Below are 62,881 nucleotides of genomic sequence, written 5' to 3'. Positions count from 1 at the left end.
CTCTCTAGTAGCTGGGATTACAGGTGCCCACCACCACACCCAGCTAATTTTTGTTCTTTGTTTTCTTTTTTTTTTTGAGACGGAGTCTTGCTCTGTCCCCGAGGCTGGAGTGCAGTGGTGCGATCTCGGCTCACTGCAAGCTCCGCCTCCCGGGTTCACGCCATTCTCCTGCCTCAGCCTCCTGAGTAGCTGGAACTACAGGCGCCTGCCACCACACCCGGCTAATTTTTTTGTATTTTTAGTAGCAACAGGGTTTCACCATGTTAGCCAGGACGGTCTCGATCTCCTGACCTCATGATCCTCCCGCCTCGGCCTCCCAAAGTGCTGGGATTATAGGCTTGAGCCACCGCACCTGGCCTAATTTTTGTATTTTTAGCAGAGGGTTTCACCATGTTGGCTAGGCTGGTCTTGAACTCCTGACCTCAAGTGATCCACGCACCTCGGCCTCCCAAAGTGCTGAAAATACAGGCATGAGCCACGGCACCCAGCCTTTGCTCAATGAAGAAGCTCAAGAGGTCACCCTGTATTGTCCAGACAGGCTCTGCATCCAGTGACATGGGATCCTCTAAGAGAAGGTGCTGGGCACGGTGGCTCACACCTGGAATCCCAGCATTTTGGCAGGCCAAGGCAGGCAGATCACTTGAGCACAGGAGTTCCAGACCAGCCTGGGAAACATAGCAAGACCCCATCTCTACTAAAAATTCAAAAATTCGCTTGGCATGGTGGCACACACCTGTAGTCCCAGCTACTCCAGAGGCTGAGGTGGGAAGATCACTTGGGTCCAGGAGACGGAGGTTGTAGTGAGCCAAGATCAAACCACTGCACTCCAGCCTGGGTAACAGAGTAATATCCTGTCTCAGAAAAAAACACAAGGCCATGTGAGGACAGACGCAGAAATTGGAGTGATGTGGCCACAAGCCACTGTTAAGAGACAAGGAATCTTCCTCCCCTAAGCCACTGTGGAAGCATGGCTCTGCTGACCTGATTTTTGGACTTCGGACCCCCACGGCAGTGAGGGAAGAAATTCCTGTTTGAAGGTTCTTGGCTGACTGCAACCTCCGCCTCCTGAGTTCAAGCAATTCTTCTGCCTCAGCCTCCCGAGTAGCTGGGATTACAGGCGACTGCCACCATGCCTGGCTAATTTTTGTATTTTTAGTAGAGACGGGGTTTCACCAGATTGGCCAGGCTAGGCTTAAACTCCTGACCTCAAATGATCTGCCCGCCTCGGCCTCCCAAAGTGCTGGGATTACAGGCGTGAGCCACTGCCCCTGGCCCTTCACGAGGTCTTATGGTCACAGGGTAGGTGCCCCTGGCCCTTCACGAGGTCTTATGGTCACAGGGTAGGTGCCCCTGGCCCTTCACGACGTCTTATGGTCACAGGGTAGGTGCCCCTGGCCCTTCATGAGGTCTTATGGTCACAGGGTAGGTGCCCCTGGTCCTTCACGAGGTCTTATGGTCACAGGGTAGGTGCCCCTGGCCCTTCACGACGTCTTATGGTCACAGGGTAGGTGCCCCTGGCCCTTCACGAGGTCTTATGGTCACAGGGTAGGTGCCCCTGGCCCTTCACGAGGTCTTATGGTCACAGGGTAGGTGCCCCTGGCCCTTCACGAGGTCTTATGGTCACCGGGTAGGTGCCCCTGGCCCTTCACGAGGTCTTATGGTCACAGGGTAGGTGCCCCTTCACGCGGTCTTATGGTCACAGGGTAGGTGATCAGGAAGGGCAGGTGGAGCAGAGGAGCCATGCCTGTGCCTGCCACCTCCTGTCCGATGCCTGCTGGCGATGCCAATATCGCTGAGCTCAGCCAGCCACCTCCCACTCCCACCTACCCACCCTCCACACCTCCGCAGCGGAAGCTTACAGGGATGGGAGTCCTCGGAGAAAGGACCCAGCCTAGGCAAGTTGACACAGCAGTGCAAAGCCAGCCCTGCCCAGTCCCCCATCAGCTAGGACTCAGGTTATGGCCTTTTCTCTGTTGCCAGGGTAAGGATGGACCTCTTCTGGGGTCACCATGTATACATGAGAATGACTCCCCCAGGTTTCTTGTTTTGGCCAAACTGTCTAGTGACCCCTGCTGCCTACTTATTCTTATTTCAATTGTCCCATTACCCGGGAGGTTTCCTTCTATTTATGGCCTTTTTTTTTTTTTTTTTGAGACAGTTTCTCTCTCTTGCCCAGGCTGGAGTGCAATGGTGCAATCTCAGCTCACAGCAACCTCAGGCTCCCGGGTTCAAGCAATTCTCGTGCCTCAGCCTCCCGAGCAGCTGGGATTATAGGCATGTTCCACCATGCCCAGCTAATTTTTGTATTTTTAGTAGAAATGGGTTTTTGCCATGTTGACCAAACTGGTCTCAAACTCCTGGCCTCAAGTGATCCACGCACTTCGGCCTCCCACAGTACTGGGATTCCAGGCATGAGTCACCATGCCCAGCCCAGGCCTTTTTTCCTTCTTTCTTTTGAGACAGGGTCTTGCTCAGTCACCCAGACAACTGCAGTGGCTCAATGGTGCCTCACTGCAACCTCTGCCTCCTGGGCTTAAGCGTTCCTCCCACCTCAGCCTCCTGAGTAGCTAGGACTATAGGCATGCAGCATCAAGCCTGGCTAATTTTTTGTATTTTTGGTAGAGACGGGGTTTCTCCGTATTGGCCAGGCTGGTCTCAAACTCCTAACCTCAGGTGATCCACCTGCCTTGGCCTCCCAAAGTGCTAGGATTACAGGCATGAACCACTGCGCCCAGCCCTTTTTTTCCTTTTCTTTTGAGACAGGGCCTCACTGCGTTGCCCAGGCTGGAGTGCAGTGGCATGATCATGGCTCACTGCAGCCTCGACCTCCCAGACTCAAGAGATCCTCCCACCTCAGCCTCCCCAGTAACTGGGACCACAGGTGTGTGTCACCACACCCAGCTAATTTCTTTTATTATTTGTAGAGATGAGATCTCTCTATGTTGCCCAGGCTGATCATGAACTCCTGGGCTCAAGCGATCCTCCTACCTCGGCCTCCCAAAGTGCTGGTATTTATAGGCATGAGCCACTGTGCCTGACTTATGGGCCTTTTTCTAATTAGCTGGTTTGATATTTTTCTCATTGGATATTTGTCTTTTTCTCATTCCTACACAATTTTCTTTTTTAAATTAGGGATAATAAACTTACGTGGTAAATGTTTTCCAAATGTACTTTTCCATTTTGTTTAGGCATGGTTTTGCTGTAAATATTTTTGTGTGGTGGGTTTTTTTTGTTTGTTTTTTTGTTTTGTTTTGTTTTGTTTTGTTTTTTTGACAGTCTCTCTTTCCCAAGCTGGAGTGCAGTAGAGCAGTAGATGGGATCATAGTTCACTGCAGCCTCGAACTTCTAGCCTCAAGTGATCCTCCCACCTCAACCTCCGAAAGTGCTGGGATTACAGGCACGAGCCATTGCACCTGGCCAAACTGCAATTTTTTTTTTCTGAGACGGAGTCTCGCTCTGTCAACCAGGCTGGAGTGCAGGGGTGCAATCTCGGCTCACTGCAAGCTCTGCCTCCCGGGTTCACTCCATTCTCCTGCCTCAGCCTCCCGAGTAGCTGGGACTACAGGCACCTGCCACCATGCCCGGCTAATTTTTTTTTTTTTTTTTTTTTTCATATTTTTAGTAGAGACGGGGTTTCACTGTGTTAGCCAGGATCATCTCCATCTCCTGACCTCGTGATCCGCCCGCCTCGGCCTCCTAAAGTGCTGGGATTATAGGTGTGAGCTACCACGCCCGGCCCAAACTGCAATTTTAAATGTCTCTCTTTTATGTTTGAGAGGTGTTTCCTGCTGTTGGTACAAATTCTCCTACATTTTTTTCTTTTTCATAATTTCAACTTTTATCCTAGGATTTAATTGGGATTGAAGAGAGGGATAGAAGTTGCCTCACCCCAAAGGCTCCTTGATTGTCCTATGCTGTATACGGATTTGAAATGCCTTGTCCTCCTTAATTAAGGTCCCCTGTGGGTCTGCACCTGTTTCCAAATCTGCTCTAATTCATCACCAACTTTTCTGGCCAAGTCCTTGTTGTTTTCCTTTTTTTTTTTTTTTTTTTTTGAGACAGAGTCTCGCTCTGTCGCCCGGGCTGGAGTGCAGTGGCGCGATCTCGGCTCACTGCAAGCTCCGCCTCCCGGGTTTACGCCATTCTCCTGCCTCAGCCTCCCGAGTAGCTGGGACTACAGGTGCCCGCCACCACGCCCAGCTAATTTTTTTGTATTTTAGTAGAGATGGGGTTTCACCGTGTTAGCCAGGATGGTCTCAATCTCTGGACCTCGTGATCCACCCGCCTCGGCCTCCCAAAGTGCTGGGATTACAGGTGTGAGCCACCGTGCCCAGCCTGTTTTCCTTTTTTTTTTAGATGGAGTCTCACTCCGTCGCCAGTCTGGAGTGCAGTGCAGTGGTATGATCTCGCCTCACTGCAGCCTCTGCCTTCCAGGTTCAAGTGATTCTTCTGCCTTAGTCTCCTCCTAAGTATCTAGCATTATAGGCATGCACCACCAAAACCGGCTAATTCTTGTATTTTTTTAGTAGAGTCAGAGTTTCACCATGTTAACCAGGCTGGTCTCGAACTCCTGACCTCAAGTGATCTGCCCACTTCGGCCTCCCAAAGTGCTGAGATTACAGGCATGAGCCACACTGTGTCCAGCCTAGCTTTGCGTATCTTTTTTTTTTTGCGGGGCGGGGCAATGCAGTCTTGCTCTGTTGCCCAGGCTGGAGTGCAATGGCGCAATCTCGGCTCACTGCAACCTCCGCCTCCCGTGTTCAAGTGATTCTCCTGCCTCAGCCTCCCGAGTACCTGGGACTACAGGTGCGTGCCACCACACCTGGCTAATTTTTGTATTTTTAGTAGAGACGGGGTTTCACCACATTGGCCAGGCTGGTCTCAAACTCCCGACCTTGTGATCCGCCCCCCTCAACCTCCCAAAGTGCTGGGATTACAAGCATGAGCCACTGGGCCCAGCTCTGTGTGTCTTACTATCTTGTCAGGCATGTCCTTTCTCTTTCCTTTTATTTATGAAAGAAGAACTTCATTTCCAGCTATTTCCACATCCCAATTCCTCTTGGAGTTCTAGAATCTCCATGGAGAGGGCCCAAACCCATGGATGAAAAGTGCCATGAGCTTCAGCTTCTGACCACATGGTGGACCAGATTCTCAAGATGAAGAGCAAACAGAGCTAAGAGAAACGAAGAACCTGGGCCAGGTGCTGTGGCTCATGCCTGTAATCCCCGCACTTTGGGAGGCTGAGCCTGGCAGATCACTTGAGCCCAGGAGGTCGAGGATGCAGTGAATGAGCCATGATAGCACCACTGCACACTGCACTTCCGCCTGAGCAACAGACCAAGACTCTGTCTCAAAAAAAAAAAAAAAAAAAAAAAAAAAAAGAAAGAAAGAAGAAAGAGAATTGAAGTTAATGATTGAGATTTAAACCACTGGACAGGTGTAATAGTAGATTTGAGAGAGTTGAAGAGAAAATTGGAGAACTGAAAGATGGGGCTGGATAAATTTCCCAAACATGGAACCAATACAAACAACCAAAAATACTGAGGTAAAACAAGTTAAACCTTTATTAATTTATCAGTAATGTAACCAGAAAATAAAGAACAATAAGGTCAAAATGTCATTGTAGCCCCAGGAGGGGACAGCTTAGGCGTCAGACAGGGCGGGTTTGAATCTGGTAAGGCCTCAAAGTGGTGCCCACTCAACATAAAAGTGAACTGGAAATCAGAATAAGTTCCTTAACACACATGTCCCAAGAACTGAAAGGAAACTTGTATCTCAGACTTTGCTGTTAGGAAGAGGGAGTGAAATCTTATCTGTGGATGCGTAACCTCACATGAATTTGCAACTCCAACCACATTATCTGGGTGTCTGAAAGTCCTCGAGTAGACAACATGGTTCAAAGCAGTCCAGGCTGGGCACAGTGGCTCGTCCCTGTAATCCCAACAATATGGGAGGCTGAGGCAGGAGGATGGCTTGAGGTCGGGAATTCAAAACCAGCCTGGGCAACATTGCAAGACCTCCATCTCCATGAAAATGAAAATAAATTTTATTTTTTAAAAATTTATTTATTTATTTTGAGACAGAGTTTCACTCTTGTCGTCCAGACTGGAGTGCAACGGTGCCATCTCAGCTCACTGCAACCTCTTCCTTGTGAGTTCAAGTGATTCTCCTGTCTCAGCCTCCGGAATAGCTGGGATTACAGGCATGCACCACCATACCCGGCTAATTTTGTATTTTTAGTAGAGAAGGGATTTCATCATGTTGGCCAGGCTAGCCTCAAACTCCTGGCCTCAGGTGATCTGCCTGCCTTGGCCTCCCAAAGTGCCAGGATTACAGGCGTGAGCCACTGCACCCAGCCAAAAATACATTTTTAAATTAATCAAGTGTGGTGGCATGTACCTATGGTCCCAGCTACATGGGAGGCTGATATGGGAGGATAGCTTGAACCCAGGAGTAGGAGGCTATGGTGAGCTATGATCACACACCACTGTACTGCAGCCTGGGAAGCAAAGTGAGACCCTGTCTCTAAAATAAATAAATACATAAATTTGGAGGATGAGAATGAAATGAAGACAGCAGCTGAGAATTTATCTCCTGCAGACCCTCACTGAAGGAAATTCTGAGGAAGTTTTTCAGGCAGAAAGAAAGTGATCTAGGTACAGGGCTGACGTGCAGAAGGAATCGGTGAGCAGAAAAGTAGAAAATTTGTGGGTGAATCAATAAAAAATAACCACCATTAAAAATAATTATAATGTCCAATGTGATAGGGTTAAAAACTAAACTTCAATAACAATGGCAAATAGGAAGAGCTAAGTGGAGGAAGAAGGTCTTAAAATCTTTGTGGGGAGGTAACATATTACTTGGGTGAGCATAGGAGAAATAGTAAAGATTTTGCAGTAAATACTAGGAGAACAGAACTAGTCTATGGACTTCCACATAGTAGAGGGGGTAAAATTAGAATGAAAAAGATATATTCCCACCTAAGGCTCATAGGGAAAGGGTACAAATAGAAAGCCCCAAATAAGATGAGGAAAGTACATAAAACTTGCCAGTCATTTCAACAAATGTAAATGGACAAAAATCTCTAGTTAAAAGGCAAAAGGTGGCTGGGCACAGTGGCTCACGCCTGTAATCCCAGCACTTTGGGAGGCTGAGGTGGGCAGATCACTTGAGTTTAGGAGTTCGAGACCCCCAACCTGGGCAACGTAGTGAAACCCCATCTCCACTAAAAATACAAAAGTTAGCCAGGCATGGTGGCACATGCCTGTAATCCCAGGTACTCGGGAGGAGGCTGAGGCAGGAGAATCACTTAAACCGGGGAGGAAGGACATTGCAGTGAAGCCATCGTGCCACTGCATTCCCGCCTGGGCAACAGAGCAAGACTCTGAAAAAAAAAAAAAGTCAAAGAGTAAACTTTGTTGGTATTTTAAGCCATATATATAGTCTGTCCAGACCACTGAATTCGCTGTTGTAGGCTGAACAGATTACAACAAATGGGTGTGGTATAAACATAGAACCAATCCAATCTGGTTCAGCTTTGTTTTTTTTTTTTTGTTTTTTTTTTTTTTTTTTTTTTGAGACGGAGTCTTGCTCTGTCCCCCAGGCTGGAGTGCAGTGGCGCGATCTCGGCTCACTGCAAGCTCCGCCTCCTGGGTTTACGCCATTCTCCTGCCTCAGCCTCCCGAATAGCTGGGACTACAGGCGCCCACCACCTCGCCCGGTTAGTTTTTTTGTATTTTTAGTAGAGACGGGGTTTCACCGTGTTAGCCAGGATGGTCTCGATCTCCTGACCTTGTGATCCGCCCGCCTCGGCCTCCCAAAGTGCTGGGATTACAGGCTTGAGCCACCGCGCCCGGCCTGGTTCAGCTTTGTTAGTAACAAAATGTAACAAAATTATGAGTTGTTTTTCAGTGCAATGGACCCCCAGGGTGCAAGTCACATATGGCTGGAGCATTAACAGATGAACAAAGCATGCCCAATGCATTACCCTTGAGTGGAATGAAAAACTCAACCACAGGTAGAACCTAAGTACTCAGATCAAGGAATGGGGACTATGCTGGGTGTGGTGGCTCACACCTGTAATCCCAGCACTTTGGGAGGCCCAGGCAGACAGATCACCTGAGGTCAGGAGTTCGAGCCTGGCCAACATGGTGAAACCCTGTCTCTACTAAAGATACAAAAGAAACTAACCAGGCGTGGTGGCACGCACCTGTAATCCAGCTACGTGGGAGGCTGAGGCAGGAGAATTGCTTGAACCCAGGAAGTGGAGATTGCAGTGAGCTGAGATTGCACCACCACACTCCAACCTGGGTGACAGAGTGAGACTCCATCTCAAAAAAAAAAAAAAAAAAAAAAAAGGAACGGGGACAAAATTCAAAAGAGAAAGCTGGGTGTGCTGTCTCATGGCCAGGAGTTGGAGACTAGCCTGGGCAACATAGTGAGACCCCGTCTACAAAAAATACAAAAATTAGCTGGGTGTGGTGGCATATGCCTGTAGTCCTAGCTACTTGGGAGGCTGGGGTGGAAAGATCACTTAAACCCCCGGAGGTTGAGGCTACTGTTAGCTGTGATTTCGCCATTGCACTCCAGCCTGGGCAACAGAGCAAGACCCCGTCTCAAAAAATAAAAGGGGGAGGGCGGTGCCTTGTTTATTGCAGTGTGGACTTGAGCACCGAGAATACATCATCGCCCCTGCACATGATGCAATCATATCATCCCCATTGCATTTGCGTATCTCCCATGGTAATCCTCTGCCTATTAAACCTGCTCCCTTGGCTGGGCACGGTGGCTCATGCCTTTAATCCCAGCACTTTGGGAGGCTGAGGTGGGCGGATCACTTCAGGTCAGGAGTTCGAGACCAATCTGGTTAACATGGTGAAACCCCATCTCTACCAAAAATACAAAAAATTAGCCGGGTGTGGTGGCAAGCACCTGTAATCCTAGTTACTCTGGAGGCTGAGGTGGTAGAATCGCTGGAACCCAGGAGGCGGAGGTTGCAGTGAGCTGAGATCGCGCCACTGTACTCCAGCCTGGGAAACAGAGACTCCATCTCAAAAAAAAAAAAAAAAAAAAAAAAAAAAAAAAAAGAAACCTGCTCCCAAGCTCCAGCTTGAAGAGACAGATTTGAAATTCGCCTACTGTCTCCTTGCCAGTTGACTCTCAAGAAAGCTTTTTAGGCCGGGTGCAGTGGCTCACACGTGTAATCCCAGCACTTTGGGGGGTTGAGGTGGGCACATCACTTGAGGTCAGGAGTTCAAGACCAGCCTGGCCAACATGGAGATACCCCATCTCTACTAAAAATACAAAAATTAGCCAGGTGTGCTGGTGCACATCTGTAATCCCAGCTACTCTGAGGCAGGAGAATTGCTTGAACCTGGGAGGCAGAGGTTGCGGTGAGCCGAGATCCAGCCTGGGCAACAGAGCAAGATTCCATCTCAAAGCAAACAAAATTAAAACAAAAACAAAAACCGTTGGAAGTTCCTCCCACGGGGCAAACAGTGTCAACTGGGCCAACGAAACACAAAGAAGTAACAGCTCATGGTGTGAGGTGTGGGGAAGTGGCACGTGCACCCCGAGGGCTCAGAGGAGGCCTGCAGCGCTGCCGCCTGGGGAGTTAAAGGAGGCTTCCCAAGGATGCAAAAGGGTGAGCCTTGCTAAGGAAGGGGAAGGGTGCTCCTGGAGGAGGCACCAGCAGAGGCAAAGGCCTGGTTTGCGGGAGGAACCGAGAGAAGGGTGACATTAAAGCCCCCGCAAAGGGGGAAGAGTGTGGGAGGCAGCTGCCTGGAGGCCTCACTGAGCAGCTGGGACCAAACCCCATGGGGCCTGGGGGAGGGGAGGTGCAGGGGAAGCAGGCTTAAAGTGTGGACTTGGGAGAGGCCTGCCAGTGCAAGTGGGTGGAGGTGCCAGGTCCTGGTAGGGCGTGGCCAGAGCTAATTTCTGGGATGATGTCAGCTCTTCCCAGTGAGAGGCAGTGATGGGGCAGGGCGTGGTGGAGCCCTGCCTGCTATGGCACCTCCTCCAGGTAGCCCTCCTTGCTACCTCTTAGTCCACTGCCTGGACCCTTCCTGACCCCCTCTCTTAAAAGTGTCCTGGCCATGCATGGTGGCTCATGCCTGTCATCCCAGCACTTTGGGAAGCTGAGGCAGACGGATCACCTGAGGTCAGGAGTTCGAGAGCAGCCTGGCCAACATAGTGATACCCCATCTGTACTAAAAATACAAAAATTAGGGTCGGACGCAGTGTTTCACGCCTGTCATCCTAGCACTTTGGAAGGGTGAGGCGGGTGGCTCACCTGAGGTCAGGAGTTCGAGACCAGCCTGGCCAACATGGTGAAACCCATCTCTACTAAAAATACAAAAATTAGCCAGGTGTGGTGGCTCATGCCTGTAATCCCAGCTACTCAGGAGCCTGAGGCAGAAGAACCCAGGAGGCGGAGGTTGCAGTCACCCGAGATCGCGTCACTCACTGCGTTCCAGCCTGGGCGAGAAAAGCAAAACTCCGTCTCAAAAAAAAATTTAAAAACTTGGCCGGGCGTGGTGGTGGGTGCCTGTAATCCCAGCTACTCAGGAGGATAAGGCAAGAGAATTGCTGGAACCGGGGAGGCGAAGGTTGCAGTGAGTTGAGATGGCCTGGGCAACAGAGTGAGACTGTCTCAAAATAAATAAATAAAGCCGGGCGTGGTGGCTCATCCCAGCACTTTGGGAGGCTGAGGTGGGTGGATCACCTGAGGTCAGGAGTTTGAGACCAGCCTGGCCAACATGGTGAAACCCCATCTCTACTAAAAATACAAAAACTAGCCGGGCATGGTGGCAGGCGCCTGTATTCCCACCTATTCAGGGGGCTGAGGCAGGAGAATCGCTTGAACCCGGGAGGCAGAGGTTGCAGTGAGCTGAGATCGCGCCATTGTACTCCAGGCTGGGGAACAAGAGCAAGACTGCATCTCTAAATAAATTAATTAATTAAAATTAAAATTAAAAACTGTCATCCTGTCCAGCAGCACATCTCCCTGTTATATTTCCTTTTAGTCCGTAGCCCTAGCAGACTCTTACTTGTTTACATGTTTGTATGTCAATGTGTCAATATGTTTCTATTGATTCCCCTCACTCTGAGCTGCATCCTCTCCATCTTGGTTGTTTCTGGGTCCTCGCTGCCCAGGACAGGACCCAGTACCTGCCCCCACACTGTAGGTTCTTGGGAAATGTTGGTTGTGCCCCAGCTTGGCAGCGCTGCTGGGTGACTTCAGGAATGTTACTTAACCTCTCTGGGCTTCTCCTCTTCCCCAATCTCAGAAATAAGAAAGTTGGCCTGAACCTCCAGGAGGAGTAGGGAGCCTTGGGCTGTTTTGGCAACCGGACCCCTGAGTTTTCTTCCCTGGCCTGTTTGGCCCCAGGTATCCCCAGACAGGCCTGCCCTATGTCATCCTGTCCTCCCCACCCCCTACAGCATCCTTTGGGATCTAGGCCCAGGGCAGGTGTGAGCTGTGGTACCAGCACACCCATGTCAAGTCCTGCCTGTGACATGTGTTTGCTGTGTGACTTCCGAGAGTAGCTTGCTTTCTCTGAGCTCAGTTTCCCCTGGCCCAAGCTTGGGAGAGGAGTGTCTGGGGGAGTGTGGATGCAGTTCAGACCTCACCTGACAGGTGTGGATGGTACCAGGGCCCCTAAGAAGCTCCCAGGCTGGAGGGGGAGGGGGCAATGCCTAACATAACATCCCAGTCCTGGGGGATCAGCACTGGCTTGGAAGGAAGGCCAGATGGGTTTTCAGGAGCCCGGGAAGCCAACTGGAGGGCTTTTTGAAGGAGGGGACCACATAGGAACTAAGAGCTAAAGGTGGGAAAGAAACCTGGGATGCCAGAAGGAGGACTTCCTGGAGGAGGGGACCACATAGGAACTAAGAGCTAAAGGTGGGACAGGAGCCTGGGAGGCCAGAAGGAGGGCTTCCTGGAGGAGGGGACCATAAGAGCTAAAGGTGGGAAAGGAGCCTGGGAGTCCAGATGGAGGGCCTCCTGGAGGAAGGGACCACAAGGGCTAAAGGTGGGAAAGGAGCCTGGGAGGCCAGATGGAGGGCTTCCTGGAGGAGGGGACCAAACAGGAACTAAGAGCTCAAGGTAGGAAAGTTGCCAGTCAGATGGGCCCTGAGGTGGAACTGCTTTTGTGCTGCCTGCATTGAGGGAGGTAGAGAGAGATAAGGACAGGAACGTAGGGAGGGCTGGACCCCATAAGCATGATGGGCTGCTGAGACGGGTTTGCAGTTTTTACCAAGAGTGCGGGGGAGTCTGCGGAGTGTTTCAAGCTGGAGAAGAAGGTGATCAGTTTCTGTCTGAAACCCTGCTGTGGGTCCCCGTTCAACATTCTGGAATTGCTACACACGTGCACTGCAGTGGAACACCTGAGCACGTAAAGGTAATGAGGATGGTGAGTCTCAAAACTGGGGCTTAGCCTGGGAGGGTTCTTGGCTTCACCCAGGAAGGAATTCCAGGGCAAATCAATTGTGTTAAATAGCAGTTTTTCTTTTTCTTTTCTTCTCTTTTCTTTTCTTCTTTTTTTTCTTTTTCGTTTTCTTTTTTTTTTTTTTTAGATAGGGTCTCACTCTCATGCCCATGTTGGAATGCAGTGCCATGATCTTGGCTCATTGCAGCCTCCAGGAGTCCTCCCACCTCAGCCTCCTGAGAAGCTTGGACCGCAGGCACATGCCACCATGCCCACCTAATTATTTCTTTACTTATTTATTTTTTTGAGACGGAGTCTTGCTCTGTCACCCAGGCTGGAGTGCAGTGGCATGATCTCCGCTCACTGTTCCCTCCACCTCCTGGGCTCAAGGGATCCTCCCACCTCAGCCTCCCAAGTAGCTGGGTCTACAGGCAGGCCCAAGCCATGGAGCCCAGCTAATTTTTTGTATTCTTGGCACAGGCAGGGTTTCACCATTTTGCCCAGGCTGGTCTCAAACTTCTGAGCACATGTGATCCTCCCACCTGGGCCTCACAAAGTGCCGGGATTGCAGGTTTGAGCCACTGTGCCTGGAGTAATTTTTGTATTTTTTTTTTTTGTAGAGATGGGGTTCAGCAATGTTGCCCAGACTGGTAAACAGCAACTTTTCTTCTTCTTCTTCTTCTTCTTTTTTTTTTTTTTTGAGATGGAGTTTAGCTCTTGGAGTACAATGGTGGGATCTTGGCTCACTGCAACCTCTGCCTCAAGCGATTCTCCTGCCTCATTCTTCCAAGTAGCTGGGATTATAGGAGCCTGCCACCACACTCGGCTAATTTTTTTTGTTTTTAGTAGAGACGGGGCTTCATCGTGTTAGCCAGGATGGTCTTGAACTCCTGACCTCAGGTGATCTACCCATCTCGACCTCCCAAAGTGCTGGGATTATAGGAGTGAGCCACCATGCCTAGTCTTTTCTTTCTCTCTCTCTCTTTTTTTTTTTTTTTTTTTTGAGAGAGGTCTTGCTCTGTCACCCAGACTGAAGTGCAATGGCACCATCTCAGCTCATTATAACCTCCGCTTCCCAGTATCAAGTGAATCTCATGCCTCAGCCTCTCAAATAGCTGAAACTACAGGCACCTGCCACTAGGCCTGGTTATTTTATTTTATTTTATTTTATTTTTTTGAGACAGTCTCGCTGTTGCCCAGGCTGGAGTGCAGTGGTGTGATGATAGCTCACTGCAGCCTCCAGCTCTCTGGCTCAGGCAATCCTCCAGCCTCAGTCTCCCAAATGGCTGGGCTTATAGGCATGAGCCACCATGCCCAGCTAATTTCTATATTTTTAGTAGAGATAGGGTTTCGCCATGTTGGCCAGGCTGGTCTCGAACTCTTGACCTCAGGTGATCCACCCACCTCGGCCTCCCAAAGTGCTGGGATTACTGGCGTGAACCACCGCGCCTGGCCCTAAACAGCAGCATTTGTTGAAGTGGCTGTGTAGAGCAGCATCAGAGGTGCTGTTCCTTGCTGAGCAAGACTACTCTGCATAGACAGTGCGCCCAGAATAGTAGTTCACAGGCACAGCTGCACTCATATGTATACCCACTTTTAATTATATGCAAATGAAGGCCAGGCATGGCGGCTCAAGCCTGTAATCCCAGCGCTTTGGGAGGCCGAGGTGGGCGGATCACCTGAGGTCAGGAGTTTGAGACCAGCCTGGCCAACATGGTGAAACCCCGTGTCTACTAAAAGTACAAACATTAGCCAGGCATGGTGGTGTGCGCCTGTAATCCCAGCTACTCGGGAGGCTGAGACGGGAGAATTGCTTGAGTCCAGGAGGCAGAGGTTGCAGTGAGCTGAGATTGCACCACTGCACTCCAGCCTGGGCAACAGAGCAAGATGCCATCTCAAAAAAAAAAAATTTTATATATATATGCAAATTAAGGCAGTTTATGCAGAAACTTCCAGGAAAAGGGTGACAACTTCCGAGTCATCAGGGTTATTGCCATGGAAAGGGGTGGTAACTTCTGCATGTTGCCATGGCAATGGTAAACTGACATGGCACACCAGTGGGCATATCTTAAGAAAAGCCCCTTCCCTGGGTGTCTGTTTTATAATAGCTAGTCCTCAATTTGGTCCAATGTCGCAACCCCACCTCTGGAGTTGAGTCCTGCCTCCTACTTTGGAGGGCTGGTGGTGGGAGCCAGGTTTCTCAGGGATAAAGTAGAAGATCACAGACAAGCAAGGGGAGGAGGCTGAGCTCATGTTCTACCCAATATAGATAGTTACAGCAAAATATGTATAGATATGTGTATATACATATATACACACATATGGCTCCCTGCTCTGTCTGCAGACAGGTCCTTCAAGACACAACACCCCAGTAACAACAAGTACACATTGGCCGGGTGTGGTGGCTTATGCCTGTAATCCCAGCACACTGGGAGGCCCAGGCGGTGGATCATTTCAGGTCAGGAGTTCAAGAGCAGCCTGGCCAACATGGTGAAACCCCGTCTCTACTAAAAATACAAAAATTAGCCAGGAATAGTGGCGTGCACCTGGAATCCCAGCACATTGGGAAGCACAGGCGGGAGGATCATTTGAGGTCAGGAGTTCAAGATCAGCCTTGCCAACATGGGGAAACCCCGTCTCTACTAAAAATACGAAAAAAAACAAAAAAAAAAATTAGCTGGGCGTGGTGGTGAACACCTGTAGTCCCAGCTACTTGGGAAGTTGAGGCAGGAAAATTGCTTGAACCTAGGAGGCGGAGGTTGCAGTGAGCTGCGATCACATCACTGCACTCCAGCCTGGGCGACAGAGTGAGACTCCATCTCAAAAACAAACAAACAAACAAACAAACAAAAAACAAGCACACCGACGACCCAGGTCTTGGTTTCTAACACCATTCTCCACCAAAGGTACCGGGGCTACTCCTTGGAGTAAAGGCTGATTCTAGAACCAGGACAGGAAATATACAAGAAGAGCCCAGAGCATCTTGCAGTGCCGGAAAATAAGGACATTCTGAAAGAAAAAACAGGCCAGGCACAGTGGCTCACGTCTGTGATCCCAGCACTTTGGGAGAGCGAGGCGGTAGGATAACCTGAGGTCATGAGTTCACGACCAGCCTGGTCAATATGGTGAAACCCTGTCTCTGCTAAAAATATAAAACGCAGCTGGGCATGGTCATGGGCACCCATAATCCCAGCTACTAAGGAGGCTGAGGCAGGAGAATCGCTGGAACCTGGGAAGCGGAGGTTGCAGTGAACCAAGATTGCGCCACTGCACTCCAGCCTGGGCAACAGAGCGAGACTCTGTCTCAAGAAAACAAAGAAACAAAAGACAAACAAACAAACAAACAAAAAAACAACCCCCAAACCTGACAGATCCCATTACGGCCAGGAAATCAAGGTCAACACCAGCAGAGTAAGGCATGCTGACAGTTTGTACCTTTGATATGGTGTGATGAGATGGGCGCTTCACCTCTGTGGTCTTCCTTCACCAAGGATGGATTCCTTCCTTCCAAATCCATCACCCTCATTTAACTGTGAGAAATACATCAGAAAAACCTCAGTGGAGGGACATTTTATAGAACACATGACCGCCATGCCTCAAAACTGTCACCAAAAACAAGACAGTTTCACAAACCGTCACACCCCAGAACAGCCTAAGGAGACATGAGGAGTAAATGTCATGTAAGATTCTAGGACAGAAAAAAGACATTGCAACCAGTGGCCATACCAGTGGAAGGTGATAATCATGTGGGAGGCGGGCCGGGCGCAGTGGCTCACTCTTGTAATCCCAGCACCTTGGAAGGCCGAGGCAGGCAGATCACATGAGGTCAGGAGTTTGAGACCAGCCTGGCCAACATGACAAAACCCCATTTCTACTAAAAATACAAAAATTAGCTGGGTGTGGTGGTGGGTGCCTGTAATCCCAGCTACTCGGGAGTCTGAGGCAGGAGAATCGCTTGAACCCGAGAGACGGAGGTTTCAGTGAGCCAAGATGGCGCCACTGCACTCCAGCCTGGCCAACAGAGTGAGACTCCGTCTCAAAAAAGAAAAAGAAAAAGAAAAAGATAAAAGACATTGTAATAAATGGACATGCCAATGGAAGGTGTTAATCACGGGGGAAGCAGGCCAGGTACAGTGGCTCACGCCTATAATCCCAGCAGTTTGGGAGGATGAGGGGAGAGGATGGAGTGAGCTCAGGAGTTCAAGACCAGCCTAGGCAACATGGTGAAACTCTGTCTGTACAAAAAAATACAAAAATTAGCTGGACGTGGTGGCGCGTGCCTTTAATCCCGGCTGCTCAGGACTCTGAGGTGGGAGGATTGCTTGATCCTGGGAGGCAGAGGTTACAGTGAGCTGAGATGGCGCCACCACACTTCAGCCTAGGCAACAAGAGCAAGACCCCGTCTCACCAAATGAATAAATTACTACTACTACTACTAATAGTAATAATAATAGGCCGGGTGCGGTGTAATCCCAACACTTTGGGAAGCCAACGCGGGCGGATCACGAGGTCAGGAGATCGAGACCATCCTGGCTAACATGGTAAAACCCCGTCTCTACTAAAAACACAAAAAATTACCCAGGTGTGGTGGCGGATGCCTGTAGTCCTAGCTACTTGGGAGGCTGAGGCAGGAGAATGGCGTGTACCTGGGAGGCAGAGCTTGCACAGCGAGCTGAGATCCTGCCACTGCACTCCAGCCTGGGCGACAGAGAGAGACTGTGTCTCAAATAATAATGATAACAGGCCAGGCGCAGTGGCTTATGACTGTTAATCTCAGCACTTTGGGTGGCCGAGATGGGAGGATTGCTTTAGCCCAGGGGTTTGATACCAGCCTGGGCAACATGGGGACACCCTGTCTCTATTAAAAAAAAAAAAAAATTAAAGAAAAAAATAATAGGAGAAAGCTGAGTGTGGGGTATACAGGAACTCTCTGTATTATCTTCACAATAATTCTATAAATCTAAAACTGCTCTAAAATAAAAGTTTATTTGGAAATAAAATGAACTGGCCAGTTTCAGTGCTTCATGACTGTTGTCTCAGCATTTTGGAAGCTGAGGCAGGAGGATTACTTAAGCCTGAGAGTTTGAGGCTGCAGTGAGCTATGATCATGCCACTGCACTCCAGCCTGGGCAACTGAGCAAGACCTCGTCTCTAAACAACGAAAGAAAGAAAAGAAAGAACATCTGTAGGTTGCCTTGGAGAACAGGGATTGTGTAGGGCTGGGATGGAGGGAACAAGAAACACAAATAGGAAACTGAGGCGGCATCCAGGCTGAAGATAATTGGGTTTTCGCCGGGACCACTGTGGGGTGTAGGAAAACGGACAATTTGGAACTGTTTCAGAGACACTGAATCCACAGGATGAAATGCTGGTGATGAAGGGAAGAGAAGATCCTTAGGGTCTCCCAAGCTTCTGGTCTGTGCTCCTGGGCTGCCCTGACTGAGCCTGGGAGGCTGGCGGAGAGAGGCAAGAGCAATTAGCCGGGTGCCCTGTCCCTAAGCAGAGGGTAGAACGAGGGACTGGCGGGTGTTGTGTAAGTTTATTTTTTCTTTTTCTTCGTTTTCCTTTGTTTTTTAAGACGAAGTCTCACTTTTGTCGCCCAGGCTGAAGTACAGTGGTGTGATCTCGGCTCACTGCAACCTCTACCTCTCGAGTTCAAGTGATTCTCCTGCCTCAGCCTCCGGAGAGGCTGGGGTTACAGGCAGCTGCCACCACACCCGGCTAATTTTTGTATTTTTAGTAGAGACGGGGTTTCACCATGTTGGCCAGGCTGGTCTCGAACTCCTAACCACAAGCAATCGAGTTCGACTTCCAAAACAGAACTGCCATATGTCCTATGAGAGGATGACCTCCTGTGCAAGGGGCCGGATCCCGGGGCTGCCCTAGGCCGGCTGCAGACTTGCTGTGTGGCCTCCAAACAAGACCTTGCCCTCTCTGAGCCTCAGATTTTCCACTTGTAAAATAAAGACCAATAACGTTCCGGTTACAGGCTTGTGGGGCGGGGGTCATCAAATGAGCCCTGCCTGGGCGCTCAATAAACGTTGGTCGCTCCTTACCCTTTACCACTGAATCTCAGGGGGAAAGAGTGGCGCCTGTCTCTTTAAATTATGCAAATAGACTGCGGGTGGCGTAAAGGGGGGGACTATTAAAAAGAGCCTGGTCTTCGGCTGGACCAATCAGCGCGCTGGGCTGGCGGAGACGGCCGCCTAAATGGCCCAATGGGGGACCGCGCGGGGTCAGAGCCCGCCCTGCCTCCTGGCGCCGTCGCGGGGGTGGGGACTTTGTAGGCCACGCCCCGGGGGCGGAGCCAGTCGGCAGCCGCGCCGCAGCCGCGGAGGGAGGGGCGGGGCGGGCTCGGGTGTCAGCGACCGAGCCGCAGGTGGCGGCGAGCGCGGGGCTCGGCCGGAGCTCAGGAGGTGAGTGTTGCCCCCCGGAACCCCCTGGGACACCCTGGCCCGCGCAGCCTCCCACGCGCACCGTGCCCTGGCGCCGGAGGGCAAAGGCGCGGCGGGACGCGAGGGATGGAGAGCAGGGGTTGGGGGCTAAGCGGTGGGCGCCCCGGCTTCTTCCCCAACTGGTAATCGGGGGTCCGCAGGCGGAAACGGGGACCGCTCCCCAAATCCACCGTCTCCTGGCCTAGAACCGAGCGTGCACGGGGGCGGTGACGACGCGAGACCCCTCCCCAAATCCTTTTATTCTAAGCCTAGGTCTGGGTTCTGGGGCTGCAAAGATGGGGGCGCCGCTCCCCTTCCAGCCTGGAACCTTGGGCGGTGGCCGAGATGGGGACCACCCGCAAATTCCCTCTTCCCAGCTCCGGCCTGCAGACCACCGGGGACGGAGGATGAGGTACCCGCTTCCCTTTTCCTCCACTGTGAACCCCTCTCCAGGCCTGATGGCTGGAGGAGCTGGAGGGTCACCTGGCCCCTCCTCTAATCTGCCCCATCCCATTCCCCCACCTCAAGGATGGGGTGGGGGGCGTTTCACTGGCATCTTCTGTGCGGACCCCAAGGTTGGAATTTTGGGGAGGAAATCAGTGTGGGGTCCCCTGCCTGGACGGTTTATCCAGGCCAGGCCTTGAAGGGCCTGGAGCCTGGACTTGGGGGGGGGTCCCTCTCTTACTGAGGGGCGGGGTGTACAGCTAGCATCTGTTCCTGGGGATTAAAATAAATCGAGGTAAATTAGGATCTTGCCAGAGGCTGACTGTGAGTGGGGTGCGGAGGAGGTTTGGGTGGTGGGGGGCCCCTCCATCTGCCTTGGATCCCCCGAGTCACCTGCCCCAGCCGCAATGGGGACCAGGAGGCAGAGTCGAATGGACCTGCTTCACTGGTGACCTTGGGCAGGTGACAGCGCCTTTCCAAACCTCGGTTTCCTCTTTTGAAAATTGAGGTTGGGAGCTTCGGACCCTGCATTTTACAGATTCTGAACTCACCCAGCCCACATTTTGTCTGATGGTGATTCACTCTTTTGCTTAACATGTGGGTGGTTTGGGGTCAAGAGAGTATTGGGTTTGGAGACCCTCCCACAGTGCCTTGCTATCCTCTGAGCCTCAGTTTACTGCACTGCAAAATGGGTTGATGATGACACTCTGATATTGGGGCTGGGGGCATGGGGGCAGGGAGTAAAACATAGGACCAAGCTGCAATCGTTGGGACAGGGCATCACCACCCTGGTCTCACCAGTGGGGCCACCTAGGGCACACCCTGACCCACATACCATCACCCACACCAGGGGCGAACCTGTTCTCGGGCGAGGTCCTGGGCAGGAGGAGGTGGGAGTTGCCAGGCCAGCTCATCCCCTGTCCCTTGGAGCGCCCTCCCAGTGGTGGGCACAGGGCTGGGAGCCTGACACCCCCAGGTTCGAATTTGCCTCTACCTGTGTGTGTTTTCACTTGGTCCCTTGGTTTGTCCTTCTGTGAAATGGGCTGAATTCCTCTGGGAGGATGAGAGGAGTCTGTGGGAGGAGGAAGCTCTGTAAATACAGACATAATCATATGATATTAATGACAGCATTAGTGCTCTTTAAATCGGGTCACCGCTGACTAGGAGGAGGGAGGGGAAGGGGGAGTCTACCAAGGGCATTGCCTGAGGAGACTCTAGCACCTGGGAAAGTTAGGCATACAGTAGGCATTCGATAGATGTTTGCCAAATGAAGTGAGGAAGAGGGAGGAGACCCATGGGGAGAACAGAAAATTCCTGAGAATCCCTGGATCAGATTCCCACTTGGTGGCCTGAGTCACTGTGTGACCTGGGGCACGTGCCTCAGTTTCCCCATCGTGGTGCTGGTCGAGAGAAAACCCTGCCTTGAGGTGCAGTGGCGAGGATCAAGCCAGATTGTATAAGTGATCGCAGCCCAGGTGGCTAAACCAAGAGGGGAGACATGACATAGTGGGTCATGGAAACAGCATGGTACCTGCCTGAACCAAGTGACCGGTCCGTGGGAAGGATGAGGAAACCGCTGCTACTGGCCCTACTGTATGTTCACTGGGGTCCGAGAGAGAGAGGGAAATGGCAGATCCTGCTTCCCAGGATCCTGGAAGCCAGATCCTGGAAGGTCAGGAGTGGCCCAAGGTCACCAGGCAAGACGTCAGTGGCTCTGGACACCCAGCCAGGCACCACTCAATTTCCAGAATGGGAGCTCGGGTCTTGCCTTTGTTGCTGATGTGGTTCCTGCTTTGTTTTAACTGTTCTGAGGCTGCTCACATGTCTCAGCCCCAGGTTTGCAAGACTTGGTGCGGGGAAGGCAGGATGGGAGCCTCTGAGTCAGCTGGCAATGTGCTGTGTGACCTTGGGCAAGTCTCTGGCCATCTCTGGGCTTTGTGCTGGCGCTGTACAGGCTGGGAGACTTGGGTTCTAGCAGGGCTGACTTCTCCATCAGACCCAACAAGCCCGATGTCTCAGGCTCACAGTGCTTTTAGAGGTCCGTAGGTTGATGTTTTCACTTCTTTTAAAATCCGAAGGGAAAAAAAATGAACTTTTGGGTTGAAGGAAACATTTTTGTGTATAATATTAATATATTTATGTTTATGCCAATGTAATTGGCAAATATAGTTTTGTTTTGTTTTCGAGACAGATTCTCTCTCTCTGTCGCCCAGGCTAGAGTGCAGTGGCTCGATCGCAGCTCACTGCAACCTCCATCTCCCGGGTTCAAGCGATTCTCCCGCCTCTCTCTCTCTCTCTCGCTCTCTTGCTCTCTCTCCCCCGAGTAGCTGGGACTACAGGCACGTGCCACCACGCCCAGCTAATTTTTGTATTTTTAGCAGAGACGGGGTTTCACTGTGTTGGCCAGGATAGTCTCGATCTCTTGACCTCATGATCTCCCCGCCTCGGCCTCCCAAAGTGCTGGAATTACAGGCGTGAGCCACCGCGCCTGGCCATGTCTTCCCCTTTCTGAGTGCATTTCCCTCTCTGAGCCTCAGTTTGCCCCCTCTGTGAAGCGGGTATCAGCCTACCTCTGGATGGCAAGATGTTGAATGCCTGGGCCAGGGTTGGTGCTCACTTATTTCCCAATTGTTGTCATGATTAATATTTGTTCGGTAAGAACAGCTCCAGGTTCAGGCTGAGGGGGCTCCAGGTTCAGGTGCCTCTTGTTTACTCACCCATGGCCTATGTGGTTCCAGGGAGGTCCCACGGGTGCTGATTGGGCGGGGGAGGTAAGGTGGCGGTTGGATGGTAGGCGGGGCGGGGTGAGCTTCCTGTCCCCCCCATGCACACAAGCCTCCAACTTGGTGCTGACGGAAGTGGCCTCGTGGCTGTCTCCTGGCGCCTGCCCCATCAGACGGGGGCCCCATCCCACTCGCTACCCTGTCCGGTGAGTATGAGCCCTGGTCAGTAGATACCCATCATCTCTCCTTAGCCCCCCTCAGGAACAGAGGGGAGGCCCCCTCTGCCCGGAACCTGGGTTTCAGGAGAAGTAGCAGGTGTCACTTCCTGGGCTGGCCAAAGCCTGATGGGGCCACCCGTTGCCCTGCCCCCCATCCTCCGTTCCAGCTGTGAGTGGTGGTTTGGGTTGGGGGGACTTGGAAACCCAGAGAGCCACGCGTGATGGTTTCAAACAGGAGGTCACTGGCAGACAGACCAGGGGCAAAATCACAGTCAGCCGGGACCAATGACTCGCTCTGTGCCTCAGTTTCCCTCATAAAGTTGTAGTTGCATCTGAGGGCACGACATGAAGCTTGGATGAGCAGAGGTGTGCGAAGAGTTAGGTACAGGGTCGCACACATACGGGTGCTCTGTGTGTATCTGTTTGCCAGAGGTGGGGTGAGGCAATCTAATTGAAACTGTAAAAACAGTAGTGAGATTCTTGGTTTCTGGGGAACTTGGGCTCCTTGGTTCCTGGGATCTTCTAGAACAATGTTGGTGGCAGGGCTTTTCATCTGTGTCATCCATTACAGCAGCCACCAGCCCCATGTAGCGACTGAGCCTTGAAAGAGAGGCTGGCACAGCTGAGGAGTTGGGTATATCATTTTATTTGTTTAATTAATTAATTAATTATTTTTAAGACAAAGTCTCACTCTTTCACCCAGGCTGGAGTGCAGTGGTGCGATCTCGGCTCACTGCAACCTCCACCTCCCAGGTTCAAGCGATTCTCGTGCCTCAGCCTCCCAAGTAGCTGGGACTACAGGTGTGTGCCACCACGCCCTGCTGATTTTTATATTTTTTTGGTAGAGATGGGGTTTTGCCATGTTGGCCAGGCTGGTCTCGAACTCCTGACCTCAAGTGATCCACCCACCTCAGCCTCCCAAAGTGCTGGGATTACAGGCGTGAGCCACTGCGCCCAGCCAATTGTATTTAATTTTCCTTGGTTTAACATTAATACAAAAATGAAGGCTGCGGTGGTGGCTCATGGCTGCGATCCCAGCACTTTGGGAGTTCCAGGCAGGAGGATGGCGTGAGCTCAGGAGTTTGAGACTAGCCTGGGCAACACTAGTGAGACCTAGTCTCTACAAAAAAAAAAAAAAAAAAAAATTTAAATTAGTTGGGGATGTAGTCCCAGCTACTCAGGTGGCTGAAACGGGAGGATCACTTGAACCTGGGAAGTCAAGGCTGCAGTGAGCTGTGATCGTGCCACCGTACACTCCAGCCTGGGTGACAGAGCAAGACCCTGTCTCCAAAAAAACTTAAAAAATTAAAAAAAAAAAAAAATACAAAAATTCAGGTGTGAGCCTGTAGTCTCAGCTACTCCGGAGGCTGCTATTCAGGACTCCCTTGAACCTGGGAGGTCGAGGCTGCAGTGAGCTATGATCGCACCACTGCACTCCAGCCTGGGCAACAGTGCGTGACCCTGTCTCCGAAAAAAAAAAAAAAGAAAAATTAAGTCACCACATGGGGCTAGTGGTTCCCACGCCAGTCAACAGAGCGCTAAGAGATTTGGAGATGCTTAGGGCCCTGGTCATGGACAGAAGCTAAGAAATGATATGGAAATTTAGGGCTTTTCCCCTAGGGATGTCAGTGTAGCATGGTCACCACCCTACCCCCGCCACCAAACTAGGTTTCCTAAGGGGCTGCGGAGGGGACTGAAGGTTTTCAGGGCCCCTATCATTAAGCAGTGCAGGGTTGGGAATGTTTGTTGAAACAAATAATTCCTTGCCCAGTGAACTCCTATTCATGTTTTAAAACCCCAATTCCCATGAGTCCTCCTTTAGTCTAGGCTCTTTTGGACCTTGTCCCTCCATCTGGCCCAGCCCTGACCATGCAGGACGGGGGTATCTGTGTCCAGCTCTGTCTCTCTAGACTGGGGACTCCTGCAGGGCCAGGCCCAGGGCTGAATCAACTCAGGGACCCTGACATTGTCCTAGTCTGGGTGAGCAAATGGGAGCTCTTGGTTGACTCACAGAAGTCCCGGGATTGGAGGCTCAGTGATAATGGGTCCAATTAAACTAACTTTCTTCTCTTCTCCTCTCCTCTCCTCTCTTCTCTTCTTTCTCTCTTTCTTTTCTTTTCTTTACTTTTCTTTTTTTTTTTTTGAGATAGGGTCTTACTCTGTCGCCCAGGCTGGAGTGCAGTGGCGCCATCTCAGCTCACTGCAACCTCTGCCTCCCAGGTTCAAGCGATTCTCTTCTCAGCCTCTCGAGTAGCTGGGTTTACAGGTGCCCACCACCACACCCGGCTAATTTTTGTATTTTTAGTAGAGACAGGGTTTCACCACTTTGGCCAGGCTGGTCTCGAACTCCTGACCTCAGTGATCCACCTGCCTCAGTCCCCCAAAGTGCTGGGATTACAGGTGTGAGCCACCACTCCTAGCCTAAACTAACTTTCAAGATTAGGTAAACTGAGGCGCAGAGAGGGGCAGCCTTGCCCAAGGTCTTGCTCAGTCCTTTCCTGGGAAGGCCCCGGGAGCTTCCCCATCCTGTGGTTGTGGGTCCCTGTCACTCCTGCCGCTGTGCCTCCCAGGCTCCCAGCTGCTACCGAGCTGCCTGTGGGGTCATGAATTATGGATGAGGCCTGCAGGCTCCAGTGACAAGCCTGGCCTCTAGAACATGCCAAGGACACTGCCTGTCCGTCCCCTGCCGGGCGGCCTGACCCAGCCTTTTATGCAGAAACACCTGGGTTTCCCCAGCAAGATCCCTTCTAAGCATTCCTTCTTATTTTGCAGATGGGGAAACTGAGGCACGGAGCTGGACAGTGACTCAGACACCAGGTGAACGCTGGCTTTCGAGGGCAGGGTTGGGACTCATGGGGGCAGCAGTGCCAGCTGGGTCGTCACAGTGAGGAGTGAGCTCTGACTCCCAGGAGGGTGCATAAGGTGGGGACTGTCCTAGAGGAATTCAGAAGACCCCAAGGGACCCTCAGGGACACTTCAGGGACCCCAAGCCCTATGTGGCTGATCATAGCTCCTGCATCTATTTCTCTTGCAGGAGCCACCTGGAGTGGAGTCGAGAGCTCAGGTCTGGGCTCAGCCAGTCCAGAGTGCAAATCTACTGTCCCTTCCTAGCTGTGTGATCTTGGCAAGTGGCTTCCCCTCTGGGGGTGGGGAGGGCTCAGTTTTCCCATCTGTGAAGTGGATCAGAGTTTTCCTGCCAAGGTTAGGGGTCATCCAGCACTGCTCCTACCCACTGCTATGAACTCTTACACGTACCTAAAAACCCCACATTCCATGCCCCCTCCTCCAATATAGACTCCCTCAGCTCTCGTCCCTCCACCTAGTCTAGTCCTGACTCTGTGGAATTGGGAACATCTGTGTCTTGTTCTGACCCCCTCTGCTGGAGCTACTTGGGACCAGCACTGGGGCTGAATTATCTCAGGGGTCCTGGCATGCTCTTAGCATTGGAGCTTTCAGTTCCTCCTTCGTCCTTTCTCTCCTTCCTCTACAGGGAGGGACTTTCCCCCCATCAAGCCCACACTGGCAATGACTCTGTAGCTCAAACTTGCCTCTCTCTTCAGACAGGCACTGGACGGGGCCTGCAGGGGTCTCCACAGAGACCATCAGGATGTCGTATTTTGGGGAGCATTTTTGGGTAAGACCGACTCTTATTTTGGCGGGGGATGCTGGCAGGGCTGCAGGGACTTTTATGGAGATGGGGGGACCGGGTGAGTTGTGGGTAGAGTGTTGGACAGGTAGACGGTCTGCAAGGGATGGAAGTTAAAGTGGGAAGAGTCAGGCTGGGTTTGAATTCACACCCATTCCAGACCTCACAGGCCTTACGACCTTGGGCAAGTCATAGCTTGTGTCATAGGGAGACCAAGGCCCAGAGTGGGAACGTCTAGGCAACCTGAAGTTGCCCCATGAATAAGTGCAGAGTCAGTGCTCAAACCCAGGGCCAAACTGAACTTCCAGGACCCAGGGTCATTCCAGCCAGGGAATTTCCACCCCCTTCCCACCCTGGAGAATTGGGGGGTTTTCCTGACCTGGCCTCTCATGGCCTGTGCACCCCTCCACTGTTCAGGCTGGAGATCACCTACTGTAGCCCAAGGGATGCTGAGTGAGACAGATTTGTTTTCATTCATTCATTTTCTCTCTCCCTGCCTCCGTGACCTCATCCCCAGCCAGCCCTAGGAGATGCTGGGGCCTCTGAGAGAATCCATCCTAGCCCCAGCCCCAAGGGAGGAGTCCCCAGTCTGGGGGACCCAGAGCCAACTTAGGCACCTTCAGAGCCAGCTTAGACACCTTCAGCCCTGCAAGACCAGGTCTGAACCCAGCCTTGGGGGTCCTACAGTGGGAACCAGGACACAGAATCGTGTTTGCTGTGGGACAGCCTGGGCAAAAGACCAGAGGTGTGACATTGAGTGGCAAGTTCGGGGAACAGGGACTCCTCCTGCAGAGCCAGGCTAATGGGGTGCCACAGAGGATGGGTAAACAGGGGAGGGACCAGGAGTCAGGGAAGGACCAGGTCAGAAAGCCCCTTCCCCAGTTGCAAGCCCTGAGCTGGCAGAGAGGAAGCCTGTTGCTAGGTGACTGGTTGCCCCTGGCAACAAGCCCCACTCCTGCCCTTGCTCCCTCCCCAGCTGGGGCTCCTCTTACTGGCACTTGCTTTCTTAAAGGGGCCGCACTCCCTTGCCACCTGCAGGGGTGTGACCTCCGCCCTCTCTCCAAAGGTCAGACTCCTCGATTTGCCCCTGAAAGGCTGTGTGACCCCAGCAAGGGGCTACCCCTCTCTGAGCTCCTGTTAGTACTGCTGTGTAATGGAGGTGACCATTTGAGGATCAGAAGTCACCCTCATTTTGGAACCCCGACAGTGGCACCTACATTTATTTTAAATCCTTTTTAATTGCGTGAGGTGTGCAGGCTCGCTGCAGAAAATTCAGATCAGCAAAGAGAAAATAGAAACCGCCCCCGACTTCCCCACCCCACCCAAAGATATCCTGGTAGAGAATGGTTAAGAGCTTTGAGTTCAGGATTCGAACTGGGCTCTGCTGGAAGCCCTGGAGCAAATGGCTTTGTCTGCGTGAACCTCCGTTTCCCGAAAAAGGGATGAAATTCCTGCACCGCCACTCCCACCCCATGCACCCCATGCACCCCATGCACCCCCAGACTCAGGGAAGCCTTCTGTCACTGGCAAGGTTTCTTTTTATCAGTTGCTGGTATTGAAGCCGCCACAGAAGCCTGTTTCTTTGCTGGGTGATGCCGGGGCCCTGATGGCTCAAAGGAGGCTCTCATCAGGGGAGATTAAACCAGACAGGGATGCCCCAGTCTCATCGCGCCAGGGCAGGGCTGAAGCATAAAGTGTACTAGGGAGTCATGGGGGAAGGGTGAGCAGGAGAAGGACATAAATAAGCTCTGTTACAAAGACCACACTCTTGGCTGGGCGCAGTGGCTCATGCCTGTCATCCCAGCATTTTGGGAGGCCGAGGGGGGCGGATCACCTGAGGTCAGGAGTTGGAGACCAGCCTGGTCAACATGGCAAAACCCCATCTCTACTAAAAATACAAAACTTAGCTGGGCATAGTGGCATGAGCCTGTAGTCCCAGCTACTTGGGAGGCTAAGGCAGGAGAATCGCTTGAACCTGAGAAGTGGAAGTTGCAGTGAGATCGTACTACTGTACTCCAGTCTGGGGGATGGAGTGAGACTCTGTCTCAAAAAAAAAAAAAAAAAAAAAAAAAAAACCTTTGGCTGGCACTGAAGCAAGTCTGAAGTCTTGAAGTTCTGGTGGGAGAGACAGACCTGAGACAGCCCCTCCTAGGACCCTCAACTGCCAGCCCAGTCCAAGGGAGGCAGACGCCGCTGGGGGTTTGCCAGGTCTGGGAAACGGGCCAGTAGTTGGCTCTGAGTCAGACCCAGATGCTGGCCTGGGCGGTGGTGCCTGGTGCAGCCTCACCCGAGGATCTCCTGGGGCCAGCACTGTGCCAGCCTCAGCCCAGCAAGACCCTTGGGAATTGGGTGCTGTTGTTGTCCCCACTTGTCACACAAGGAAGGAAACTGAGGCCAGAGAGACGAGGTCACCAACCCAAAGTGACCCTGTGCGTATAAGGCGATTGGACACTTGAACTTTGAAAGTACAATTCCAAACACAAGAAGAGAGAAAATATAGGTGGCGCACGGTAGCTCATGTCTGTAATCCAAACACTTTGGGAGGCTGGGATGGTGGATTGCCTGAGCCGAGGAGTTTGAGACGAGCCTGGGCAACATAGCAAGACCCTGTCTCTCCTAAAAAGACAAAAACTTAGCTAGGCATGGTGGCGTGCACCTGTGGTCCCAACTACTTGGGAGGCTGAGGTGGGAGGATCGCTTTAGCCTGGGAGGTGGAGGTTGCAATGAGCCAAGATATCACTGGACTCCAGCCTGGGTGACAGAGTGAGACCCTGTCTAAAAAAATAAAATAAAATAAAAAATAAAATATAGGCTGGGCGCGGTGGCTCAAGCCTGTAATCCCAGCACTTTGGGAGGCCGAGACAGGCGGATCACGAGGTCAGGAGATCAAGACCATCCTGGCTAACCCGGTGAAACCCTGTCTCTACTAAAAAATACAAAAATCTAGCCGGGCGAGGTGGCGGGCGCCTGTAGTCCCAGCTACTCGGGAGTCTCGAGGTAGGAGAATGGCGTAAACCCGGGAGGCGGAGCTTGCAGTGAGCTGAGATCCGGCCACTGCACTCCAGCCTGGGCGACAGAGCGAAACTCCGCCTCAAAAAAAAATAAAAAATAAAAAATAAAATAAAATATATTCCTGGCGAGCTGGAGGGAGCAACAGTGAAGTGAGGAGGGGGGTTGAGCAGACTTAGGGAAGTTTCTAGAGCAGGTGGCAATGATCCTTGAGAAGTGGAAGGATGTGGATGGGTGGAAGGAGATGGAGACTGGAGAGCTGATGGTGGGAATAGCCTGGACAAAAGTGTGGTGGTGGAAAGGCACTGCTTGTCTTTGCTATTTGCTGTTTTGTGGGTGAGGCTAAAAAGCAGCTAGGAAATGAGGCTGGAGTGGCAATTCCAGGCCATGGACTTGAACTTCAGCGTCTGGTGGGCAATCGGGACCCATCGATGATTCTAGAATGAAGTGTGACCATTGGGAGATTTGAGCTTGAGGCTGACCTGGGTCTGCCCCAGTCTTGGCTTCAGTTTCTCCATTGATGCAGCAGGAAACGCTATCTAGCAGTGACTTCTGGCTTTAACCTTCAAACTTCTGGCCAAGTGTGGTGGCTCACGCCTATAATCCCAGCACTTTGGGAGGCTGAGATAGGAGAATTGCTTGAGTCCAGGAGTTCGAGATCAACCTTGGCAACATAGTAAGGCCCCGTCTGTACTAAAAATCAAAAAAATTAGCCAGATATGGTGGCATGTGCCTGTAGTCCCAGCTACTTGGGAGGCTGTGGTGGGACGATCTCTTGAGCCCAGGAATTTGAGGCTGCAGTGAGCCATGATTGTGCCACTGCACTCCAACTGGGGAGACAGAGTGAGACCCTGTCTCAAACATAGAAAAATATATATAACATTCAAGCTTCCAGGTACCTGGGAGGGTGAACGGCAGGTTGGAGGAGGGCACAGGAAACTACCATTTATGGAAAACCGGCCAAATGCTGCCAGAGGGATGGCTTCACTGATGTGTGCTGGGACTTAAATGGCATCAGATCCCTCCACAAGCCTTCTCTTCCATTATTCTTACAAGACCTGATTTGATGCTAAAATGTCCCCAATTCCATCAGACCCCAGCCGATTACCCAAGACCCCAGCTGATTACCTTTTTTTTGGGGGGGGTGGGACAGAGTCTTACTCTGTTGGCCAGGCTGGAATGCAGTGGTGGGATCTCAGCTCACTGCAACCTCTGCCTCCCTGCTTCAAGCAATTCTCCTGCCTCGTCCTCCCAAGTATTTAGGACTACAGGTGCCCACCACCAAGCCTGGCTAATTTGTGTATTTTTAGTAGAGACAGGGTTTCACCATGTTGGCCAGTCAGGTCTTGAACTCTTGACCTCAAGTGATCTGCCCGCTTCAGCCTCCCGAAGTGCTGGGATTGGACGTGAGACACCCCACCCATCTAGTCATTGGTTTTAAAGTTGTAATGGTGAGTTTTAAATCCAAATCTAAAAGTGTCCAATCCCAACAGTGGGCACAGAGGACCAGGTCTGCAAGGGGTGGAGAGAAGTGGGATCAGAAGGTGTGTATGAGGCCAGGTGTGGTGGCTCATGCCTGTAATCCCAGCACTTTGGGAGGCCGAGGCAGGCAGACCACTTGAGGTCAGGAGTTCGAGACCAGCTTGACCAACATGGTGAAACCCTGCCTCTACTACAAATACAAAAATCAGCCGGGCATAGTGGTGGCATGCGCCTGTTAAAGAAAAAAAAATCCCCATGTTTAATCTATATTGGTCTTGCTTTTATCCTCTTCCTCAGTTCTATTAATTTTGTTTATTCTTTTTTGTTTTCTGTAGATAGTCATATAATGTGGTCTCAACTCTTTTTCTTATCTTACTGCATTGGCCAGCACCTCCACATCAGCATTAAATATTAGCCATGATTTGAGGCATTCCTGCTTCATCCTGAAATATGTTGTGTCTCTTGTTTTACCACCTTTTTTTTTTTTTTTTTTTTTTTTTTGCAACGGGGGACAGAGTCTTGCTATGTCATCTAGGTTGGAGTGCAATCGCACAATCTCAACTCACTACAACCTCTGCCTCCCAGGTTCAAGAGATTCTCCTGCCTCAGCCTCCGAGTAGCTGGGGTTATAGTCATGTGCCACCACTCCTGGCTAATTTTTGTATTTTTAGTAGAGATGGGGTTTCACCATGTTGGCCAGTCTGGTCTCGAACTCTTGACCTCAGATAATCTGCCTGCCTCGGCCTCCCAAAGTGCTGGGACTACAGGTGTGAGCCACCTCGCTCAGCCTGATTACCATTTTTAATGGACAGCTTAGTAGTGTTCAGGCATGATGCCCTTCCCAGATGACAGAATCTGGCTGGCATTAAGATATAGTTGTTGCCTCATTTTCTCCTACTCCTTTCATGCGGCAAAGGGTCCCAATTTTCCATCGAGAGTGGCAGAAAAAGTTGCCCTTTTACATAAATGTCTTTGGGGGAGAAATATAAGCAAATTTAAAACAAATGCTAACTATTAATAACTAATGTTACAAATTAGCAAAAGCTAGAGTTGCCTTTGGGGCTTTGGGGAGCATTGACATGGATTATGTTGCTGCTTGTATCATCCCCATGTAAGAGGCAGGTGTCTCCCAGGCTGTAGTATAGTGATATGATTTTGGCTGATTGCAATCTCCGCCTCCCGGGTTCAAGCGATTCTCCTGCCTCAGCCTCCTGAGTAGCTGGGATTACAGGCACCTGCTACCGTGCTTGACTACTTTTGCATTTTTAGTAGAGACAGGGTTTCACCATATTGACCAGGCTGGTCTCAAGCTCAAGACCTCAAGTGATCTGCCTGCCTCAGCCTCCCACAGTGCTGGGATTACAGGCGTGAGCCACCGCGCCCAGCCTCCCTGCCCCATTTTAATGAGGAGCTGCTGAAAGCTCAGAGAGGGGCAGTGACTTGCCTGCGTCACACAGTGCAGCCCTGGCCTCCTCCACCATGACAACCCCAGAAATTGGAGTAAAGAGATTTTGTGCAAGGCATTCTCAGGCACCAGGGTAGAAATGCTCAGTTCCCACTGGCACTAGCAGGTAACAGCAGAATCATTTGTTCATTTTTTCGACAAACTCAAACGCCCTTTCTGTCTCTCAATCTGTGCTGGGCTTTGCTGGGTCCTGGGAGAGAACTCAAACCTGGACCCTACTTTAGGTTCTCATAGAGGGAGTTTCCATGTTGACAAGAACAGAAAACACAACTACAGTGACTTAAGCAACGGGGAGTGTATTGGCTTTTAAGATCGAATGATTATGGGGGAATGTGGCTTTCAGGGTTGGTTTGATCCAGCAACTTGATTCAACACACCTTTTTTTTTTTTTTTTTGTAGCTATTGTAAATGCGATCACTTTCTTGATTTCTTTTCAGGTATTTTATTAATGGTGTATAGAAACACTACTGATTTTCATATGTTGATATTTGTATTTTGCAACTTAACTGAATTTGTTCATCAGTTCTAGGAGCTTTTTGGTGGAGTGTTTAGGCTTTCCTATACATAAGATCATGTCACAAAGAGAGACAATTTGACTTTTTCTTTTCATGTGTGTGTGTATATATATATTTTTGTTGTTTTGTTGTTGTTGTTGTTGTTGTTTTTCTTCCCGAGATGGAGTCTTGCTTTGTTGCCCAGAGGTGGAGTGCAGTGGCATGATCTTGGTTCACTGCAACCTTTGCCTCCTGGGTTCAAGAAATTCTCCTGCTTCTGCCTCCCAAGTAGCTGGGATTACAGGGGTGCGCTACCATGCCTGGATAATTTTTGTATTTTTAGTAGAGACAGGGTTTCACCATGTTGGCCAGGCTGGTCTCAAACTCCTGACCTCGTGATCTGCCTGCCTCAGCCTCCCAAAGTGCTGGGACTACAGGCGTGACACACTCCAATTTATTTTTATTTTTATTTCATTCATTCATTCATTCATTCATTCATTCATTCATTCGAGACAGTCTTGCTCTGATACCCAGGCTGGAGTGCAGTGGTGGGCTCAAGCAATCCTCCTGCCTCAGTCTCCCAAGTAGCTGGGATTACAGGCACGCGCCACCACGCCCGGCTAATTTTTGTATTTTTAGTAGAGACGGGGTTTCGCCATGTGAGCCACCGCGCCCAGCTGAACACACATTTTTTTTTTTTTTTTTAAATACAAAAGCCCTCTGGTTCAGCTTCTTTCTAAGGTTCGCGGTTTCCATTTGACTTCCAGTATCCCCTGTGGCCATATAATTCCTCATTTATGGAAAGACAGAGAAAAGGGGAGGAGACTGAGACAGAAAATGGCAGAGAGACTCAGAAAAACAGAAAGAGACACAAAGACAGAAGGAGACAAAGACACAGAACAAATGAGATTCCTCCCCAGCAACTACGGGACAAAAAGAAAATCCCAGGCTTCTCTCTGATTGGACAAATTTAAGGTCCATAGACAATCCTATGGCCCAGGGGAAATACAGCAAGCTGATTCGCTCAAGTCTGAACGAGTCCCTACAGCCAAGGGGATGGACTTCTGCTCCTTGGCCACGCCCCCGTTGCTAAGCAACTATGATGCCCTCTCCATTCTTTCTCAGTCTCTACTCCCATCCCCTACAGGGTGAGAAAAATCATGGCTTTGAGGTCCTGTACCACAGCGTGAAGCAGGGGCCCATCTCCACCAAGGAGCTGGCGGACTTCATCCGGGAGAGGTGAGGTCCCCAAGCCCCATCCACCAGGGGCCACGCCCACCACCCTGTAGTCACGCCCACCTCATGGTTACGCCCTGGATGGTCCGGGGCTAGATCCCTGGGGATTCTAGAAACCAGAGTGGCTAGAAGATCCTGGAAATGACCGATTCTCAACCCTGTCAGCCCCATATCTCCTTTTAAACAACAATCACCTCATTTCGAAAGCTCCCCTCCTCAAAAGAGGATGATATAACCTACTCACAGTGGGAATTTTTTTTTTTTTTGGAGACAAGATCTTGCTTTGTTGCCCAGGCTAGAGTGCAGTGACCCGATCATAGCTCACTGCAGCCTCGAACTCCTGAGTTCAGGGGATCCTCCTACCTCACCTTTCCGAGTAACTGCGACTATAGGCATGTACCACCACATCTGGCTTTTTTTTTTTTTTTTTTTTTTTTTAACAGAGGTTTGCTCTGTTGCCCAAGCTGGAGTGCAATGGCACAGTCTCGACTCACTGCAACCTCTGCCTCCCGGGTTCCAGCGATTCTCCTGCCTCAGTCTCCCAAGTAACTGAGACTACAGGTGCCTGCCACCACATCTGGCTAATTTTTATATTTTTAATAGAGACGGGGTTTCACTGTGTTGGCCAGGTGGGTCTCAAACTCCTGACCTAAGGTGATCTGCCCGCCTCGGCCTCCAAAAGTGCTGGAATTACAGGCGTAAGCCACTGCACCCTGCCTTTGTTTGTTTGTTTGTTTGTTTGTTTTAGAGACAGAGTCTCACTTTGTTGCCCAGCAACATAGCTGGGCATAGCTCACTGCAGCCTCGGCCTACCAGGCCCAAGCGATCCTCCCACCTCAGGCTCCTGAGTAGCTGGGACTACAGGCGTGCACCACCACACCTATCTAAGTTTTAAAAAAATTTTTTGTAGAGAAGGAGTCTCGTTATATTGCCCAGGGTGGTCTCGAATCCCTGGGTTCCAGTGGTTCTCCTGCCTCGGCTTCCCAAAGTGCTGGGATTACAGGCATGAGTCACCATGCCTGGCCTACTACTGTTGTTAATAAAATATATTACGTAAGAAAAAATCTATGAATTTTCAAAACATCCTTCAGAGGGTTGTGTCATCACCCCATCATGGAAAGCCACGGTTCAGGTGTTTAAGATGGGGAAACTGAGGCCCAGAGGAGCAGTGCCTCTCTCAAGGGTGTCTGAAAGCTTCTTCATCTTTTTTTTTTTTGAGATGGAGTCTTGCTCTGTCACCCAGGTTGGAGTGCAGTGGCACGATCTCAGCTCACTGCAACCTCCACCTCCTAGGTCCAAGCGATTCTCATGCCTCAATTTCCCGAGTAGCTGGGAATTACAGGCATGCACCACCACACCTGGCTTATTTTTGTATTTTTAGTAGAGACGTGGTTTCACCAAGTTGGCCAGGCTGGTCTTGAATTGCTGACCTCAGGTGATCCGCCTGCCTCGGCCTCCCAAAGTGCTGGGATTACAGGCATGAGCCACTGTGCCCGGGCAGTTTCTCCATCTTTACCTCATTCTCCTACCCAGGGCAACCATCGAGGAGACCTACTCCAAGGCGATGGCGAAACTCTCCAAGCTGGCCAGCAATGGGACCCCCATGGGGTGAGTGGGGTAGGGGTCACCAACGTGGGGACATTGGGAGCCTCCTCCTTGGTGGACGTCTCTTCACACTTGGGGCATGTAGAATAGAGTGTCATCCATCTCAATTATGGGGCTAATTGGATAGAGGAATGTATATCATTCATTTACACACCAGCTCATTCATTCCACAAATATTTATTGAGTGCCTTCTGTGTGCCAAGCACCAGCAGCAACCCAGACAGATAAAACCCCAGTCACCTTCATGCAATGTACATCTGGGTTGCATGATGAGACAGATGTTAAACACACACAAAAAAACTTTTTTTTTTTTTTTTCTGGAGTGAAAAGTGCTGGGAAGGGGGCCAGGCACAGTGGCTCACGCCTGTACTCCCAGCACTTTGGGAGGCTGAAGTGGGCAGATCACCTGAGGTCAGGAGTTCAAGACCAGCCTGGGCAACATGGCAAAACCCCACCTCTACTAAAAATACAAAATTAGTCGAGTGTGGTGGCAGGCGCCCGGAATCACAGCTACTCAGGAGGCTGAGGCAGGAGAATCGCTTGAACACGGGAGGTGGAGGTTGCAGTGAGTCGAGATTGTGCCACTGCACTCCAGCCTGGGCAACAAGAGCGAAAACTCTGTCTCAAAAAAAAAAAAAAAAAAAAGGTGCTGGGGAGGGAATGAAATAGGACTATGAGAGGTTGGGCACTTTCTCAGGGGTGGGCCCAGCCTCCCTGAGCTGAGACCTTAATAGAAAGGGGCTGGTAGGCTGGGTACAGTGGCTCACGCCTATAATCCCAGCACTTTGGGAGGCTGAGGCGGGTGGATCACAAGGTCGGGAGATCGAGACCATCCTGGCTAACACAGTGAAACCCCGTCTCCACTAAAAAATACAAAAAAAAAAATTAGCCGGGCGAGGCGGCACAGCCTGTAGTCCCAGCTACTTGGGAGGCTGCGGCAGGAGAACTGCGTGAACCTGGGAGGCGGAGCTTGCAGTGAGCCGAGATCGCGCAACTGCACTCCAGCCTGGGCGACAGAGCGAGACTCCGTCTCAAAAAAAAAAGAAAGAAAGAAAGAAAGACAGAAAGGGCCTGGCCATGGGGATGTCTGAGGGACAGAGACCGAGGCAAGTGGCTCAGCCAGTGCAAAGGCCCTGAGTTGACAGGCGTGGCATGTTTAAGGAAGAGTGAGGAGGTTGGCGTGGCTGCAGGGGTTGGGCAATGAGGAAAGGAAGTAGGAGGGGAGATGGCAGGGCGAGGCCTCAGGGGCCTGACACACAAATGACTCTATATGAACCTTGTGCCTGGGTGCAGTGGCTCACGCCTATAATCCCAGGATTTGGGGAAGCTGAGGTGGGAGGATCACTTGAGGCCAAGAGTTCAAGACCAGCCTGGGCAGCATGGAGAAACCTCTGTCTCTACTAAAAATGCAAAAATTAGTCGGGCATGGTGGCATATGCTTGTAGTCTCAGCTACTCAGGAGGCTGAGGTGGGAGGATGGCTTGAGTCCAGGAGATTGAGGCTGCATTGAACCATGATTGCACCACTGCACTTCAGCCTGGGTGACAGAGCCAGACCCTGCCTCAAGAAAACAAAAACAAAACGCATAATGTGGTCCCGATGGCATTTGTAATTTTCTTTGTGGCTGCTATAAGGCAAAAGTTCTGTGGGGAGGGCAGGAGTGGAGGCAGCAGGAGAAGGCAGGGGGAAGGCTGGACAGGGCTTCTGCTGAGTGGGGCAGGCCAAATTGACTTGATTGGGGCATATGGTGTCTTAGCCACTCTTTTTTTTTTTTTTTGAGACGGAGTCTCCCTCTGTTGCCCGGGCTGGAGTGCAGTGGCGTGATCTCGGCTCACTGCAAGCTCTGCCTCCTGGGTTCATGCCATTCTTCTGCCTCAGCCTCCCAAGTAGCTGGGACTACAGGCACCCGCCACCACGCCCGGCTAATTTTTTGTATTTTTAGTAGAGACAGGGTTTCACCGTGTTAGCCAGGATGGTCTCGATCTCCTGACCTTGTGATCCGCCCGCCTCAGCCTCCCAAAGTGCTGGGATTACAGGTGTGAGCCATTTTATTTTATTTATTTATTTATTTAGAGATGGAGTCTCGCTGTGTCACCCAGGCTGGAGTGCAGTGGTGCAATCTCAGTTTACTGCAAACTCTGCCTCCCGGGTTCAAGCGATTCTTCTGCTTCAGCCCCCTGAGTAGCTGGGATTACAGGCTCCCTCCACCACACACAGATAATTTTTGTATTTTAAGTAGAGACGGAGGTTTCATCATGTTGCTCAGGCTGGTCTTGAACTCCTGACCTCAAGTGATCCGCTCGCCTCGGCCTCCCAAAGTGCTGGGATTACCAGGGCCTGAGTTTAAATTCCAGCCCTGATGTTCATTTGTTGAGGGGCCTTGGGATGACCTATAGAGCTCCCTATGCCTCAGTTACCCCATCTGTCACAGGCCCGCCTCTTACGGCTGCAATGGAGATTAAATGAATTAGTATGCATTCATGTTTAGCAGTGCCAGCGCTGTCCTGGGGTGGGGTGAGCCTGATAAACCCTGGGTGTGACCTTACCTGCCCCCAGGACCTTCGCCCCGCTCTGGGAGGTCTTCCGCGTCTCCTCCGACAAGCTGGCGCTGTGTCACCTGGAACTGACACGGAAGTTACAGGATCTCATCAAGGACGTTCTCCGCTACGGCGAGGAACAGCTCAAGACGCACAAGAAGGTGTGTGTCGTGGGCGCCGCCCAGCGGCTGGGTGGGTGTGGAACACCAGCAGCTCACAGGACCCCAGATCTTCTGGGGCCTTAAAACCTGCGGATGTGCGCTTCGTATAATTCTGTTAATTCCACAACGTCAAGCCCAGGGTCTTACGGACCTGAGTATTGTTGAATTTCAAACTTGCAAAATTCCAGACCAGGAGTTAGCACACTGTGGCCCGCGGGCCAAATCCAGCCCACCTCCACCACCAGTGTTTGTACGGCTAAGAAGGGTTTTTTTTTTGTTTGCTTGTTTTTGAGAGACAGGGTCTTGCTCTGTCACCCACGTGCAGTGGCATCATCAGAGCTACGTGCAGCCTCAAACACTTGGGCTCAAGCGAACCTCCTTCCTCAGCTCCCAAAGAATAACTGGGACTACAGGTGCACGCCACCATGCCTGGCTAATTTTTTTTTTTTTTTTTTTTGAGACGGAGTCTTGCTCTGTCGCCCGGGCTGGAGTGCAGTGGCCGGATCTCAGCTCACTGCAAGCTCCGCCGCCCGGGTTTACGCCATTCTCCTGCCTCAGCCTCCCGAGTAGCGGAGACTACAGGCGCCCGCCACCTCGCCCGGCTAGTTTTTTGTGTTTTTTTTTAGTAGAGACGGGGTTTCACCATGTTAGCCAGGATGGTCTCGATCTCCTGACCTCGTGATCCACCCGTCTCGGCCTCCCAAAGTGCTGGGATTACAGGCTTGAGCCACCGCGCCCGGCCAGCCTGGCTAATTTTTAAAAAATGTTTGGGCCCAGTGCAATGACTCATGCCTATAATCCCAGCACTTTGGGAGGCTGAGGCAGCAGGATGGCTGGAGCCCAGGATCCTCCAGGAGTTTGAGACCAGGCTGGGCAACATAGGGAGACCCTGTCTTTACCACACACACAAAAAACAAAAACCCAGGAATGGTGGCACATGCCAGTAGTCCCAGCTACTCAGGAGGCTGAGATGGGAGGATCACTTGAGCATGGGAGGTCGAGGCTGCAGTGAGCCATGATCGCGCCACTGCACTCCAGCCTGGGCAACAGAGAAAGAACCCGTCTCAAAAAAAAAAAAAAAAAAAGAAAGAAAGAAAGAAAAGAAAAAAGAAATGGGTTATCACTAGTTTTTACATTTTTAAAGGTTTAGAAAAAATCTAAAGAAAAATAAAATTTCAACACGTGTGAAAATTATATGACAGTCACACATCAGTGCCGGTAAATAAAGTTTTATTGGCACACAGCCATGCCCATTGATGTACCTGTCATTTGTGGCTGTTTTGCACTGCAGTGACAGAGTCAAGTGTTTATATCAAGCCAAACACATTTGCTATATGTCCCTTTACAGAAAACATTCGCCAACAGCTGTTCTAAAGCATTGGAAGATACAGATATTCATTTTTACTATTTTCACAGTCTTATAAACCTAGAATCTTGGAAGAACCATCTTAGACTCTTAGAATTCCACAATATTCAAAGCTTATAATTGTAGAATCATAGATGCATTGCCTTTACAGAGTTCCGAAATCCACATGTTTTTAACTCCTGTTTAAAAAGGGAGTTGGTAGGCCGGGCGCGGTGGCTCAAGCCTGTAATCCCAGCACTTTGGGAGGCCGAGACGGGCGGATCACGAGGTCAGGAGATCGAGACCATCCTGGCTAACACGGTGAAACCCCGTCTCTACTAAAAAGTACAAAAAACTAGCCGGGCGAGGTGGTGGGCGCCTGTAGTCCCAGCTACTCCGGAGGCTGAGGCAGGAGAATGGCGTAAACCCGGGAGGAGGAGCTTGCGGTGAGCAGAGATCCAGCCACTGCACTCCAGCCTGGGTGACAGAGCCAGACTCCGTCTCAAAAAAAAAAAAAAAAAAAAAAAGGGAGTTGGTAATACTTTGTTTTTGTTGTGTTTTGTTTTTTTGAGATGGAGACTCGCTCTGTTGCCCAGGCTGGAGTGCACAATCTCAGCTTACTGCAACCTCCGTCTCCTGGATTCAAGAAATTCTCCTGGCCGGGCGCGGTGGCTCAAGCCTGTAATCCCAGCACTTTGGGAGGCCGAGACGGGCGGATCACGAGGTCAGGAGATCGAGACCATCCTGGCTAACACGGTGAAACCCCGTCTCTACTAAAAATATAAAAAACTAGCTGGGCGAGGTGGCGGGCGCCTGTAGTTCCAGCTACTCGGGAGGCTGAGGCAGGAGAATGGCGTAAACCCGGGAGGCGGAGCTTGCAGTGAACTGAGATCCAGCCACTCTACTCCAGCCTGGGCGGCAGAGCGAGACTCCGTCTCAAAAAACAAAAAAAAACAACAACAAAAAAAGAAATTCTCCTGCCTCAGCCTCCCAGGTAGTTGGGATTACAGGCGTACACCAGCATGCCTGGCTAATTTTTCATGTTTTTAGTAGAGACAGGGTTTCACCATGTTGACCAGGCTGGTCTTGAACTCCAGACCTCAGGTGATCCACCGACCTCGGCCTCCCAAAGTGTGGGATTACAGGCATGAGCCACCGCACCCGGTCTTGCTAATTTTTAAATTTTTTGTAGAGAAGGGGTCTTGCTAGCCAGGAGCGATGGCTCACACCTATAATCCCAGCACTTTGGGAAGTTGAGGCAGGCATATCACTTGAGGTCAGGAGTTCCAGACCAGCCTGGCCAACATGGTGAAACCCTGTCTATACTAAAAATACAAAAATTAGCCAGACGTGGTGGCACGCACCTGTAATCCCAGCTACTCAGGAGGCTGAGACAGGAGAATGACTTGAGCCTGGGAGGTGGAAGTTGCAGTGAGTTGAGATCGCGACACCACACTCCAGCTTGGGCGACAGAGTGAGACTCCGTCTCAAAAAAAAAAAACAAAACACACACACACACACACACACACAAAAGGGTGAGTTAAGCAACACAGTCTGCCACTGTTTGTCATAAAACATGGGTTAGAACAAGCATCTTTATCCATATGCGGATTATTTCTAGAGAAGTATCACAGTAATAATTGGGGACTTCTAGGCTAGAGGGCCCATATATGGGAGGCATTTTCCTGGCTTAACCCCTTACAACTTTCAGAAATATGAACCATGTGTAAATAGTACTTTTTTAAAAAGTTAAAAATGTTTTGAAACGAAAAACATACAGGCCGGGCATGGTGGCTCACGCCTGTAATCCCAACACTTTGGGAGGCTGAGGCAGGTGGATTGCTTGAGTCTAGGAGTTCGAGACCAGCCTGGGCAATGTAGCAAGACCCCGTTGCTATTAAACACACACACACAGGCCAGGCACAGTGGCTCACGCCTGTAATCCCAGCACTTTGGGAGGCTGAGGTGGGCAGATCACCTGAGGTCAGGAGTTCGAGACCAGCCTGGCCAACATGGTGAAAGCCCGTCTCTACTAAAAATACAAAAATTAGCCGGGTGTGATGGTGGGCGCCTGTAATCTCAGCTACTTGGGAGGCTGAGGCAGGAGAATCACTTGAACCCGGGAGGCAGAGATTGCAGTGAGCTGAGATTGTGCCACTGCACTCCAGCCTGGACAACAAGAGCGAAACTCTGTCTAAAAAAAAAGAAAAAAAACAAAACACACACACACATAGAAAAAGACTAGCGCTGGCATGAAGTATTTTGGGAGGTCAGGAATTTCACAGTCTACCCACAATCTCCCCTCCTATCCCTGCAGTGCAAGGAGGAAGTAGTGGGCACCTTGGATGCTGTGCAGGTACTCTCGGGTGTCAGCCAGCTCCTGCCCAAGTCCCGCGAGAACTACCTGAACCGTTGCATGGACCAGGAGCGGCTGCGGAGGGAGAGTACCAGCCAGAAGGAGATGGACAAGGTGGGCTCACAGCAGGGGGTTCTGAGGAATTTGCCCCGGGGCAGAGGGGCTGCCTGATCAGAGAATGGAAACACGTCCCAGAGCGACGGTCCTGGAACCTGTGGGTGATCACACTCTGGGTACCCCGAGGAGTCCACCTGCCTGGTGATGGGGCCTGGGGGAAGCCCCCTGAGTGTCCCCCTTCCATCCCCATTTCCTCCCTGGGCTTCGTAGGCAGAGACTAAAACCAAGAAGGCAGCAGAGAGCCTGCGGCGCTCGGTGGAAAAATACAACACAGCCCGAGCTGACTTTGAGCAGAAGATGCTGGACTCGGCCCTGGTAAGAACCAGGCATCTGTACCTTTAAGACCCACACATGCTTTTGCCCTGGAGGTTATGGGCCGCAGAAATCCCAGGCAGGGTGAGGTGGCTTACACCTGTAATCCCAGCACTTTGGAAGGCCAAGGTGGGCGGATCACCTGAGGTCAGGAGTTTGAGACCAGCCTGGCCAACATGGCGAAACCCCGTCTCTACTAAAAATACAAAATTAGCCAGGTCTAGTGGCAGATGCCTGTAATCTCAGCTACTCAGGAGGCTGAGGCGGGAGAATCACTTGAACTGGAAGGCGGAGATTGCAGTGAGGCAAGATCGAGCCACTGTACTCCAGGTTAGGTGATAGAGTGGAACCCTGTCTCGAAAAAATAAAATAAATAAAAGCAGATTGGAATCTCAGGATTAGGAATCAGAACTTTTTTCAAGCTACAAGTGATAGAAACTTTCATTCAAACTGACAAGGTGTATATAAAAAGAAAGAACAAGGCTAGGCACGGCGGTGGCTCACACCTGTAATCCCAGCACTTTAGGAGGCCAAGGTGGGTGGATCACGAGGTCAGGAGATCGAGACCATCCTGGCTAACACAGTGAAACCCCGTCTCTACTAAAAACACAAAAAATTAGCCGGGTGTGGTGGCGGGCACCTATAGTCTCAGCTACTCGGGAGGCTGAGGCAGGAGAATGGCGTGAACCTGGGAGGCGGAGCTTGCAGTGAGCTGAGACTGCACCACTGCACTCCAGCCTAGACGACAGAGCAAGACTCTGTCTCAGAGGAAAAAAAAAGAACAAACCAAAATAAAATGTTAAAAAACTGACATGCTCAGGGAACTGAAAAGTTTTATTTTTGAGTTGTGGAGGTTTCAGTTATAGCTGAATCCAGGTGCTCAAATAGTGCTGGCAGGAAATTGTGCATTTCTGCTTTTTTTTTTTTTTTTGAGATGGAGTCTCTCTGTCGCCCAGGCTAGAGTGCAGTGCCACAGTCTCGGCTCGCTGCAACCTCTGCCTCCTGGGCTCAAGTGATTCTCCTGCCTCTGCCTCCCTAGTAGTAGTTGGGATTACAGGCACGTGCCACCACGCCCAGCTAATTTTTGTATTTTTAGTAGAGACAGGGTTTCACCATGTTGCCCAGACTAGTCTTGAACTCCTGACCTCAGATGATCTGCCCACCTTGGTCTCCCAAAGTGCTGGGATTACAAGTGTAATACACCACACCCGACCACCATTTCTGCTTCTTAAGTCTATTTTCTTCTCTGGGGACATCACTCCCAGGCAGACATGCCTGTGTGTGTGTGTGTGTGTGTGTGTGTGTGTGTGTGTATGCATGCACATGTGTGCATCAAAGCGGGCCCCAACAGCCCCCACTTACATCCTATCTGCTCATTAGTTCAGAAATGGAAGTGTCTTTTTCTGTAGATTCAGAGAAAGTCCTAGGGCAGACTATCATTGGCCCTTCCCCAAATCAATCAGTGAGCCAAGGGCTTAGGGTGTTCTGATTGGTCAGGCTGAGTCACATGGCCACTCCTTCTTGGCCCTGACCTTCTTTCCACCTGCCTCTCCCGTCCTGCTTCAGCGCTTCCAAGCCATGGAGGAGACACACCTGAGGCACATGAAGGCATTGCTGGGCTCCTATGCTCATTCGGTGGAGGACACGCACGTGCAGATCGGGCAGGTGAGTTGGGCAGGTGTGAGGAATGAGGCTGGGGTCACTGTTGGGCAAAGGGGCCTTGACCAGTTTCACACCCCACCCACCTGGCACAGGTGCATGAGGAATTTAAGCAGAACATCGAGAACGTCAGCGTGGAGATGCTACTCAGGAAGTTTGCAGAGAGTAAGGGCACAGGCCAGGAGAAGCCAGGTGAGTCAGGGCAGCCATCAGGGGTCGGGCTTTAGTGCCACAGCTGCAGGTGATGGGCAGGACTCCGGAGGCAGGAGACTGAACCTCCCTGGGGCTTGGTTTCTTTCTTTCTCTCTCTCTCTCTTTTTTTTTTTTTTTTTTTTTTGAGATGGAGTCTCCCTCTGCCTCTGTTGCCGAGGCTGCAGTGCAGTGGTGTGATCTTGGCTCACTGCAACTGCTGCTTCTGGGTTCAAGCTATTCTCCTGCCTCAGCCTCCCGGAGTAGCTGGAACTACAGGCGCGTGCCACCACACCCAGCTAATTTTTTTGTGTGTATTTTTAATAGAGATGAGGGTTCACCATGTTGGCCAGGCTGGTCTTGAACTCTTGACCTCAGGTGATCCGCCTGCCTCGGCCTCCCAAAGTGCTGGAATTACAGGCGTGAGCCACTGCTCGTGGCCAGGCCTTGGTTTCTTCGTGGGAAAAATGGGATGCTGACGAGTCCAGCTCTCCAGCTTGATCTTACGTGTAAATCTCTTTGAACCAGATCCCAGAGGAGCCTTGAGTGCCAGGCTCAGCTGTTCAGACTTCACCCCCAGGGCCTAAGGGAGCCATTGAGGGTTGTTGAGCAAAAGAACAATTTGCAAATGCTCAGATACAGGACTGGGGAGGAGTTAAGAGCAAAAGTTTTAGAGTCAGACCTGGGCTTGAGTCTTTTCTTCATCACTTGCTGTGTGACTTAGGACCTGTGCTTTGACTTCTCTGAGCCTCAGTTTCCTCATCTGTAAAGTGAGGATGTTAATAATGTTGTAACGTTCAGTGATTTAATTCAGGTAAAGGGCAAAGGGTGTGCCAGGCACACAGTAGGCACTCACTAAATGCTGGTATACAGTTGTGTCTTCAAGTCTTGTTAACCAGCAAAACCTGTTCTTTCTCCCTCCTGTCTCTCTGGCTCAGCCCTGGCTCAGGTCACCCCTCCCTTCATGGGGCCCCACTCTTGCCCTTCACAGGTCCCAGATCTGTTGTGTCCTCCTCCTGCTCACACACCTTCCATGGCTCCCCATTGTTCTTGGGAGAGAGTTCCCACGCCTCATCCTGTCACTCAAAGCCCAGCCCACTGCACAGATGCATGGTCCATCCCCCAACCCAATCCAAGTTCCACCCACAAATGCTGGAAGTACGTGGAAATAGCTCATGTCACCCCCTACGGTGGCACTAACCAGCTGGAACCAGACCAGCCCCTTGATCCATCCCACTCCTGATGATCTGAGGCTGGTTCTTGTCTGGGAAACTGATGGACCTTGAGTTCAGATCCAGGTGCCATTTTGTGGCCAAAAGTGTACTACCCTTTCGAAGCCCAGTCTCCCCACCCTCAGTTTAGGTTTTTTTTTTCTCTCTCTCTTTTTTTTTTTTTTTTAATTTTTTTGAGGCAGAGTTTGCTCTGTCACCCAGGCTGGAGTGCAGTGGTGCAATCTCGGCTCACTGCAACCTCCGCCTCCTGGGTTCAAGTGATTCTGCTGCCTCAGCCTCCCGAGTAGCTGGGATTACAGGCACCTGCCACCATGTCTGGCTAATTTTTTTGTAATTTTAGCAGAGACAGGGTTTCACCATGTTGGCCAGGCTCGTCTTGAACTCTTGACCTCAGGTGATCCACCTGCCTCAGCCTCCCAAAGTGCTGAAAATACAGGCACGGGCCACCATGCCCAGCCCCTCAATTGAGTTTCTGTCTCCCATCTCAGGACCTCTGGACTTCGAGGCATACAGCGCGGCTGCCCTGCAGGAAGGCAAGTACGTCTGGGCCTGGATGCCCAGGCTGGACCATGGGGGTGAGGGAGGCTGATATGAATGTGAAAGAAGGCACCTCCCAGTGCTCAGCTGCCCCCCAATCTATCCTCAGCGATGAAACGTTTGCGGGGAGCCAAGACCTTTCGCCTTCCGGGATTAAGCCGGCGGGAGCGGGAGCCAGAGCCACCTGCAGCTGTGTGAGAAAGCACCCCTGCCCGGTCTGGCCCAGGCTAGCCCGGATCCCTTCCCCTGCCCAGGCTATCCCGGAAGTCCCCCCCTAGGATAGCCCAGGAGTATCCATATTCCAGGCTGGACCAGGAGTACCTCTGCCCCAGGCTACTCAATATTATCGCTACCCAAGCTAGTCCAGAATTCTTCCTTTTGCCAGGTTAGGCCAAGAACTGCCTGTCACAGAGTAACCTAGCATTTCCCCTGTCCGAGCTGGCCCAGGATTGTTCTGTTTGCCAAGGTTAGCCCCGACTTTTCCCTACCTTCACAAGGCAGCCCTTCAAATGAGTTCCAGGATTCCTTCCCTCCCAGGCTGTTTGAGAATACTCTCTATTCAGCTAACTTCAGATTCAACCCCCTCCCCAAGCAAGCCCCAGGATCCCACCACCTCCAGGGCTAGCTCAGGGCAATATCACAGCTGGGTAGCTACCCCAGGTTCCATGTCCAGTGTTGGGGGCTGACAGGGGGCACCAGATGGGCTGCGGAAGCTGATACCAACATCTCTTCCTCCATCCCCAGAGATTTCCTGGAGCCCGATTCAGGGGTGAGTGACGTGGGAGGGGTCAGGCTGAGCTACAGGTGGAAGGAGTTTGATCCCACTCTTGGCTCCTAGAGACCGATCCCTACTGGAAACTAAAGAGCCGAGATTGAGGGGCGGGCTGGAGCCTGGGGGCTGAGTTCATATCCCACCTCAGCGGCAAAGTCCCGTGGACTACGTGGGTGTGAATAATGTCCCTGCCGAAGCTCAGTTTGTCCCAGGAACCTGCCCACACACCCAGGGAAGACAGTCGTTGCCATCAGGGTTGTTATGAGGTCTGAGTCAAGGCCTGGGGGCGGGGCAGGGGGTGGTTGGCAGGGTGAGATGGAAGGTTCGATAGTGGGGAGCCTGACTCACCGCTGTCCCCCGACTCCCCTAGACATGTCCAGAGGTGGATGAAGAAGGTTTCACTGTCCGGCCTGATGTGACCCAGAACAATATCCTTCTGGCACCCCCCAGGAGCAGCTGTTGGCACAGCAAGGTCAAAACTGTCCACAATAACCAGTCCACCTTCAGCATTCCTCTCTGGGTACATCCTGGAGAGAGTCTCCCTTGTGGATGAAGCCAACCTAAATGTAAACACTCACTCTATGGGGTCAGCACTGGGCAAGAGGTAGAGAGAAAAGGAAAGCCAGCAAGGCTTCCTGGAGGAGGGGGCACCGGTGTTGGGGTTTTGCAGCTGAATAGGAGTTTGCCAGTTAGGTCTGCTCATGCTTATGCAAAGGCTTGGCTGGGGGGTGGGAGTGCTGGTGGGACATGGTGTCAGGACTGAAGGTGGCACATGGCGGGCGATGGGATTGGGCAGGACCTCGAAGGGTTTGAGCAGGGAGGGACAAGGTTGGATTGGAGAGCTGAACGGGGAGAAGCTTGTGTTGGGATTGGCTTGGACCTTGACTGCAGCCCACGCACGGCCGAGCCCTCCCGTTTCTCGTCCAGCGACTCCGACTTCGATGATGAAGAGCCCCGCAAGTTCTACGTGCACATCAAGCCCGCCCCGGCCCGGGCTCCAGCCTGCAGCCCCGAGGCAGCAGCGGCACAGCTCAGGGCCACTGCGGGCAGCCTCATCCTTCCTCCTGGCCCAGGGGTGAGGCATGGGAGGGGTGCCCTGGGTGGTGCTGGCAAGGCTGGCTGGATGTGCTCATGTTGATGCTGCCCACTTTGTCCACAGGGCACCATGAAACGCCATTCTTCACGTGAGTAGCCTTTGGTCTTCAGAGTAGGGATGATCCTAAGGAGGGGAGGCTATGGGTGTGGGCTTGAATCAAAGCTCTGTTTTGTAACTTGGGGCAGGATGCTTAACCACACTGACCTTCGGTCTCCTTTTCTGTAAAATGAGGTCATTATGAAATTAAGTGAGAGCTGAAAGGGGTAGCTGGGGCCAGGAGGAGCCAGCATCTGGAGACGGGCTCGCTCAGGCTTGAATCTGTGTCTGCCTGATTTGCTGATCACCTTGGGCAACTGGCTGGACACCCCCCAAGCCTCGGTCCCTTGGTCCGTGAAGTGGGGAGCATTGCAGGCAGGGTGACAAGAAAGCTCAAGGAGGTACATCTCTTGTAGGGGATGCTGCTGGGAAACCCCAGAGACCTCGGTCTGCCCCCAGAACTGGCAGGTGGGTTCCACACGAGTGGGCAGGTGGGGGCTGTCCCCACCTCCGCCTCCCCATGTCTCCACCTGGTGTTCTCTTGTCTCAGCTGGGAGTTGATGTCATGCTGGGGTTTTGTTTTGAGACAGAGTCTCACTCTGTCGCCCAGACTGGAGTGCAGTGGCGCGATCCCGGCTCACAGCAGCCTCCACCTCCTGGGTTCAAGCAATTTTCATGCCTCAGCCTCCCAAGTAGCTGGGACTACAGGCACACACCACCACACCCAGCTAACTTTTGTATTTTTAGTAGAGACAGGGTTTCACCATGTTGGCCCGGCTGGTCTCGAACTCCTGACCCGTTGCGCCTGGCCCATGTTGGCTTTTGAGGGACCATTTAGTCATTCATTTGATGAACATTTATTGAGTGCCTACTATGTACTTGTGCTGTTCTAGGACCTGGGTTCTGAGACAGGTGTCCCTTCTCAGAATCACATTCTAGTGACTCAGATTTTAAGAATAGCAAATAAGGCCAGGTGTGGTGGCTCACACCTGTACCAGCACTTTGGGAGGCCAAGGCGGGCAGATCACCTGAGGTTGAAAGTTCGAGACCAGCCTGACCAACATAGAGAAGCCCCATCTCTACTAAAAATACAGCATTAGCTGGGCATGGTGGCGCATGCCTGTAATCCTAGCTATTCGGGAGGCTGAGGCAGGAGAATCGCTTGAACCTGGGAGGCGGAGCTTACAATGAGCTGCTGTTGCGCCGTTGCACTCCAGCCTGGGTAACAGGAGGAAACAACATCTCAAAAAAAAAAAAAAAAAAAAAGGCAAATAAGTTAGAGCATATTCAATATTTCTAAGTGCTACGAAGAAATGAAAGCCGACGACGCAAAGACAGAAGGAGGTGACTTCCCTTGAGGTGGGGATGGGAACCTCCTCGACGGGGTGACTTGGAGCTAAGCCCCAAAGAGGAGCCAGGAGGTGGCTATGAAGAGAGCTGGGGAAATGGAACTCCAGACTGGGAACAGGCTGAGCACCGTGGCTCACACCTGTAATCCCAGCACTTTGGGAGAGCAAAGCGGGCAGATAGATCACTTGAGGTCAGGAGTTTGGGATCAGCCTGGCCAGCATGGTGAAACCCTGTCTCTGCTAAAAATACAAAAATTAGCTGGGCATGGTGGCAGGTGCCTGTAATCCCAGCTACTCTGGTGGCTGAAGCAGGAGAATTGCTTGAACCCAGAAAGCGGAGGTTGCAGCAAACTGAGATTGTGCCGCACTGCAGCCTGGCCGACAGTGAGACTCCGCCTAAAAAAAAAAAAGACCGGGAACAGCATGTGCAAAAGCCCTGGGGTGGGATGAGGCTTGGGAAAAATAGAAGCAATCCTCTTGGCCTCACCCTCTCTAGCTGTGCAGAGAGATTGCAGTCAGAGGAGCAGGTGTCCAAGAACCTCTTTGGGCCGCCCCTGGAGTCAGCCTTTGACCACGAAGATTTTACAGGTGATGGGGATAAGGGATTGGAGGTCATGGGTGTGGCCGGAGGGAGGATGGGTGGGGCCATTGCAAAGTTAGGCCAATCGAGTACCTTGGAGGCCAGGCTGGAGGGAGGACTAGTCCGTGGCAGGGTGGGCGGGGCCAGAGTACAGGTGGGAGGGGCCATAGATAGGACGGGGCCTTGGCCAGTGGGCGGTGACTGGGTGGATGGGCCGGACTTTTGTGGAGAGGGAAGTCACCAGAAGGCATAGCCTTGGGGGCTATGAATGGGGGCCCCCCTGACCTTCCCTCGACGTGGCCGTGGCCTGCAGGAGGATGGGCAGGGACTCCGAGTGGGCGAGGGTCGGAGCTGACCGCCCGCTTCCCTCCCCAAGGCTCTAGCAGCCTGGGCTTCACCTCCAGCCCCTCCCCTTTCTCCTCCTCGTCGCCCGAAAACGTGGAGGATTCCGGCCTGGACTCTCCGTCCCACGCGGCACCTGGCCCCTCCCCAGATTCCTGGGTCCCCCGCCCAGGCACCCCGCAGAGCCCGCCCAGCTGTAGGGCGCCACCCCCAGAGGCCAGGGGTATCCGAGCACCGCCTCTGACAGACTCGCCGCAGCCCCTCGCCCCGTCTGCAGGCCCCTGGGGGCTGGAGGCCTTGGCCGGAGGAGGTGAGTCCAGCGGGTCTGGGCCTGAGAGTTGCTGGAACCCTGGGCGGGTGATTGAGCGCCCGCTGTGGGCAGGGCCTGATCAGGCTGCTGGAGACACAGCTAGGACGAGGCAGGCAGAACCTCCCACCGTTGCAGGGACAACAATGAGATGGACATTTAGCAAGGCAGGCGGTAGTGGGTGCCAGGTGGGGGCCCTCCCTGAGGAAGGGACATCTGAGCTGAGATTTGAGGGAGGTGAGGACAGAACCACGTGGACATGAGGGGAAAGATGTGCTGGGCAGAGGGCACAGCCCCTGCAAAGGCCCTGGGGCAGGAGCGCGCTAGGCCTGTCTGAAGAACAGCAAGGAGGTCTGCCTGCTGGAACAGGGTGATGAGGGGAGGAGGAGGAAGAGAAGGGGGGTGTGGGCAGGGCCTGATGGGCACAAGGAGGGCTTGTGAGTGAGCAGGGGAGGGGCGGATGGACATCGAGGCTGGGCCTGTAGGTGTCAGGTGCACAGTGGACCCTGAGTTTGGGAAAGGTCAGGTCAGAGCACCTTCTCGACAGAGCACCCCCTCCTTGAAGACATCATCAAAACAGGAGGAGCAGCCGCCCAGAGAGAGTAGAGGAGAGGACAGAGCCGGGGACCCTGGAGGGGTTGGAGACAGCAGGACAGCAGGTTGGGGGAGAGTGGCGGGGTGGGCTCCTAGGGGCTACCTGAGGAGAATGGGAAGCCCCTGAGTCAGAGCGACTGTGGGCTGTGACCACCTCGAGGTCCCCAGCAGTGCCAACAAGGGCGCTTGGGACCCTCCATAGGAAAGGGCCTGGCTGGAGCCTGTTCATTCAAAGGAGAGCCGAGTGGGTGGAGACCACAGACTGGGGGCAGAAGTTTTTTTTTTTTTTTTTTGAGAGGGAGTTTTGCTCTTGTTCCCCAGGCTGCAGTGCAGTGGTGCGATCTTGGCTTACTGCAACTTCTGCCTCCCAAGTTCAAGCAATTCTCTGCCTCAGCCTCCCAAGTAGCTGGGACTACAGGTGCACACCGCCACACCTGGCCAATTTTTTTTTTTTTTTTTTTTTTTTGAGACAGTCTTGCTCTGTCACCCAGGCTGGAGTGCAGTGGCACCATCTTGGCTCACTGCAAGCTCCGCCTCCCAGGTTCACACCATTCTCCGGCCTCAGCCTCCCGAGTAGCTGGGACTTACAGGCGCCCGCCACCATGCCTGGCTAATTTTTTGTGCTTTTAGTAGAGATGGGGTTTCACCATGTTGGCCTGACTGGTCTTGAACTCCTGACCTCAGGTGATCTGCCTGCCTCGGCCTCCCAAAGTGTTGGGATTACAGGTGTGAGCCCCCACATCCAGCCTGAGCAGAGGCTCTTATCCAACCCGGCAAATTCTGCCCCTCAGGGGACATTGTCAGTGTCTAGGGACATTTTTGGTTGTCACCACCAGGCAGGAGTGGTGCTCCTGGCATTCAGTGGGTGGAGGCCTCGGTTGCTGCTCAGCACCCTCCAGTGCACAGGGCAGCCATCATCCACAAGAATGGTCCAGCCCCCAAATGTCTGCAGTGCTGAGGCTGAGAAAGTCAGGTAGAGGGGGTGTAGGTGAGAGGGGAGGTCGGTGGGAGGGGAGGTAGGTGAGCAAGTGAGCACGTTCATAGATGGAACGCAACCAGAACCCTGAAGAAGCAGGAGAGGGCGGGGAGCTTGGGTGTTAAAGGCATGAGACTCAGATACAGGCCACAGTAGGTGGCTGCAGTCAGGTTCCCGGAGAGGGTAGAAGTCACAGAACGGCTGAATGTTGGCTAAAAACCCTCTGCTGAATCCCCCCTACAGTATACCTGCGTCTTAAGCCTTCAGTGCTTGCTTGCCTATCCCCAGTAATGGGGAGCTCACCCCTTATTGGGCCACCATTCTGGCGTCTGGGAGGGTCAGAGGTGTGGACGGTATCCGCACTGCTGTCTGGCACCTTTTCTGCAACCCCAGGACTTCAGACCCATTGGAGGTCTCCACGGAAAAGCCCATCTCCTATATTTTGGCTGGGTGTGTGCCCCTGGGGAGGCCCCAGAGGCCCTGGGCAGCATCTCAGCAGTGCCTCTTTGTACTTGCTCCCAGACCTGATGCCTGCACCTGCTGACGCCACAGCCAGGGAGGGCCTGGCAGCCCCACCCAGGAGACTCCGCTCTAGGAAGGTGTCGTGCCCTCTCACACGTAGCAACGGGGACCTGGTAGGTGAGGGGGTGTCGCAGGAGCTGGGCTGGGGGTCGCCTCCGGGGTCAGCTTTTGGGCACTGGTCCTGAGGCACTGATAGCCCAGACTGTCTCTTTCCCTTCCAGTCTCGTTCCCTGAGCCCCTCCCCACTGGGCTCTTTAGCCCCCAGCACTGCCTTGGAACGGCCCAGCTTCTCATCCCAGACAGGACATGGTACGTGAGAGCGGTCCTGGGCCCAGCTTCGGGCCTCAGTGTCACCTTCTCTGGTCTGGGTGGGTGGCTTCTCTGTTGGCAGAGGTGTGGTTGGGCGGGGGGTCTCGAGCCTGGAGCCTGTGTTCATGCTGTCTATCCGTTGTTCCCCATTCCCTCCCCACCACCCCCAGGAGTCTCCCGGGGTCCGAGCCCTGTGGTCCTGGGCTCCCAGGATGCCCTGCCCGTAGCCACAGCCTTCACGGAGTACGTCCATGCCTACTTCCGTGGCCACAGCCCCAGGTACCTGGTGATGGGCGGACAGGGCCCGTGGGGGGGTCTGTGTTGGGGAGGGTCCAGCAGGGACAGCTTTCAGATGTGCTTCATGGTCTATCTTATGGTGAAAGGGCCTTGAACACTGAGCCAAGTGACCAGGCCCCTGTCCTGAGGGCGGTGGAGCCATAGGAGGGCCTTTTTTTTTTTTTTTTTTTTTTAACTGAGACGGAGTTTCACTCTTGTTGCCCAGGCTGGAGTGCAGTGGTTCAGTCTCAGCTCCCTGCAACCTCCGCCTCCCGGGTTCAAGCCCTTCTCCTGCCTCAGCCTCCCGAGTAGCTGGAACTACAGGTGCATGCCACTGCACCTGACTAAATTATTGTATTTTTTGTTTGTTTGTTTGTTTGTTTGTTTGTTTTGAGACAGGGTCTCACTCTGTTGCCCAGGCTGGAGTGTAGTGGCGTGATCTTGGCTCACTGCAAGCTCTGCCTCCTGGGTTCAAGAGATTCTCCTGCCTCAGCCTCCCAAGTAATTATGGGATTACAGGCGCACACCACCACATCCGGCTGATTTTGTGTTTTTAGTAGAGACAGGGTTTCACCATGTTGGCCAGGCTGGTCTTGAACTCTTGGCCTCAAGTGACCCACCTGCCTTGGGCTCCCAAGGTGCTGGGATTATAGACATGAGCCACCACGCCCGGCCATAGGAGAGCATTTGAGCAGGGCTAGGCATTGCTGTAGACTCCAAGGCTGCCGTGGGCATTGAGATGAAGGGAGTAACACTAGAAGTTAGGCCCAGTAAGGGGGTAAGGGGATGGCTTAAGGACGAGTGGAGGGCAGGGATATATATTGGGATGGCCTTCAGCAGAAAAGATCTGAAAGTCAAACCATGAAGAAGAGGAGAGTGTCAGATCAAAAACCCAAGCAAAGGACAGCTAAAAAAACTGAACATTTTAGTTTGAGCTCCCTGGTGGCCTAGGAGAAAAGAGAACTAGGGAAGGAGATGTTCCTGCCTTCTTCAGCCCAGGGTGGATTCTTCCTGTCCAGGCAGGAACGAAAGAGGAGGAGGTTGGGGGAAAGGATACAGGGGATCATCAGGGCCATCCTAGATCTGAGGAGTCTGGGGAGCCACAGACATCAGTGGAACCAGGAGAAGGGGGAGGATGAGACACCAGGCAGAACCCTAAGCCAACACCCAGTCCCCTCATCCTCCCCAGCTGCCTGGCTCGAGTAACTGGGGAGCTGACCATGACCTTCCCTGCTGGCATCGTGCGTGTGTTCAGCGGGACCCCACCCCCACCTGTCCTCAGCTTCCGGCTTGTACACACAGCTTCTATTGAGCACTTCCAGCCCAACGCCGATCTGCTCTTCAGGTACTATGGATGGGCAGTGGGAGAGGGCCTCGGAGGCTGCTGGGGGTCAGGGGCTTCCGGGCTCTGAATTCCCTCTCTGCCTCCTGGGAATTTTTTTTTTTTTTTTTTTTTTTTTTGTAGAGATCACCCAGGCTGGAGTGCAATGGCGTGATCTCAGCTCACTGCAACTCCACCTCCCGGGTTCAAGCAATTCTCCTGCCTCACCTTCCCGAGTAGCTGGGATTACAGGCCACTACACTCAGCTAATTTCTTTTGTATTTTAGTAAAGACAGGGTTTCACCTTGTTGCCCAGGCTGGTCTCGAACTCCTGAGCTCAGGCAATCTGTCTGCCTTGGCCTCCCAAAGGGATAGGATTGCAGGCGTGAGCCACCACACCCGGCCTGATTTTTTTTTTTTTTAATTATTATTATTATTGTTTTGAGACGGAGTTTTGCTATCGTTGCCCAGGCTGGAGTGCAGTGGTGCGATCTTGGCTCACTGCAACCTCCACCTCCTGGGTTCAAGTGATTCTCCTGCCTCAGCCTCCTGAGTAGCTGGGATTACAGGCATGTGCCACCACGCCTGGCTGATTTTTGTATTTTTAGTAGAAATGGGGTTTCACCACGATGGTCAGGCTGGTCTTAAACTCCTGACCTCAGGTGATCCACCCGTCTCAGCCTCCGAAAGTGCTGGGATTACAAGCATGAGCCACGGCACCCAGCCACCTCCTGGGATTTGCTGTGTGGCCTGGGGCAAGTAACTTGCCCTCTCTGACCCTTGTTTTCCATCCCTCCTTTACTGCCACCACCACTACCATCCAGGTAGGGCTTTGCTGGGCCCAGGGTGGACCAGGAAATTACATCTTTAGGAAGGGGTAGATTGAATGCTGGGAGCCCTGGGAGGGCATATCCCGAGGATTGTGGTGATCAGTCCGGGTTTCTGCAGTGACCCCTCCCAGAGTGACCCTGAGACCAAAGACTTCTGGCTCAACATGGCAGCTCTGACCGAGGCTCTGCAGCACCAGGCAGAGCAGAACCCCACCGCCTCCTACTACAACGTGGTGCTGCTGCGATACCAGGTGTGCCACCCGCATGGGTCCGGGAGGAGGGGGTGGAGTGGGGGACACGGTGAGCTGGCAGCAGACCTGGAGGCGCCTGCATGTTGGTCAGGCTGGTCTCGAACTCCTGACCTCAAGAGATCCAACCCGTGAGAGCTGATGAGCTGGAGGGAGTAGGCAGGGTGGGTGGGGAATGAATGGTGGAGGAGTAGGCAGGGTGGGTGGGGAATGAATGGTGGAGGAGTAGGCAGGGTGGGTGGGGAATGAATGGTGGAGGAGTAGGCAGGGTGGGTGGGGAATGAATGGTGGAGGAGTAGGCAGGGTGGGTGGGGAATGAATGGTGGAGGAGTAGGCAGTGTGGGAGAGCATGCATCCCCTGTTGCAGATAGCATCTTTATATGAACTAGAAGCAGCCCAGCCCTGGAATCTTTCACTTGAACTTCCCTGGGAGAGTTTGTTAGAATGAGGCGCTCTCCTGCCCCCTGCTGGAAACCTGGTGTAATACAGCCTCTCATCCATCAAATCTCCCTGTGATTGGGTCCCCTTGGGGCGGTGTGTGCATCGTGGGATCAAGTGGTTGAATAGCACATGATGTGGCAAGACGGGATGGCCCAAGCTGTGTCCTCTCTCCCATTCTCATTCTTCCTAGTTCTCCCGCCCGGGTCCCCAGTCTGTGCCTCTGCAGCTCAGTGCCCACTGGCAGTGTGGGGCCACCCTCACCCAGGTCTCAGTGGAGTATGGCTACCGGCCTGGTGCCACAGCTGTGCCCACGCCACTCACGAACGTCCAGATCCTGCTGCCTGTGGGGGAACCTGTGACCAACGTCCGCCTACAGCCGGCCGCCACCTGGTGAGGGCGTGCAGGAGGCCAAGGAAAACTTAGCAGTTTCCCCCATAACCCCAGACCTTCTCCTTGATGCAGCGATTAAAGGGTGCACCCTAGGCCTGACCGTTAACTGTGAGCCCACCTTGCTTAGCACTAAGGGTGATATTATGAGGGCCAGGTGCTGTGGCTTATACCTGTAATTGCAGTGCTTTGGGAGGCTGAGGTGGGAGGATCACTTAAGGCCAGGAGTTTGAGACCAGCCTGGGCAATATAGTGAGACGTCATCTCTACAAAAAAATATTTTGTTTATTTATTTATTTTATGTATTTTGAGATGAAGTCTCGCTCTGTTGTGCAGGTTGGAGTGCAGTGGCATGATCTCAGTCCACTGCAACCTCCGCCTCCCGGGTTCAAGCGATTTTTCTCTGCTTCAGCCTGCTACACGCCCAGCTGATTTTTCTATTTTTTTAGTAGACGTGGGGTTTCACCATGTTGGCCAGGCTTGTCTCGAACTCCTGACCTCAGGTGATCCACCCGCCTTGGCCTCCCAAAGTACCGGGATTATAGGCATGAGCCACTGTGTCCAGCCTTGCAAAAAAAATATTTTAAAAAGTAGTCAGTCATGGTAGTGTGCTCTTGTAGTCCCAGCTACTCGGGAGGCCGAGACAGAAGGATCACTTGAACCCAGGAGTTGAGGGAGTTACCTCAGGGAGTTACCCTGGGTGACAACTGTCTCTTAAAAAACAAAAATTGTCACACCTGTAATCCCAGCACTTTGGGAGGCTGAGGCAGGCAGATCACGAGGTCAGGAGATTGAGACCATCCTGGCTAACATGGTGAAACCCCGTCTCTACTAAACAAAATAGAAAAAATTAGCCAGGCATGGTGGCGGGCGCCTATAGTCCCAGCTACTTGGGAGGCTGAGGCAGGGGAATGGTGTGAACCCAGGAGGTGGAGCTTGCAGTGAGCTGAGATCGTGCCACTGCACTCCAGCCTGGGCGACAGAAAGAGACTCCCTCTCAAAAAAAAAAAAAAAGAAAAAACAAAAATTAAATTTAAAAAAAAAATGTCTGCTGTGAAGAAGCCAGACTTACAGGACAGAATGCATCATCTAAAAGTGCTGCAAGGAAGCCGGGCATGGTGGCTTATGCCGGTAATCCCAGCACTTTGGAAGACCCAGGCAGGTGGATCACCTGAGGTCACGAGTTCGAGATCAGCCTGGCCAATATGGTGAAACCCTGTCTCTACTAAACATACAAAAAGTAGCCAGGCATGGTGGCGGGCGTCTGTAATCCCAGCTACTCAGGAGGCTGAGGGAGGAGAATCGCTTGAACCCGGGAGGCATAGGCTGCAGTGAGCAGAGATCACACCAATGCACACCAGCCAGGGCGACAGAGCGAGGCACCATCTCAAAACACACACACATAAAAGTACTGCAAGGCTGTGTGGCTCTGCGGCTGTTCCATATCTCACCCCCATTTCACAGATGGGAAAATTGAGGTGAAGTGGGGGAGAAAGTTTGCTGGGGTCACACAGCCAGGAGGCCACTGAGGCGGGACCCTGGGCTCTCAGCATCCTCTGTGGGGAAGCCCTGATCAAGACTCTCTCACGGCCAGGAACCTGGAGGAGAAGCGGCTCATGTGGAGGCTTCCAGATGTGTCTGAGGCAGGGGGTGAGCTGTGGTGGTACATGAGGGCTGGGTGGGAGGGACTGGGGTCAGCTGGGAGGCACTTATTTATGTTGGGGAAGAATTGGGGACATACTGAGGGCGGGCAAGTGTGGGCATTGAGGAAGGCTTTAAAAAGCTGGAGGAGGGCCGGGCTGGGTGGCATAGTCTGTAATCCCAGTGGTTTGGGAGGCCCAGGCTGCAGGATCACAGGAGTCCAGCAGTTGGAGGCTGCAGTGACCCATGATCGCACCACTGCACTCTAGCCTGGGCAATAGAGCCAGACCCTGTCTCTAAAAAACAAACAAAAAAGGCCAGGTGCGGTGGCTCATGCCTGTAATCCCAGCACTTTGGGAGGCCAAGGCGGATGGATCACTTGAGGTCAGGAGTTCAAGACCAGCCTGGCCAGCGTGGTGAAACCCTGTCTGTACTAAAAATACAAAAATTAGCCAGGCGTGGTGGCATGCATCTGTGATCCCAGCTACTCAGGAGGCTGAGGCAGGAGAATCGCTTGAACCCAGTAGGCGGAGGTTTTAGTGAGCTGAGATCGTGCCACCGCACTCTAGCCAGGGTGACAGAGTAAGACTGTCTCAAAAAAAAAAAAAAAAAAAAGCTGGAGGATGGCCGAGCACAGTGGCATAGGTCTGTAATCCCAGTGCTTTGGGAGGCCCAGGTGGGAGGATCACTTGAGCCCAGGAGTTGGAGGCTGCAGTGACCTATGATTGTACCACTACACTCTAGCCTGGGCAACAGAGCCAGACCCTGTCTCTAAAAAAAAAAAAAAAAAAAAAAAAAAAGCTGGAGGAGAGGGCATCCCAGGGCCAGATGGCCAGACACAGCAGGTGCAAAGGCCCTGAGGCAGGACTCCCTTGCCAGCCACACAAAGCCCAGTGATGCCAGGAGAGACGGATGCAGGGGATTGAAGGGAGGTCTGACAGGGCACATGAAGACCACAGAACAAAGGGCTTCAGGTGTGGGCCAAAGAGGAGCCTGTTTCACAGCTGGGACGGGGGGCTGGTGCCTGGGCGCAGCTGACTGCAGGTCTCCCCAGGCTCTGGCCGCCTCTCTGCCAGCTGGGAGCCGCTCTCAGGGCCCAGCACACCTAGCCCCGTGGCCGCACAGTTCACCAGCGAGGGGGCCACTCTGTCGGGCGTGGACTTGGAACTGGTGGGCAGCGGTTACCGCATGTCACTGGTGAAGAGGAGGTTTGCCACAGGTACTCCCCAGCCCTGCTGCTGGGTGACCTCAGGAGCTGGGACCTTGCTGGGGGCAAGCCCTGGGATGTGGGGAGGGATTGGCGCGTGGGGATCCTTGGGAAGGATAGGTGGGTGTTGGGGCCAGGAGACCCCAGATGGGGGGCACAGGTGGGCAAGGAGTCAGGGCCCCATGTGTCTGGGGCTGGCCCCTGGAGGACATCCTTGAAAAGACCTAAACCAGGAAGCCCGAAGTCCCCCCTGCCATCCCCTCCTCCAGTCCCACCCTGTTCTCCTGCCCCCAACAAGGGGTTCCTGGGGCCGGGTGGCAGCAAGGACTATGAGATACAGGGGTGTTTTGAAGAGGACAAAGATGATTGAAGCATCCCAGAGTCAGAGCCGGGGAACCCCTCCCGTACCCCTTCTTCCCACCCCTCCCCCTCACAGCTGCGCCCCCACAGGGATGTACCTGGTGAGCTGCTGAACCCATAAATGCTGCCGCCCCAGCTCTACACTGCGCCCTGGTGCTGGCTGACCGCTCCCTACCCTCCTGCCGGACCCTGGGGCCTCCCACCCCAGCCTTCCTGAGGCCCAGACTCCATGGAGAGGAGCCCCATGCCCAGCCTGGCTGAGCCCGAGATTCGCTCCTCCCCCTCATGCCAACCCCACACAGGTCCTGGCCTTTTAATGTTCTTTGAATAAACACTTTATTTTCTAATAAAATAAAAAAGAAAACCTTTTCCTGCTCCAGGAAGTATCCTTTGCATTGCCAGAGAGGGGAGGAAGAGAAGGCGGATGAATGTGAGAGAACTAATGCACCTCCCTCCCTGCACTGCGTTCAACCTGTACAGGGCCATTTTGGGAGAGAAGGAACCAGACACCGCAGCCCCATGGGCTCAGAGGTGGGCTAGAGGGAGGGAGGAGGACTAGAGAAGCCCAGAAAGGGGTGCCAGGAGTCTTCCCAAGCAATCAGGAAAACTTTCTAAGGAGGGTGCATTATAAATGGGGTTTTGAGGTATGAGTAGGAGTTTGCAAGATAGTAATGGGCATCCCAAGCAAAATGATGGAAGGTTGTTAGTTCAGTGAGGAAGCAATTAGTCAACCTACAAACATTAATTGAGTATCTACTGTATACCATGTAGCAGGGAGAGAGCTGTGAGCAGGACAAAGTTCTTGGAAGCCAGGAAGTGGAGATAGGAAGCCTGAGTGAAGAACCTGCTTGGCTGCCAGTGCCTGTGTGACTCTGAGCGTGGGACTTGAGCCTCAGTTAACTCATCTGCAACTCACCTCACTGGGTATCTGTGGGAGGTCACACACTTAGAAGAGTGCCAACTATAGGGCAAAACCCCCAGTAGTACCAGGCAGCTTTGGGAGCCCTAGGAGGAGGGTCATCATTGGTGCAGATGTGCAAGAGTGGCCCTCTGGGGAGGGCAGGACAGAAGCAGTGGGGAGCAGGTCTGAGCCCAGTCTTAGGTCCTGATGGACATTCAGGGAACCAGGTCCCGTGTTCCTGACCTTGAGGCTGTACAGACCCCAGGGAGCAAGCCTAGACTGGATGAAGCTCAAAAGGAAGGAAGGAGGAGGCGGAATTTGGCCTGAGACCTGCTGTGCGCTTTCTCTGATCCTCCCACCCTGTCCTCCAAAGAGAGAGTGCCTCTGGCTGTGCCTTGGTTTCCTTGTCTGTAAGGTGGGAGGAATCCTGTAGTTCGGAGAGGTTCAGGGAGCATTCCTGGCGCAAAGCAAGTGCATAATTAACATTGGCTGAGAGTTGGGCACTGTGGCTCCCACCTGTAATCCCAACGCTTTGGGAGGCTGAGGCAGGAGGATCACTTGAGACCAGGAGTTCAAGACCAGCCTGGGCAACATAGCAAGACCCCCTGTTTCTACAAAAATAGGGAAATTGACCAAGCATGGTGGCACACGCCTATGCTCCTCGGGAGGCTATGCTACTCGGGAGGCTGAGGCAGGAGGATCAATTGAGCCCAGGAAGTTGAGGCTACAATGAGCTAAGATCACACTGGTGCTCTCCAACCTGGGCAGCCACAGAGTGAGACACTGTCTCTTAAAACAAAATAGGCTGGGTAGGGTGGCTCATGCCTATAATCCCACACTTTGGGAGGCCGAGGCAGGTGGACCATTTGAGGTCAGGAGTTCAAGACCAGCCTGGCCAACATGGTGAAACTCCGTCTCCCCTAAAAATACAAAAATTGGCCAGTTGGTAGTGGTGTGTATGTGTAATCCCAGCTACTCAGGAGGCTGAGGCAGGAGAATTGCTTGAGCCTGGGAAGCAGAGGTAGTGATGAGCCCAGATTGCACCACTGCGCTCCAGTCTGGGCGACAGAGTGAGACCCTGTATCAAAACAAAACAAAATAAAAACAACAAAAAAAGTCAACTGTAGGAAGGAATGATGATTATAGGAGTTGGGGCATCAAATGGGGGCAGAGGTGGCTGCAGCACCTGCCCTGTCTGGCTACAAACAGCCCAGGGACTTCCAAGCCCTTCCTGTCTTCTCCCTTGCAGGTCTTAGCATCTAGGCTGTAAATTCAGAGACCACACCTGCGCAGCGGGGCCCTGGGTGTCGGAGACAGCTGCAGCTTTATAGAGGTGACAAAATCAAAATCTGTTTGCCATCGCCTCCTCATAATGTAGCCTTATCTGGGTGTGGGTTCTTTCCTGTCTGGTAAGTGGCAGGTACATGGCACCTCCGAGTAGTTTTAATTGGCCTTCCTTGGGACACAAATGAGGCTGGGCACCTTTGAAAATGAAGAAGTCATCTGGGATGGTGACTCATGCCTGTAAGTCCAGCACTCTGGGAGGCCAAGGCAGGCAGATCACTTGAGGTCAGGAATTCAAGACCAGCCTGGCCGACATGGTAAAACCCCATCTCTACTAAAAATACAAAAATAAGCCAGGCATGGTGGTGGGTGCCTGTAATCTCAGCTACTGGGGAGGCTGAGGCAGGAGAATTGCTTGAATCCGGCAGGCGGAGGTTGCAATGAGACGAGATGGCACCACTGCACTCCAGCCTGGGTGACAGAGAAAGACTCCGTCTCAAACAAACAAAAACAACACAAAAAACACAAGCAAACAATAAAGCGCAGAAGGAACTTTTCCCAGGTGTGGTCTCCTAACTGCCTGACCTTCCAGAGCAGGTGTGACATAACCTGTCTTAGAAGAGTGAATTCCAAGAGAGAGGGCGTGGAACCCGTTAAACCTGCCAACCCCGGGCAGGCATGATTCCATTATTCAGTTTACATGCCCTGGTCTCTTCCACCCGGATGGCCTTAAAACCTCAGCTGTGACACAGAGTGATCCGTTGGCACTGCGCCATCAATTGGGTCACGTGTCAGAGGCCACCCCCAGCTGGTAAGTGACCTAATTGGATTTTCTTTTGAGCTGAAATTCACAAAACAAAAAATGAACCACTATAAGGTGAACAATTCAGTGAGTTTCAGTATATTCATAATACTGTACAGTCACACCCTTTATCTAATTTCAGCACATTTTCATCCCCTCCGAAAGGAAACCCCGTCCCCTTCAGCAGTCATGCCCCATTTCCCCTCCCACAGCCCCTGGCAACCACTCATCCGCTTCCTGTCTCTGTGGATTTGCCTGTTCTGGGCATTTCATATAAATGGAATCATACAACACGTGACCTTTTGTGTCTGGCTTCTTTCACTCAGCATCGTGTTTTTGAGTTTCATCCCTGTTGTAGCATGGATCAGGACTTCAATATCTTAACAGGACTTCAATCTCTCTCTCTCTTTTTTTTTTTTTTTTTTTTTTGAGACAGAGTCTTGCTCTGTCACCCAGGCTGGAGTGCAGTGGCATGATCTCGGCTCACTGCAACCTCCGTCTCCTGGATTTGAGCAGTTCTCCTGCCTCAGCTCCCCGAGTAGCTGGCATTACAAGCATGCACCACCATGCCCAACTAATTTTTGTATTTTTAGTGGAGATGGGATTTTGCCATGTTGGCCAAGCTGGTCTTGAACTCCTGACCTCAAGTGATCTGCCTGTCTCAGCCTCCC

The 62,881-nt window shown here is 52.2% G+C and overlaps 1 protein-coding gene across 6 annotated transcripts; it reads left to right on the top strand.

Moving 5' to 3' along the window:
• Positions 1-18,759: 18,759 nt before the first annotated feature.
• On the top strand, positions 18,760-59,591 carry FCHO1 (FCH and mu domain containing endocytic adaptor 1). 6 transcript variants are annotated; one of them, XM_037992184.2, is made up of 29 exons: positions 18,760-18,844; positions 25,020-25,064; positions 25,282-25,371; positions 25,808-25,881; positions 33,491-33,582; positions 35,113-35,187; positions 37,741-37,882; positions 41,545-41,697; positions 41,911-42,015; positions 43,579-43,677; positions 43,767-43,863; positions 45,581-45,625; positions 45,739-45,823; positions 46,374-46,398; positions 46,772-46,829; positions 47,298-47,476; positions 47,561-47,585; positions 47,950-48,001; positions 49,379-49,470; positions 49,956-50,114; positions 52,204-52,316; positions 52,425-52,512; positions 52,683-52,791; positions 53,978-54,133; positions 55,058-55,190; positions 55,819-56,018; positions 57,610-57,665; positions 58,711-58,875; positions 59,314-59,591. In XM_037992184.2, the coding sequence occupies exons 4-29, from the start codon at positions 25,855-25,857 to the stop codon at positions 59,334-59,336; spliced, it is 2,553 nt and encodes an 850-aa protein (XP_037848112.2). In that variant the 5' UTR covers positions 18,760-18,844; positions 25,020-25,064; positions 25,282-25,371; positions 25,808-25,854; the 3' UTR covers positions 59,337-59,591. The 6 variants fall into 6 exon arrangements, with proteins under 6 accessions (XP_037848112.2, XP_037848105.2, XP_037848111.2 ...); XM_037992177.2 differs by having other exon boundaries at positions 49,839-50,114; XM_037992178.2 differs by lacking the exon at positions 18,760-18,844 and adding an exon at positions 18,934-22,235 and having other exon boundaries at positions 49,839-50,114.
• Positions 59,592-62,881: the final 3,290 nt, after the last annotated feature.

Source organism: Chlorocebus sabaeus, chromosome 6, assembly GCF_047675955.1.
Source record: "Chlorocebus sabaeus isolate Y175 chromosome 6, mChlSab1.0.hap1, whole genome shotgun sequence".
Taxonomy (NCBI): domain Eukaryota; kingdom Metazoa; phylum Chordata; class Mammalia; order Primates; family Cercopithecidae; genus Chlorocebus; species Chlorocebus sabaeus.
Note: the sequence above shows the minus strand (reverse complement) of the source record. Positions and strands in the feature narration are given on the sequence as shown.

Bases quoted from the DNA above. Each gene is read 5' to 3' on its own strand.
- FCHO1 (XM_037992177.2), top strand. From the start codon at position 25,855: ATGTCGTATTTTGGGGAGCATTTTTGG. The intron at 46,830-47,297 runs ATATCCTTCTGG...ACTGCAGCCCAC, and splicing joins GCCTGATGTGACCCAGAACA to GCACGGCCGAGCCCTCCCGT. The intron at 47,586-47,949 runs GTGAGTAGCCTT...CATCTCTTGTAG, and splicing joins CATGAAACGCCATTCTTCAC to GGGATGCTGCTGGGAAACCC.